The 72,089-nt window shown below is 35.9% G+C and overlaps 4 protein-coding genes across 11 annotated transcripts; 3 read left to right on the forward strand and 1 right to left on the reverse strand.

The window, feature by feature from the left end:
- The first annotated feature begins 7,122 nt into the window (after positions 1 to 7,122).
- On the forward strand, positions 7,123 to 11,287 carry LOC126854436 (DNA mismatch repair protein Mlh1). 7 transcript variants are annotated; one of them, XM_050601196.1, is made up of 10 exons: positions 7,123 to 7,322; positions 7,553 to 7,707; positions 7,775 to 7,838; positions 7,904 to 8,103; positions 8,209 to 8,437; positions 8,556 to 8,757; positions 8,825 to 10,073; positions 10,199 to 10,262; positions 10,332 to 10,530; positions 10,785 to 11,287. In XM_050601196.1, exons 2-10 carry the CDS (start codon positions 7,595 to 7,597, stop codon positions 11,075 to 11,077), a joined length of 2,613 nt encoding a protein of 870 aa, XP_050457153.1. In that variant the 5' UTR covers positions 7,123 to 7,322; positions 7,553 to 7,594; the 3' UTR covers positions 11,078 to 11,287. The 7 variants fall into 7 exon arrangements, 6 of the variants coding, with proteins under 6 accessions (XP_050457153.1, XP_050457144.1, XP_050457133.1 ...); XM_050601187.1 differs by having other exon boundaries at positions 7,123 to 7,286; XM_050601176.1 differs by having other exon boundaries at positions 7,290 to 7,368.
- A 150-nt stretch (positions 11,288 to 11,437) lies between these two features.
- LOC126854594 (grpE protein homolog, mitochondrial) lies at positions 11,438 to 13,979 on the reverse strand. Its single transcript, XM_050601517.1, has 5 exons — positions 13,890 to 13,979; positions 13,006 to 13,250; positions 12,007 to 12,424; positions 11,824 to 11,907; positions 11,438 to 11,755 (listed from the first exon to the last, which is right to left on the reverse strand). The coding sequence occupies exons 2-5, from the start codon at positions 13,092 to 13,094 to the stop codon at positions 11,648 to 11,650; spliced, it is 699 nt and encodes a 232-aa protein (XP_050457474.1). The 5' UTR covers positions 13,095 to 13,250; positions 13,890 to 13,979; the 3' UTR covers positions 11,438 to 11,647.
- A 1,183-nt stretch (positions 13,980 to 15,162) lies between these two features.
- Positions 15,163 to 28,300, forward strand: LOC126854321 (bromodomain-containing protein 4-like). 2 transcript variants are annotated; one of them, XM_050600895.1, is made up of 9 exons: positions 15,163 to 15,873; positions 16,963 to 17,051; positions 17,296 to 17,460; positions 17,554 to 17,670; positions 17,752 to 18,084; positions 18,179 to 18,747; positions 18,886 to 19,031; positions 19,297 to 20,657; positions 23,650 to 28,300. In XM_050600895.1, exons 1-9 carry the CDS (start codon positions 15,846 to 15,848, stop codon positions 27,619 to 27,621), a joined length of 6,780 nt encoding a protein of 2,259 aa, XP_050456852.1. In that variant the 5' UTR covers positions 15,163 to 15,845; the 3' UTR covers positions 27,622 to 28,300. The 2 variants fall into 2 exon arrangements, with proteins under 2 accessions (XP_050456852.1, XP_050456862.1); XM_050600905.1 differs by lacking the exons at positions 15,163 to 15,873; positions 16,963 to 17,051; positions 17,296 to 17,460; positions 17,554 to 17,670 and having other exon boundaries at positions 17,752 to 17,812; positions 17,886 to 18,084; positions 23,650 to 28,299.
- Positions 28,301 to 41,823: 13,523 nt separating this feature from the next.
- On the forward strand, positions 41,824 to 43,029 carry LOC126853475 (craniofacial development protein 2-like). Its single transcript, XM_050599280.1, has one exon. It carries the CDS (start codon positions 41,824 to 41,826, stop codon positions 43,027 to 43,029), a length of 1,206 nt encoding a protein of 401 aa, XP_050455237.1.
- Positions 43,030 to 72,089: the final 29,060 nt, after the last annotated feature.

Here is a 72,089-nt window from a genome sequence, read left to right on the forward strand (position 1 = left end):
ATCCTTTTAGTAATAATAATCGATGGCGCAAGGAATTGAGAACTCCTTAGATCGACGAATCAGGATGCATTATATAGAACTAACTAGCTATACAGCAGTGACTTTCTAGAACTAACCTGCTGATTACTTTAAAAACGGACTTGCGAGTGTTACGTCTCAGCGACGCTCTTTCTCTCTCTATACCTCAGTTAGTGAGAAAAAGATTGCTCTCTATTTTTATAGGGCAACCTGCTTCCACCGGCTATACCCCAGGGACGCCGAGAGCTAGGACTAATCTAGAGGATCTAGGGGAATGATGTAGGCGCGGAACTATTTGGTTACTAGGAAGTTTAACTAGGTATTTTAGGGATATGGACGCAACTAGGTATACGTAATTCGAAGGTTAATCAGATTTAAAGAATAGACCTTTAAGCGGGGAGCACACACTTTTGCATAAGCGCATAACCATAAACATAAAGAAATTGATTGGTCCACAAATGTATGCATAAGAAAATGAACCAATCAATTTCCTTATGCTTATAATTATGCGCTTATGAAAAGTGTGTGCTCCACTTAATATTATAATAAAGAAAGATATCGATTATGGTTGCGTTTTAGCGGCAAGTCCGCTTGTATTGCAGGTTCACCATATGCAAGGGGCTTGTTACTTAAGATATATATATATATAATAATTAGAAACCGTAAGAGTTAGAGAATTAAGATTTGAAAAGGAACATTATGATAGAAATTAAGGATAGTTAACAAATTGTGGACACTAAATAATAGAGAGTTAGTTAGATCGAATTAATTTATTATGAGAATTGTCTAAAGGATAAGGTCTTTTATTTAATATCAATACTTGATTATATTATGACTCTAAGTTTCTAATATTTATGGAAAGATGAAAATTTATAGTAATTGTAAGTACTTATCGTGATGTGGTTAAAATATAGTTTAAAATTGGCAGGACGTTACACGAGCTTCACATTCGATCATATCGATACTGTAACGTCCTGCCAATTTTAAAAACTATATTTTAGCTAGTAATCAAGTACCGCTTTTATCCCTACAAAATACCTATAGAATAATTATGTAATCCATTTGCTTTTATTTTAATTGTTAACTAATTTCATTAATCGCTTATCATTCTAGTTCCATATGGTTATTTAGCCTAAAAACCGAATATTTTAATCTTTTTAGTAGTAATAATTGTTGGCGCAAGGAATTGAGAATTCCTTAAATCGACGAATCAGGAAGCATTATTTAGAACTAGCTATCTGTACAGCAGTGACTTTCTAGAACTAACGTGCTGATTACTTTAAGAAAGGACTTGCGAGCGAGTTTCACACTCGATAATATCGATACTAATATCTAACTTTTAAGATTTTAATATTTAATCATACAGACAAATATATATATAATAATTACTCACTTTTAAATTGAGGAGTAAATGCGCCGTACTTTATGGAATCATAAAACGTATATAATAATAATTTGTTGACTATAATTTGTTGAATATTTATAATTATTTTATCCAAAACATCACATATAAAACTTTCAATACTATATCCAATACAATTATACTTTATAAATAATTAAAATCATATTAATTAAAACAGGTTATTATATAATGCGCAAATGCTTCCATAAAGAAATGATTTTAATAAAATTAATATGCTTTATTGTAGTATCGATCAAGCGACCATAAATATAAATTTAAGAGGCTTATATTCTATGGAATCATAAATTATATATATATTACATATAATACATATAAGTTATCTAAAATATCTATATTTTTAATAAACTATAGAATGCCATAACTTTATTTAAATTGCCAACTATCAGAACTGAAATAAATAGAACAAATGATTCCATAAATTAATAAGCATAAATATTAACCATATTATTAAGGATTTTATATTATAAAATATTAACTAAGCTTAAGAAGAGAATGCGCATAAGAGGCCTCATGTTAGTGAAACCTGATATTGCGAGCGATAAGTCGAACGGACATGCGACGTCTACGACCACGAGCGCTGAAACTCAATAGTCAGATAAATATATCGATCGACAATTCTCAGAAGAATTGTTGTTAAAAATCTTTCTTCTCAGAAGTCCTTCACTGAATCATTCTAAGAATCTTCCAGAGCGCGACGCGTGTGCTGCGCACGGCCCGAAGACCCTTTGTCTCGACAGTATATAAGCCGGCGATTTCGAACCTTCGGGGCAGTCAAATCGAGCAGTCAAATCGGGGCAGTCAATTCAGAGCATTACGTTCATTGCAGTCAAATCGGGCAGTCAAATCGGGGCAGTCAATTCAGAGCATTACGTTCATTGCAGTCAAATCGGGCAGTCAAATCGGAACAGTCAATTCAGAGCATTACGTTCAGATCATTCAGTTATAGCATTACATTCAGTTCGGTCAGTCAATTAAGAGATCTTCAAGCATTCGAATCATTTATTCTTAGCTAACATTATTCATTACTATTTCCTTACTATTTCGTACAAGTATTTGCTCCGTATTATTCTTTCATTGTTCGCGTACTATTCACTATTCCATTTCGATTAATATAATTGTCGATTCAGTGTTAAGTTGTGTAAAATTAAAGAAATAATAAAGAACTTTGTGCATACATCTGTGTACTTTTATCCGGCCTACTTCATCCACGACCGAGGTCTTAAAGGACGAGAGAAGGGCTTAACAAAGTACGACCAGAACTTGAACAGAAGGAAAGATTTTTCTGCCACATCACGGTAAGTACTTACAATTACTATAAATACCATCTTTCCATAAATATTAGAAACTTTATTTGAATTGACTGACAACCCCTAATATCATTCAATTACCTTTTCATCCTCTAAATAATAAGAAATCCCCCGTCAAGCATTAGCAAGTTGCTGACAGTTTCCAGTCAGCCAACTTTAATCTATTATCCTACTATTATTTAAAACACCCCCATAATATCAATACTAAGTAAGATTTATAAATTCCATGCAAAATATACACTACTGTTGTCATTTGAACCTGACTTAATCTTGCAACATTTTACTCTTTTTCCCGAAAATCCATCGTTGCCGAGCGCTTATGGTGCCCTGGCGACCTTCTCCTTTCTTTTTCAATTCTTGATATAACCCTTAAACCTAGTTGCCGAGCGCTGATCAAGGTGCCCTGGCGGCGTTTCCTATCGATTTAAAAAAACCTCCCACAAGAAATGACAACAGGAGATTAAATTGAAATCAAATTTATTATCTAATTTTCTGAACACAACCCAATCTTTGAACCTAGTTGCCGAGCGCTTATTACTGTGCTCCTGGCGACATTCGACCTCTTTTCTAAACCTTCTCTTTCTATCAGAAATTTAGAGTCATAATATAATCAAGTATTGATATTAAATAAAAGGCTTTATTCCTTAAACAATTCTCATAATAAATTAATTCAATCTAACTAACTCTCTGTTAATTAGTGTCCACAATTAATTAACTACCCTTAATTTCTATTATAATGTTCCTTTTCAAATCTTAATTCTCTAACTCTTACGGTTTCTAATTAATATATATATATATATATATATATATATATATATATATATATATATATTGTTACGTCTCAGCGACGCTCTTTCTCTCTCTATACCTCAGTTAGTGAGAAAAAGATTGCTCTCTACTTTTATAGGGCAACCTGCTTCCACCGGCTATACCCCAGGGACGCCGAGAGCTAGGACTAATCTAGTGGATCTAGGGGAATGATGTAGGCGCGGAACTATTTGGTTACTAGGAAGTTAACTAGGTATTTTAGGGATATGGACGCAACTAGGTATGTGTAATTCGAAGGTTAATCAGGTTTAAAGAATAGACTTTTAAGCGGGAGCACATATTTTAGCATAAGCGCATAACCATAAGCATAAGGAAATTGATTGGTTCATTTTCTTATGCATACATTTGTGGACCAATCAATTTCTTTATGTTTATGGTTATGCGCTTATGCAAAAGTGTGTGCTCCCCCCTTACATATTATAATAAAAGAAAGATATCGATTATGGTTGCGTTTTAGCGGCAAGTCCGCTTGTATTGCGGGTTCACCATATGCAAGGGGCTTGTTACTTAAGATATATAGATATATTAATTAGAAACCGTAAGAGTTAGAGAATTAAGATTTGAAAAGGAACATTATAATAGAAATTAAGGATAGTTAATAAATTGTGGACACTAAATAATAGAGAGTTAGTTAGATCGAATTAATTTATTATGAGAATTGTCTAAGAAATAAAGTCTTTTATTTAATATCAATACTTGATTATATTATGACTCTAAATTTCTGATAGGAAGAGAAGGAAAAGAGGTCAAATGTCGCCAGGGCACCGTAATTAGCGCTCGTCAACTAGGTTCAAGGATTGGGTTGTGTTCAGAAAATTAGATAATAAATTTGATTTCGATTTAATCTCCTGTTGTCATTTCTTGTGGGAGATTTTTAAATTGATAGGAAACGCCGCCAGGGCACCATAACCGCTCGGCAACGAGGTTTAAGGATTATATTCAGAATTTAGGAAGAAAGGAGGGAGTCGCCAGGGGCACCATAAGCGCTCGGCAACGAGGTCAAAATTTAGGAAAAACGGAGGGAGTCGCCAGGGGCACCATAAGCGCTCGGCAACGATGGATTTTTGGGAAAAAGAGCAAAGTGTTGCAAGATTAAGTCGGGTTCAAATGACAACAGTAGTATATTTTGCATGGAATTTATCTTACTTAGTATTGATATTATGGGTGTGTTTTAAATAATAGTAGGATAATAGATTAAAGTTGACTGACTGGAAACTGTCAGCCACATGCTAATGCTTGACAGAGGATTTCTTATTATTTAGAGGATGAAAAGGTAATTAAATGATATTAGGGGTTGCCAGTCAATTCAAATAAAGTTTCTAATATTTATGGAAAGATGGGGATTTATAGTAATTGTAAGTACTTACCGTGATGTGGCAGGAAAATCCTTCCTTCTGTTCAAGTTCTGGTCGTACTCTGTTAAGCCCTTCTCTCGTCCTTTAAGACCTCGGTCGTGGATGAAGTAGGCCGGATAAAAGTACACAGATGTATGCACAAAGTTTTTATTATTTCCTTAGTTTTACACAACTTAATACTGAATCGACAATTATATTAATCGAAATGGAATAGTGAATAGTACGCGAACAATGAACGAATAATACGGAGCGAATACTTGTACGAAATAGTAATGAAATAGTAATAGTAATGAATAATGTTAACTAAGAATAAGTGCTTGAATGCTTGCAAAAGTGAATGATCTGAATGTTAGAAGACTTCTTAATTGAATGCTCCGAATTGACTGCCCGAACTGAATGTAATGCAATGCTGAATGATCTGAATGTAATGTTTGAACTGACTGCTCCGATTTTACTGCTGCAAAGGTTTGAAATCGCCGGCTTATATACTGTCGAAACAAAGGGTCTTCGGGCCGTGCGCAGCACACGCGTCGTGCTCTGGGATGTTCTTAGAATGATTCAGTGAAGGACTTCTGAGAAGAAAGATTTTTAACAACAATTCTTCTGAGAATTGTCGATCGATATGTTTATCTGACTATTGAGTTTCGGCGCTCGTAGTCATAGCCGTCGCGTGTCCGTTCGACTTATCGCTCGCAATATCAGGTTTCACTGATATGAGGTCTCTTATGCGCATTCTTTTCAGCTTAGTTAAGCGAGGAGCACACACTTTGCATAAGCGCATAATCATAAACATAAAGAAATTGATTGGTCCACAAATATATGCATAAGAAAATGAACCAATCAAATTCCTTATGCTTATAGTTATGCGCTTATGCAAAAGTGTGTGCTCCCGTTTTAATATTTTATAATATAAAATCCTTAATAATATGGTTAATATTTATGTTTATTAATTTATGGAATCATTTGTTCTATTTATTTCAGTTCTGATAATAAGTTGGCAATTTATATAAAGTTATGGCATTCTAAAAAATAGATATTTTAGATAACTTATATATATTATATGAAATGTATATAATTTATGATTCCATAGAATATAAGCCTCTTAAATTTATATTTATGGTCGCTTGATCGATACTACAATAAAGCATATTAATTTTATTAAGATCATTTCTTTATGGAAACATTCGCGCATTATATAATAACCTGTTTTAATTAATATAATTTTAATTATTTATAAAGTTAAATTGTATTGAATATAGTATTAAAAGTTTTGTATGTGATGTTTTGGATAAAATAATTATAAATATTTTCAACAAATTATTATTATATACGTTTTATGATTCCATAAAGTACGACGCATTTACTCCTCAATTTAAGAGTGAATCATTTTTATATATATTTGTCTGTGTGATTAAATATTAAAATCTTAAAAGCTAAGTATTAAGAGGGAGCACACACTTTTGCATAAGCGCATAACAATAAGCATAAGGAAATTGATCGGTTCATTTTCTTATGCATACATTTGTGGACCAATCAATTTCTTTATGTTTATGGTTATGCGCTTATGCAAAGTGTGTGCTCCTGCTTTATGTTATGCGCTTATGCAAAGTGGGTGCTCCCGTTTTAAGCGGGGAGCACACACTTTGCATAAGCGCATAACCATAAACATAAAGAAATTGATTGGTCCACAAATATATGCATAAGGAAATGAACCAATCAATTTCCTTATGCTTATTGTTATACGCTTATGTAAAGTGTGTGCTCCTCGCTTAAAACGGGGAGCACCCACTTTTGCATAAGCGCATAACTATAAGCATAAAGCGGGGAGCACACACTTTGCATAAGCGCATAACCATAAACATAAAGAAATTGATTGGTCCACAAATGTATGCATAAGAAAATGAACCGATCAATTTCCTTATGCTATTGTTATACGCTTATGCAAAGTGTGTTCCCCGTTTAAAGCGGGGAGCACCCACTTTTGCATAAGCGCATAACTATAAGCATAAAGCGGGGAGCACACACTTTTGCATAAGCGCATAACCATAAACATAAAGAAATTGATTGGTCCACAAATGTATGCATAAGAAAATGAACCGATCAATTTCCTTATGCTTATTGTTATGCGCTTATGCAAAAGTGTGTGCTCCCCGCTTTAAACGGAGAGCACACACTTTTGCATAAGAGCATATTCATAAACATAAAGAAATTGATTGGTCCACAAATATATGCATAAGGAAATGAACCAATCAATTTCCTTATGCTTATTGTTATACGCTTATGTAAAAGTGTGTGCTCCTCGCTTTAGATTCACAAAGAAGAAGTCTCGCAAGGAAAAGGAAGAAGAAGAAATCCGTAATTCAAATATTGAAATCCATAGAGAAGAAATCCGTAATTCAAATATTGGCGCCAAATATACTAATATGAGCTTCTTATTGTATAAAAGCATAAGATTCTTTAAAAAATTCATTAAATATAACTTTTCACACAATTACTCATTTAATCGATTATCAATTTATATATGAAATCAATTTATATTTTTGAAATATATTTGATATGTTCGTGATACGTTCATGACGTACTAATAATACTAAAAGAAGGAAATGTTTGCCGCTTTATAGATAATTAAAAATCTATCAAACAATCAAGCAATCTTGAGCAACATGTGTACGTCAGCAAAAATTAAAAAATTAGATGAAATCGTGATAAATAAAATCGCAGCTGGAGAGATAATACAAAGGCCGGCAAACGCATTAAAAGAATTAATAGAGAATAGGTTAGTACAAGTTGCGGTTTACGTATTTTTCGTTACTATATTTATCAAATATTTGCTTTTGTCACAGTTTAGATGCCAAAGCAACAAATGTACAAATTACCACAAAGGAAGGAGGCTTAAAACTATTGCAGGTATTTAACAGAATATATAATTTGTGTCAGAATATTTGTATAAAATAATTTCAATTTACTTTTAGATACAAGATAATGGTACAGGTATTCGAAAGGAAGACATGGACATTGTATGCGAAAGATTCACAACAAGCAAGTTACAAAAATTTGAAGACCTCAGTGCACTTACAACATTTGGATTTCGAGGAGAAGCTCTGGCTAGTATCAGCCATATAGCTCTTCTTACTATCACGACAAAAACAGCAGATGAAAAATGTGCCTACAAGTATAAAAATTTTAATTTGATTAAAATTGTATTACAGAAAAAAGTAGTTTTCTTTATATATAGACATCTTGAAATATAAATTATATTTGCTGCACAATATTACAGAGCATCATATATTAATAGCAAGCTAAAAGCTCCTCCAGCACCTTGTGCTGGAAATCAAGGAACTATTATAACAATAGAAAATCTGTTTTATAATGTGGCAACTCGAAGGAAAGCTTTGTCAAATTCATCAGAAGAATTGAATAAGATTACAGAAATAGTCATGAAATATGCTGTGCATAATCCAACAATAGGATTTACATTAAAAAAACATGGCGAGTCAAGTGCACAGGTGAGATTTAAAAAAAACTCATTTATATGTATATCTGAAAATATATATATGTTCAAAAAAGATATTTTAATAGAATATTCTGAACTATTTAAATATAATTGTTCTATTATATTCTCAGGTTCGAACACCACATAATTCAACAAAACAGAGTAACATAAGAATATTGTATGGCAATCCAGTTGCTCGTGAATTATTAGAGGTTGAGTTAGATGACAATGCTTATAAGTTCAAGATGCAAGGTTTAGTGACAAATCCAAATTACACAAATAAACGAATGATGATGCTCCTATTTATCAACAATCGATTGGTTGATTCTTCTTGTAAGTCTAATCTTGTATCAATATTTTTTCTAACATTTATGTAAAATTTTTATGTTTAATATTCCAGCCATTCGTAAAATGTTAGAGGAAATATATTCCGTGTATCTGCCGAAAAAAGCCTATCCATGGTGTTATATATCTTTGGATATCAATCCGCAAAATATTGATGTTAATGTACATCCAACAAAACACGAAGTTAAGTTTCTTCATGAAGATGCAATAATCGAAAAAATGAAATTTGCTTTAGATGAAAGATTGGCTGGTAACAGTGCATCTAGAACATTTTATTTGCAAGCCAGATTACCAAAAGTAGACATTACCAAAGAAGTCCTAGAAGAAGTTTTGCCAGAATATAGCAAAGAAAATCCAGATAAATCGAAAAAAGTCCATGCTAGAGAAATGATTAGAACAGATTCGTCCGATCAAAAATTGGATAAATTTAATTTCACCATACATAGTCCTGTCAAACATGATAACAATATTCTCATAGAAAAATCCACTCGTAATGTAGAATCTAAATCTCTCAATACTGAAATTCTTTTAGAGAAGAATATAACTCATATTACTATGGAAAATCCATTTGTTGATGATGAATGTCAAGAGAAAGATTCGAATTTAAATATTACAGAACATAATTCTATATCATTGTATAGAAAAGAGATTCATAATGAAAAGACTCCAATTAGTAGTTCAACACATTGGAGTGATGTCTCAGATATTAGAACTACAACCTCATCAGAATCGCAAAACACTTGTAATCCAAGTACATCCAGACAAAGAGACAAGTCGGACAATATTCGTTCAGGAAATACTATGTACAATATTACAGAATTTTTAAACGATTTAGCCGAAACAATGGATGAATCTATGGAAGATAATTCTAGAGATATTATAGCTGATAAAGCTCGTAAGCAAGTGTATCAATGCTTCGGTAATAAGGATATTATCGATGATAGAAAAAAAAATTTAGAAGAAGATGAAGAACAAAATACATTACAAAATGATGATAATAAGAAAGAAAATCAAGATTCAATGTCTAATACAAATCAGTCTGGAAGTGTATTATCAATTGAGGAGACTTCTGTTGATAAATCTCCAAAATGTGCATTACAGTTTAAGTCATATTCTGTAAATAATTTTAGACATGAGGTAAAATTGACTAGTATTTTAAAATTACGCAAGGAAGTTGAAGACAAATGTCACGAAGGATTAAAAAATATTCTCGCCAATTTGACATTTGTTGGCTGCATTGATCAAACTTCGGCTTTGATACAAAGTGGAGTGAATTTGTATATATGCAATACAAGAAAATTAACGTAAAATAATTATTTCACATTAATATACAATATATACATATGATATACATATGATATTTAAGAAATTATATATAAGTTTATTTAAAATTAACTTTGAGATATCTATATATGTATTTATGTTTTAGGGAGGAGCTTTTTTATCAAATCATGCTTTATGATTTTGCAAATTTTGGTGTCATCAAATTCTCAGTGTGTATTTTAGATGAAGTAAAATAAAAATTTGTTTTATAACTAACATCAAGTTTATATAAATTTTAGGAAAGGCTATCGCTATTTGATTTAGCAATGATTGCTTTAGATTCGGGAGAAACTGGGTGGACAGAAGAGGATGGGCCAAAAGATGAATTGGCAGCAAGGATAAAGGAATTGCTTTTGGAAAAAGCAGACATGATGAACGAATATTTTTCAATTGTTTTGGATAAAGTGGGAAATTTAAGATCGTTGCCTGTATTATTAGGTATGTATCGGGTAATTAATTACAATTTGTCTTTTTTCCAATTTATTTTTATAATTAACACTTTACCGACCGGTAGCAGTTCCAACAAACGTCGAATAATCGACGGCCGGTCGGTAAAGTGTTAATATCAGGTAACATTTTATATATATATATATATATATATATATATATATATATATATATGTGTGTGTGTGTATATATACACATATATATAATCCCAGAGAAATAAATTGTATATGCTATTTTTATTTCAGATAAATATTTTCCATATGAAGCAGAAATTCCATTATATATAATGCGACTAGCTATTGAAGTTGATTGGAGAAAGGAACAAATATGTTTTCAGAATATCTGTCGTGAAACAGCAAAATTTTACAGCTACATAAATCCAAAGCCTGAGGCACACAATTGGAAATATATAACTGAACATGTTTTATATTCAGCGATTAAAGAGAGTTTACTTCCACCAAAACATTTCGCTCACGATTCAACAATATTACAAATAGCTAGTTTGCCTGATTTGTATAAAGTATTCGAGAGATGTTAAAATATACTATTTATAACCATACAAAAATGTCTATAATTTGCTATTAATGGGCGATCATATAAGATAATCACTGAATCGAGATAAAATGAAATCTGATATTAACTCTTAGTGTTTCAAACACTATATTATAATTATATATTTATAACTTATATTTTTGCGATATCAGTATTTTATATCAAGATATAAATGAATGAATATATACATCATTACTTTTATCATATAAAATTTGCATAATATTTATCATTATTCTCTAGCATTTAATTACATGTGCAATTGACAAAAAGAATAATGTAAAATAATGTTCTTAAAAAAGAATTTCTTTATATATGGATATATTACAACATAGCAAGAATGTAAAGATTCATGTAAAGATAACATATATTTTCTTTGCTACTCCTTGTACAGTGTGTAGAATATTAACATAATATTGCCTTCTATTTTATAGCTTAAATAAATGTAAAAAAAAAAGAAAATTATACAATTTACACCAACATTTTATATTGGGCTTTATGTACTTTAAAAATTCGTGAAGCATAGAAAATGAATATTTTATCTACCATTAGAGTAAAGTTATCCTTTAGCGACACCTACTAATGCTGGTCTTACTATTCTTTCGTGCAATTTGTATCCTATTTTTGATACAACTACGATTGTTCCAGGCTCTTTGCCTTCAACTTCCTGAAATTTTTTTCCATTATTCTAAAATGTATTATATAATTATTTTATCGACATTCTATAAATCTTACTTGTTGAAATAATGCTTCATGTTCATTAGGATTAAATTTTTCGTTTATTGGATTTATTGAAATTAGGCCATGTTTCTTGAAAACCTAAAATAGAATAAAAGATTAATGATATTAACAAATAAGACAACATATGTAGTTATTATATATACTTGTATTGAAAAACATGTTGCTGAAGCATCTTACTTTATGTAGTTGGGCTTCTGTCATGATCAGTCCTTCATATAAACTTTTTAAATGTGGATTCTTCTCTGTTATTTCAGCCTTTGGTACACTCTCGGTAGCTTTTCCCAATATATCTGCTACATCTAAAAGATCTTTACAGAAATTTTGGATACCGAAAAGCTTGGCGTCATTAATTTGTTTGGTAAGTCTAACTCGGATATTTTCTCCTTCAGCCAATGCCCTCTTATATTTATCTTCAAGAGCATCTTTAGATTCTTTAAGTTCAGCAAGCTCTTTATTGATGAGTTCAAGTTCTGTTTTAATTTTTTCTGTAGCTTCTTGTTCTGGAGGTATATTAGCAGCATCTGATTTTTTCTCTTCCGTTATTGTACCATAATATTGTCTTTGCCAAGAAAATGTGGAAGATATTTGTGGCAACCTATAATTTTACGTTTAATCCATATAACAAAATAAAATTCAATAATTTTGTAACATAATTTAATATAACTATACAGTAAAAAATTACTGCAAATAATTATTTAATCAATTTTTTAAAACACAATACAGATATTTATTTACCAAAAAGATTTAGAAATTTTTATTCTGTTCAAAATCAAGTATACATGTTTCAAAATATAATGTAACTGGTCAAAAACAAATTGTCTATATTTATTTTACCTAAAAATATTTAGATATTATAAAAGAAATAGTGAATATATTTTTCATTTTATTGAATTATTAAATAATAAAAAGCTTTAAAATTTTTAGCTTCTGTTGAACTATGATGATTACACCAAAATAAGAGAAGTGTATTCAAAACTGCTAGATATTTCAAGAAAATTAAATAAATTAAGTATTGTTTAGTAATAATTGATGAGAATTATATTGCATATATTATTAAAAAATGCAATAGAGAATAAATAATACGTAGCAGAGTATCTATAATAGTTAACCTCAACATGTGCGATTCCGCAATGAGTATTCAGTTGCAATTCATGTCAACAAAAAAAATAACAATACCTGTGTAAACCACTCTTATTTATTTGATATAAATTATCAATTGTCAGGCGACTAAATCGCATTGCAGCCGGTATAACGATTGATGTCATGATTCATTCGCACGACTCGACAAAATTCCGAGGAACAGATGATGAAACACGACGATCGACAACAATCATCGATCATGTGGTCCAAAAAAGATTCTTATATCCAAGATCATCTTAACCTCTTCACTGTCAGTGATGCATATATGCAACCTCCGTATACTTAGCAGATAAATTTGGTATTTTTTATTTTTTATTATTGCAATCGTTTGGAAATCGTTTGGGCAAATTTAAGAATATATTCTCATAGTTTAGGAGATAATAATTAGTTTATAATAAATAAAAATTAATTGAACGTATAGTTAGCGGACATAATTTAAAAAAAATTTTTTTATTTTAATCAACGTGAAATCACCTCCGTATATTTAGCAGACAAATTTAATATTTCTTATTTTTTATTATTGCAATCGTTTGGGAATCACTTGGGCAAATTTAGGAATATATTCTCTTAGTTTGGGAAATAATAAATTATTTATAATAAACGAAAGTTAATTGAGCATATAGCAGTCATAATTTAAAAAAAAAAATTTTTTATTTTAATCAACGTGAAATCATTTGGGAAACGCATCTATAATGTTTTTAACGTTTAGACACAATAGTTTATTTTATAATAATTAATTTTCTATCAGGGAGTCGATGTAACTTTTTCCCTAGGGCGGAAACCATAGACATAGTAAGTATAGACTGCGCGTTTGACTATATCGATGTACAAACTTTAGAAGGAAACAACATGCTTTCACAGGCTATGTGTCTCTGTCTATCAATATAATGGGGAAGAAATTTAATATAGCTGCGACATACCACGAATCAGCGAAGACTTTTTTCTCTCACCACGCACCACGCGTCTTTTAGACAAAGAGAAAGAGTTTGGGAGCAGAGGCTTTCTCTTTCTAGGTTTCACGCTACCTAAACAAAGGAAAGATAGGGAACGCGCAGTCTATACTTAAGCGGGGAGCACACACTTTTGCATAAGTGCATAACAATAAACATAAAGAAATTGATTGGTTCATTTTCTTATGCATACATTTGTGGACCAATCAATTTCCTTTACTATAGCAAATCACCACTACCCAAACCATCCGGCTCGTAGAGCCGGGTGGCTTTTACACTCTCTCGGGTGGATAGAGTAAAGCGGGAAGCACACACTTTTGCATAAGCGCATAATTATAAGCATAAGGAAATTGATTGGTTCATTTCCTTATGCATATATTTGTGGACCAATCAATTTCTTTATGTTTATGGTATGCGCTTATGCAAAAGTGTGTGCTCCCCGCTTAACAATTTGAACATTTCACTTGAGAATCCGGCGGGAGCAATTGGAAGGAATATGAACGCTTTCTGGGTGTCTGGGTGTACCCGGGTGGGGAATCGGAACACACCCTATGATTATGGGTCTGTTCGTTTTAGCTGAACTGTCTCTCCATATTGGAAAGAAAAAGAAAAAATTCTTAACTAGTGCAGCCAGTTCAACTAAAACGAACAGACCTATATACCGGACCGTCTAGAGAATAAAGGTTAGCAGTCTAGTATCTTATAGATGTCTATGGAATAGCACCCTCTGAATCCTGTAAACGCCAGTCGATGATATATCTATATACTACACATTGCCGGATATACGCCCGCGGATTGCAGTTGTTGCTGCATAGTTCACACTAGTCCTAACTAAACCGTGACTATGTAAAGTTTGTCTATGGTGTTCTCTGTGCTCTGGTCTGGTGCGCAGTGACCGCGCGTAATCGTACCAGATCGGAACTAGGAGAATATCATCAACAGCACGGAGATACTGAAAGCTTGCAACGTCGCCTTCGTCTCAAACTGTCTCCTGGAAGTACAGAAAGAGAAGTCTCCCGCCCATTCAGCAGGAGATTAATCACGCATTGCTTTCGTTGCCGCGCTCGTGAAGCGTCGTCATCGTTATCATCATCATCATCATCATCATCATCATCATCATCGTCGTCGTCGTCGTCGTCGTCATCGTCATCGTCGTCGTCGTCATCGTCGTCACCGTCATCGTCATCGTCGTCGTCGTCGTCGTCATCGTCGTCGGTGAAACGTCGTCCGTGAACAACCGCGGGGGTCCTAGCGGCTGGTGGTTATGTATCTCGCGTCGTCGTTGCGCGTCCTGATCAGGATGATCGAGCCGCACGACCATCGTCGCCTCGCGGTGAGATAAATCGGCACCACTAGCTCTAATCCGACTTGAAACTTGGAACCGCGAATATTCATTCGCAGACTCCGGTCGGTGATCTCGGCGTGCTCGGCGTGCTCGGCGAGCTATGCGAGCCCGCGAACGCGCCACGCTCGCGCGCGCCTGCCGGGACTACCGCTACGAGTGTCATTCACCGTTGACGCGCATCCCGGTGCTTTGAGATACGGGCTCTGCACTCATACGCGTACCGCACACACATACATACACATATATATCTACACATATGTATGTATATGTATATATATATATATATATACGCATTATATGTATATATATATATTCATACTACTGGGCGGCGGAAGTGTTTTGCTCGATCTTCCTCGTCGCGCGCGCAGTCTATACGCTCTACGGGAGTCTTTAGATTGTTTCTCTCGCTCTCGCTCTTCTCCCTCGCCACTGCTGCTGTGGCGCCGGCCTACCGAGGAAGGCGATCCGCGCTCGTCCCGTTTCTGCGATTGACTTGACTCTTGAACATCGACCAACGTCAAGCTTCCGTGTCCCGCCCTGGACACACTGATTCGTCCGATTCGCCCGCCACACGACGGGTTATGTTTCCTACTTTCATCGGGATCCTAGGTGAGTCAACATACAGAAGACTCTACACTGAACGTGATAAAAGTCGCATAGTCTGATATCTATTTTTTTCTTTTATTTTTTTTTGTTTGCTTCAATATTAGAATGAAATAGTGTCAATTGAAGTAGCAATGTAAGTTGAAATAATGTCAGGCTCTTTTTTTTTGTAGCAGCAGATATAATTTCTGTGATCCTTTCTCTTTAGATGTAGAATCAGATTCTTTTACTTTTGTATTCTATTTATTACAATTCTGATTTTTTAATGTTTAAGCTGAAGGAGATACAATTGCGCAGTGCTCTTCATGTTTGTAAGCTTTATTGAAAGTGTAAATAGTGTCAATTAGAAATTGATTCTTTATTAAAGGAGAGATTTTTTTTTCAAAGCTTTACAATTTTGATTATTAGCAAGTTGATGTGTAGCTTTGATATGTTCAAAGTTGTACAAAAAATAATTAAAGGAAATTGTCTTTATTGCATCATTAAAATCTTTATTATACCTTTATTTATATGTATCATTTATATTTAGAATCGATGAAATGTTTGTGTATATGAAGATATATATGAAATGAATACAACAGAAAATAATGTAATGAACATTATCATAAATAGATGATATCATAAAAAGATGATTGTGTTTGTACAAACAAGCCGAGCATTGTTGTAAATATGTAAAAGAATTATAGAAATATTTAGAAAGAAAGAGAAAGAGAGAGGTTTAATCATAATCATTTTCATTTTATAAAGAACATCACTTGGATTTATAATTTAAAATATATTTTTTATTCTTTTTGTTTTCTCATTCTTTTCTTTGATAATTATATTTAACATATATTTAAATAAAAAGAGCATATATAAATATTCAAAAAGAAAATTATTTTTGAAAAAAATATTTAAACAGAAAATCTGAAATTAAAATTTATTATTAATATACTTGCTTTCTTATGAAATAATTTTAAGATTTTAAATAGTTTTATTTATAATTTTTAAATAGCCAATATACAACATTATACACAATTATATTGATTATTTTCAAACAGAAACGGTAGAATTAAAATTAAGAAACTTTTTTTTTAATCAGTTTTATTTTTTTAGACATTCAATCGTGGTGGGAGGTGCCAAGTATAGCACATTTTTGCTCATTATTTAGAGCTGCCTTCAATCTTCTGGATTTTGATATTGAGGTATCTAACTAATAAAATACTAACTCCCTCTTATGAGTAAGCATATAAGGCATGTATATAAGGCCTATTTAGTATACCACTTCAGTATTATTTATATAACAAAATAGCTTCCATTGCTTCTGTTTTTACTGTTATTATTTATCTGGCTTATATATATCTTTTTCCTTTCTTTTCTCACTTTTTTTTATTTTAAATATTATATAAGGAAATATGTATCGATATATTAAAGTTTGTTAAATTATAGGATTTAGAAGAAGCTTTATTAACGGACGGAGATACCGAAGGACGACTGCTTCAGGAACTAATAGTGAAGTTATTAGAAGGTTGCTTGCCAAATGACACTCGCAATGATATCTCTACTTTTAATTATCAGATGTTTCTGCGTAGACTTTTTCGAAAAAAGTGTCAAGTATGTATTACTCAGTCTTACCTCACAATGTAACGTTTTCAATTACAATATTGACAATAAAACTAAAACACATGTTTTTGCATATTTATACAGGAATACAAATGCGAAAATCCTTTCAATACGGATGTAGATTTTGAATTATTACCGCTTCGTCAAAAAGTAAAAATATTACGCGCGCTCTGCGATTTTAGGCTAGACGCCGAAGACGTAGTATGTATTTAAGCAGTATGAAATATTTTGTATGCATGAGCGATTTTGTATGCAATTTCTTGATAATGTAATCAACAACAGGAGCAATCGTTAAGTAACTTGGACTCGGATAGCCTGCGAGTCGAACCTTTGGGACATGATCGTAAGAATTCTGCCTATTGGTACTTCTACGGCACTCGATTGTACCGGGAGGATTACATTAATACTTCTAACAGTGCCTCACACAAGCAGAAAAGTAAGCCAAAGGACAAAAAACGTAAAAAACGACGGAACAGAGTGGCGAAAGAGGAAGAGGAAGAAAAGGAGGAAGCTAGTTTAATAGATAGCGAAAACAAGGGACGAGAGAGCGTTTGGCAAGTTGTGTGTTTCACCCAACAGGATTGGAGCAGACTAGTCGAAAAATTTCGTGATTCGGTAATGATTATTTTTGCTCTAAAAAAAAGAAGTGTGGTGTGCAATTTTTTATTGTAGAATTTAAAATAAAGTTATCGACATTTTATATTCCCAGGAATACGATACCGAACGTAAACTTTATCGTACATTGTCCGAGGATTTTATGCCGGAAATACCCAAATTGTTCGATCTGAAAGAGAAACAGCAGCGGCGTAAACTATTGCAACGTAATAGTTCGCGAGTGCTTCGTAGTCAAGAGCCCACGACACATATGGACGCAGTCATGGTCAGATCTAAGAGTAAGACTAAAACAAACAAAGGGACTAAAAAGGGGTCGCAACAAAGTTCAAAAATTACTTATATTAAGGAAGATTCTTCTCCGCCATTACCGACACCGCCAATTCAGAAGAAAGGACGACAGACAAATAATTCTTTAGCATCAGCTGTTGGCCAAATCGTAATTCATACCAGGGATGAAGTGGAAGATTTGGAGAAGAAAAAGGGTATCAGCAATCAAAGCGATGGTAATTATGTATCTTGTAATTATGGATATAAATATGGTTATTCGTTCAGAATCGAAGAAGAAGAACGATGTGTCGGAATGCACAAAGTTCTTGAAAGTATTAAAGATCATGTGGATGCCTGGCCATTTATTGATCCCGTGGACGAAGAATATGCGCCAAGGTATTTAGAGTTTTATATATATATATATATATATATATATATATATATATATATATATATATATTAAAAGAAAATTAATATTTATCTAATCTTTATCTTATCTTTATTAAGCTATTATAGTGTAAATAATTTTTGTAGGTATTACAGTGTCGTACGCAAGCCTATGGATCTTAGCACTATGGAAGAGAAATTAGAAGGTGGCTCATACAAAAGTTTAAGTCAATTTAAACACGATTTCCGGCTTATCATTGACAACTGTAGGCAGTATAATGGCTCTGATAACGGTTTGTAATTTTTTTTATCTAATTTATATATACGTTTTACTTTAAATTTATATATATGTCTATTATAAGTTTATTCTAATGATTTTATTTTATTTACACATTGATAAATTGTTATAATACATTGATAATTGTTATAATACTTTTATGTGTTATACATTAATATATATATATATATATATATATATATATATATATATATATAAAATTAGTATAATACATGAAAGAAACATGTATATATATATATATATGTTTATATATATTTTAGAATATACGGAAATGGCGATTAATCTTAAGGAAGCTTTCGATAAAGCCGTGAGTCGGTATTTGGAATCAGAGACATCCAGCGATGAGGATCCTACATCTTCTCGATCATTAGCCGGAATGCCTACGTCTCCGTCGTATCCTCCGCATCATTTATCTTCTTCCCATCATAACACACGTAAACGTTCGAAGAAATCAACCAAAAAATCCAAATCGTATAAACTCGAGAATAGAACAAAGTCTAAGACTAACGAGAAAGTGGATGAAGATGAAAAGAGGAATAAAAGTATTAAAGTTGCAAAGAAAAAAAGAGGGAAAAAGAAGGATAAGAAAGTGAGAGAAGAATTAGATGAAGATGAGGAAGAACAAGAAGATCAAGAGAATGAAAGTGCAATATCCGGAACTAGTATTGTAACTTTGAAAAGAAGAAAAAACGCCGATGTAAATAATTTACTTAAAATCAAAAAGCTACCTAAAGAATCAGAAGAATTGAAAACAAATAAGAAAGGAAGCAAAGAGCGACATCAATCGAAAAAGGACTCGGAAATTGTACGATCTATGAAAGAAATGAAAGAAAACAAAAAGCGGAAAGAGGACTTTGAGGAAGATTATGAATCTCCAGTAAAAAGCAAAAGTAGAAAAATAGAAAAGAAAGAACTTGAGGAAACCGGAATATTGACAGATAATACTAAGAAGAGTAAATTAAAAAAAATTGAAATAGAAGAAAGTGACAGAGTATTTGAGGAAGATAAGAAACAATCTTCCCATGTAAAAATGAAAAAGAATCGTAAGAAAGAGAAAACGAATTCAAAGACTGCAACAAAGGCTGATGAAAAATCCGACAAGATTCATACAAAGCAAAAAGATAAAAAATTAAAACAAAAAAAGAATCAAGAATTAAAGAACGGAGAATTAAAAAAACAAACAGATTCCAAAGATATAGGATTAGAAAGCACTTTAGATTCGAAACATACTCACATCTCTAAAAAACTCTCTACGTTAATCGGTAATAAAGATGTGGATTCGCTTGATAGTTTAAAAGATAAAATAAGCGATAGAAAACGTGAAGAAAAATTGAAAAACGAAAAAGATAAGCAAAGAAAAACAGTAAAAAGCAACACCCTTACATATTCAATAAAAGTGCCTTCAATCAGTAATATTTTCCACGACTATGACAGAGATAGTGCTAAACGATCAAAATCGAAAAAAAGTACGAAGGAAGATAAGACAGTGGATGCAGACATAATTAAAAAACAAGAATCTGAAATCAGTGAAAATAAGAAAGCTCATGTTAAACATACCAAAGGAATGGAAGAGAATTCTACAATTCAAGCATTAAATCAAGCAACAGAGAAAACACTTCATGTAAGCTTACAAAAAAATATCATTTTTTAATTTTTTTATTGGAAAATAATAATATATATATAGGATGTCTCTTCGAAAGTGCCCACCTCCTTTTATCTTTTAAATCGGAAATGCTGTGCTCGGAATGCTACTAGTATCTGAAATGACGCCTATCTCTCTACTTACTGTTCGAGGCTCGATGGAGAGGCCGTCGATCAAGTGTGTAACGCTATTCCTTAGGAGAGTTCCTATATAAAAAATATCCTATATGCTGGAATCGTACCTTCTGCCAAATCGTCATTAAAATTTTCCTTGCTAGATAATTTTTATTTTCAGAAATAAATAAGTATCAAAGTTTCTATTGTTAATATATTATAATATATATGTAATCTATTATACATGTATGTATTATATATGTTATAATAATATATTTTAGATAGTAATTTATAATTATTAAAATTTTGATATAGCTATCCACTAGTGGAGTAGGCCTACTGGGAAAACCGCTTTAAAAAAAAACGCATCAACAATAGAAATACTTCATCGGTGATGTGCTAAACCTATTATTAAAATTATAATTATAATTATAATTATTGTATATTACCATCTAAAATATATCATACACACACACACACACACACACAATGTGTTCAAAAAGTTCCAGACCACCTGTCTCGGAAAATACGCATCGGACAAAAAAATGTTTGGAACAAAAGTTTAATATTTTATAGGGAGCTATTCAACTCCGTAAAGATTAGCCTTCCCCCTCACCCCCTTAGGAGGGAAGGAGGTAACTTTGGAATTTTAAATGGGAACCCACTTTTTTTATTGCATATTCTAATTTTAATATCAAAAATGACAATCTTTTGTCTAAAACATTTTCTTCGAATCATGCATTTATTGACTGATATAAGTGTTTGAAGTTGTTAGCTGCCAAGTGTCACCCGATTTTACTCCTTTTAATTATTTCTTTTGGAGATATTTGAAAAGCAAAATTTACTCAGAACTACTCGAAACCTCGGAATCAAGCACTCCGATCGTGAGAGGCGAGATGAATCAAGCACACCGTAGACCCGGCGGCTAATAACTTCAAACGTTTATACCAATCAATAAATGTATGATTCGAAGAAAATGTTTTAGACAAAAGATTATTATTTTTGAAATTAAAATCAGAATATGCAATAAAAAAGGTGGGTTCCTATTTAAAATTTCAAAGTTACCCTCCTCTCTCCCTAAGGGAGGTGAGGGGGAGGACTAACTTTTACGGAGTTGAATAGCTCCTAAAAAATATTAAACTTGTTTCAAACATTTTTTTATCCGATGCATATTTTCCGAGAAAAACAGATGGTCCGGGACTTTTCGAGAACCCATTGTGTATATACACACATACATATACATATATATACAGGGTGTCCCAAGTTAATGGGGACAAAACTCGTGTGCAGATAGAGCGGACCAAGTTGAAAAGTCCTTTATCATTTTTTTGTATAACGCTTAAATAAAAGAATTATTATTGAGTAAAATCTGGTCAATCATCGCTGGTCTTTAGCCGGGCGCATGTTGATGAGCCGCGCGCCTGGTAATGTGCGTGAGTGCTCAGCTGTCACAGCGTGTGTGCGTGTGTAATAATAATAGAAAAAATAATATTAATAATAGAAATTTTAATATTTAATTATTTATAGAAATAAATATTATGCAGCAAGGAAAATTTTAATGACGATTTAACGAAAGACATTGATCCCAGCATATTTTTTATATAGCAACTCTTCTGAGGCGTTACACGCGCGATCGGGTGGCTCAGCTTTTGAACCTCGAACGTAGTGAGAGAATCAAAGACGTTGCCTCAGATATCAGTCAAAAGAGCACCATTCTTGAGCACAGTTTTAAATTAAAAGAAATCGATATATGTATATTAAATTAAATGATTCAAACTGAACTCTATTTTGAGCACAGTAGTTGCTTACAAAAACTATCTATATTAACGAACGGAGAGGTATACATAATTTTTTTATAACAATATGAATATTTCGACAATAAAAATAAAAATTGTAGCGTTTTTTTAAACGAATAGAACGATATATGATTTAATGTAAATAATTTACATATATGAGTTTCATCGGCTTAAAATATCACAGGCGACATTTATCTTTTTATTTTTGGCCCTGCCATAAAGTCAACTTTTGATTCGTGCGTTAGAGATTGACGTATGTCATGTTGTCATTTGATCGTAATATTCGGATCAGAAGTTGCCATATCGTAGGGCTGAAATGAAAAGATAGATGTTGCCCACGATATTTTTAATCGATAAAATTCATATAATGTGTAAAATATAATATTAAATCGTACACTGTTTTATTTATTTCAAATAGTGCTGCCACTTTTATTTTGTTGAAATATTCACATTGTCATAATAAAATTATTTTGTTAATACAGATAGCTTTTTTAATACAGTAAGCAACTATTACGCTCACAATAGAGTTTACTTTGAACCATTTAATTTGATATATATTTATTATGGTTTATTTATCTCTTTTAATTTAAAAGATAAAAAGGTGGCAATACTTTTGGTAGGACACATTATACATACAATGCAGAATATTAGGATATTAAAACACTATATGTATTATATATTGAGAGATTGAATTTTGAAGAGAGATTGATATTTTGAAAAAGATAGGAAAATTTTCATGAACGTGTGTGCGTACGTTCGCACGCGTGTGTATACGTATGTTTGTGTAGAGATACTAATAATTTTGAAGTTTAAAGATAGTTTTGCACTACAATTTTTAATATATATATATATATATATATATATATATATATATATATATATATGTTAATAACTTATTGTGTAAAATATTTTATTTATATATCTGTTGTAGAATATTTATATTTTTTGATAAACATGTTAATTCTAAAAAATTCGTAATAACAAATTACGTTTTTGTGTTTATTCATTTTATTTACTTGCATATTCATATATGCATATTGATTTGTCTATTGCGTGCGACAGGATATCAACAAATGGCTTGACGACGCGCCTAAGCTTTGTGGATTCTCCTCCGGCAATGACTCTCCAGTATCTCACATTCCTCCAATCGAGTCTGGTCGATCGAAGGTAGAGGTTGCTACACGTAAGAGGCCGAGCTCCATTAAAATATTTGGTCCTCATGGATCGAGTCGACCAAAGAAGATACAGCGAACGATCGACCGTTTGCAACCCGGAAAAAGTAAAGGAAATTTACTTTTGAAGAAACCGCTTAATTTACCCAACATCAATACCAATGACACTGCGGCACACGCCGCTAATGATAACGATCAATCGAATAAGGATCTTGATGAGGAACCGAAGCTTAGTTTAGGTACTGTGTTAAAGAATGTCGATTCCATACATTTAATCTGCAAAAGTTTGGTATCGTCGCCTAATCTTTCAAACGATGATGAGGAAGAGGATCATGCTCTTACTCCATCTAATGTTAAAGAGGAAAATACATTGGGCATTAAGTGTACGAAGGTATCAAGCGCAGCGGAGGATAAAGAAACGATTCAACCCAAGAATACGGAGGAAGCGCAGAAACCAAAGTCCGCTACGCCGAATTTGAGTGCCTGGTTTAAAGCCTTCGGAGCGCCAAAATCAAAAAAGAAAGATGAGGAAGTGGAAGAGACCGCGCCGACAAAGAAAGATGGTGATCTACAGGAAGTGTTTTGCGGCAGGCAACGACGATTGAGTACCGGCGGTAGTAGTGTCAGTGAATCGGTGTCTAGTTTCTCTCAGGAATCACCACCGATGATTCCACGCGCGGCTCGTTCGCCGCAATGTCAGCCCGCGATGACACCGACCGAGCCAATAAGAGGCGCGGGATTTTATCAAGACGCACTATCAACCGGAAGCAGTCCTTATAATAGTCCTTATTACGCGACGCCACCGAGATACAGCGCGCAATTGCCACCCACGCCATCGCCGCAGAATCCCCATCCTTTGTCACCGGCTTATCCATCATCCTATGAGCAACAATCACCCGTCTATCCTCAGGTACACGCACAGCCGCCGTATCAGAAAACGTCGCCCCAAGAAAATAATGAAGCATATTCGCAAATGTCGCCGCAACGTTTTCCACAACAGTTGCCTGCCAACAATCGAAATCAATCTCCCGTCTATCCGCAGCATTCTCCGCAACCGATGCAATCGGTTTATCCTCAATCATCAGATCGGACGCCGCCGTCAAATTACTCGCAACCTTCGCCACAACAACCGCCTACGCAGAATTATTCGCAACCATCTCCGCAACAAAATGCGGTTGCTAATTATTCTCAGTCTTCTCCTCAAGCAATCGTCAATTATCAAGTTTCTCCGCAGCAGCATTCACCTTTCCAGCAATCCTCTCCTCAAACACCGCCGAATTACTCGCAATCCTCCCCGCAGCAACAGCAACAGCACTCTCCGTACGCTCAATCCTCTCCTCAATCCGCTGGATATGGTCGCCTCTCACCGCAGCCGCCACCCGCGAACTATTCTCAATCCTCGCCTCAACCACCTAGCGGTTATTTGCAGCCATCTCCTCAACCGCCAAATTTTTCCCCTCAGTCATCGTCGCAAACACGCTCCGCCAGCTATTCGCAACCATCACCTTCGCAACCATTAAACTCCTCGTACCCGATTCCTCCTCAACTCGATCGAAGCTACTCGCAATCATCACATCAACAGCAACAAATGCAGACTTTCTCCCAGCATGCTTCGCCGCAAACGCAAACGTCTTCGTTTTCTGAACAATCACCGCAGAATAGCCCGTACTCGCAAACGTCACCGCAATCATTGACCAATTATTCGCACCAATCGTCCCCACAACAACCGCCAACATACTCGCATCCGCTACACTCGCCGCAGACACCGCCGAATTACTCACAGCTTTCGCCGCAACAAACACCTGGTACAGCGACGGCAGCCAACTACTCACAACCGTCGCCGCAACAGTCTCGCAGTTACCCGCAATCTTCGCCTCAACGAAAGCCTACGTGCAATCCAGCAACACCGTCACAACAATCGCCCAATTACTCGCAACCTTCTCCTCAACAGACGGCCAATTGTTCTCAGCTTCACCCGAAAAACTCGGACGAATATCCTGCGGCTACGGCACCACCTGCTTCTTATCCTCAGGATTATAAGCAAAATCCCACGTATGTCCAGCAGTCACCTACGATATCGTCATCCGTGAATGAATCTGATCATCGGACGGAATATCTAAAATCTAACGCTACTGAAAAGTCAGCAACGGGTGATCAACAGAGGAACTTTCCCGTTCAATCGGAATCGTTAAATCTAAATGCAGCAAATCATCAGATCTATCAATCATCAGGTCAATATCCGCCAACATATCCGAATAGTTTCTCTAACGTTGAGCTTCAGAGATCTATCTCGAGACACAGCGGCAGTCAGCAACAGACACAACAACAATCAACGCCGCAGGAATCGCGGCCCGGTTTTATGGAGATTCAGCCACGCGGTGGCTACCTTGGCAAAACAACACCGTCCAACAACAGCGGGGAACAATTACCCGCGCCCTCACCGAATCAGTTGCGGGCATTCCAGGAGAACTTGACAACGGCTCATGAGTCACTCTATCCGAGTGGTTTCCAGTCTGGTTATCCATTACCGCCACCGAATTCACGACCGGTGTATCCTAGTCCGCATTATTTCGATGCCGGCTCGAAATCCGCTGGCGGCGGCGGTACGTCTGGTAGCCCCACCGGCAATCCACCAATGAAGAAACGCGTATACGAATCGCCGTCTAATGGCAATGGTGAAGCATCCAGTTCGCGCGGTTTATCGCAGGAGAGCGCAACGGCACGTCCGAGTCAGGAACAATTTCCGAGTTTTGATCCGATGATGACTCTACCTCAATCGGAGATCTCCGTTTCAGTCAGTCAATATGATGGTACACCGACCTTCGTCAGCGGCCTGGCTGATTCCATGGCGGCTAATCCAACATATGCGCGACTTAGCCTCGGTCTCGTAGGTCGGACACCACCGGATCGTAAGGAACAACAGCAACAACAGCAACTGTTGACCATACCACGACCGCCGCCAGCGACGAAGGCGGAACATCTTGCTGCTTACGGTCGCAGTACTGCAACTGGCGCGGCTGAATTTGAACAGCTTAATCTGCTGCAGAGTCTGGCGCAGAAAAACAGCCAAGGTATCCTAGCGATATCGCGAGGACGTGCCGGTGAGGGCGACGCGCGAACTGCGCCTCCTGCAGCTACGATGACGCCATCCACCGCGACACCGTCCAAGACGAAAAGAAACCGAAAGAGCAAACATCCGCAACAGCAGGAGCAACAAAACGCGGCCGTCATTACGGCCGTCACGACGACCGCTGTAGATCAACAGCAAGCGGCGAGTATTGCCGCTTTTCCGCAGTATGCCGATTCTATCGGCGCTCTAAAGACAGCAGCCGCGGTCCCGCCCGCCGGCAGTGCCTTCAACTTCGCCGCATCCACCAGCGGCGCGACTGCCGCGCCGTCGTTCTCTTACGACAAGGACGCTACCGCGGCGGCCGCATTTGCCTTCTTGACGGACGAATTTCGCAATCCGACCAGCTATTATAATATGGCTCTACGGCAGCAGCAGCAGCAGCAGCAACAACAACAACAACAACAACAACAACAACAACAACAACAACAACAACAGCAGCAGCAGCAGGCGCCACCGGTACCGCCAACGGTGACGAACGCCTCGGGACAGTCTACCGCCTGCAACAAACTCGGGAATCAACCGCCGAGGAACTATCCGCCACCTCATCCATTTCTGCATACGGCTGCTGCTGCTGCCGCCGCCGCTCAAAGATCTTACGTTTCTCCGGTCTCCGCTTATGTAACACCACATGGGCCCAATTTAATGGATCAAGCTGCCTATCAGCAATATCTCCATTCGCTCTACGCTCTTCAACCACCTCCACCGCATCACCACAGACCATCCTGGCTTTAGCCGCTAAGATTTTTGGAAGATCAATTCATGATGATGACAAATTAATCTTTTTGATGAGATGGACCTCGGAATGTAACTTTGACGTATCAGAGGACGAGAAATCGTTTCAGATAGATCTATCGTCGCGCCATACTGAATGTTAATTAAAAGTCTCTTGGCAAGCATGCGAGAGAGCAGAATGAACCCCTTCGTTCCATTTTTTATTTTTTATTTCTTTTTTTTTATTTATAAGGGACATCCTCCTCGCGATTTGTTTTTTTTTATTGTTTTTTACGCAATTGATGGTGTGAGACTCTTTACGAAGCAAGATAAATAGATCTTTGTAGATTTCTTTGACTATAGCTTTCTTTTTTATAAATGACCGACTAATTCGAATGTACCTTTGACATTTTTACACCATTCGTCGAAAGGAAGTATAGCTTCGATCCGATATAAAAAAATAATCTGTATATATAAGAGACAAGTCTACTTTCCATATAGGAATTTTTGATAGTTTTCTAAAATGAAACCGACAGGTTTAATAGCTCTAATTAAGTCAAAGTCGCTAATGTCGAGAGTATGTCGATCACACGTCTATCAAAAGTTCCTCCGTGCAAAATGTCGGATAAAATATATTTGTGAGTAACAAGAATATTATATATATATATATATATATATATATATATATACATATATATATATATGTATGTATGTATGCATGTATATATATATATATATATATATATACATATATATATATATATATATATATACATACTATATATATATATGTACATATATACATGATATTATATATGTGCGTGCATGCATGCGTGCGTGAGTGCATGTGTGCAGCAGTGCATATATATATGCATATATATATATATATATATATATATATATATATGCATGTGTATATATATATATATGTATATATATATATATATGTATATATATATGCATATTATATATATACATATATATATATATACATATCATATATATATATATACATAATCTATAGATATGTATATATATATATATATATATACACATATATATATACATAATCTATAGATATGTATATATATATATATATATTATATACATATATACTATACATAGGGAAAATCTTTCATTACATTTTAACATAAATTTCATTATAAATTTACCCATGTTTTTAATAATCTTGGGACGACTTGGCATCTAAATATTACAGATAGCTGTACATAATAAAATCACACATATTTCTTTATTAATATAAAATGTAGTACTTTTTTTTAATATCAATGTATGAATAGAAAATATTAGTATTTATAAAATTTATAATTTATCTTATACTTCTATTACTATTTTGCATTTTCTCTCTTTTAATAAAACTACGAACTTTTTAACATTTTAAAAAATTAATATTTTAATTATTAATAAATTATTTATTAAAATTTTACAAGATAATTTATTTTTGCATTTAATATTATACGGTATATATTAATAATAAAGATGAGATATAAAATTATATAAAATACTTTAAAATGCCATGTTATCCCGCGATTATCATATTCACACATCATATCTAGACTAAATTTTAAAAGATAATTCCATGTATGTATAAATATACATATATAAAATATACTTGTTATATTTGCATGCAAATGTATTTTATCTGACAGTATTTCTCGTGTTGACAAACGCACGCGCGAACGAATGTATGTCTTGTCGGTATGTATGTGTGTGTTGAAAAAAAAACGGAATTATGAAATATTTGGATTTACGATTAATTAGTGACAGATAAAACAAACTCCTGTAGCTCCGAGGTTCGGGTCCATGATTCGCTGTCATCTAGCTGTCGATTTTACGTTAATTTTCAATCCGATTTATAGTGATTAATTGTCGATCTTAGGAAGCGTATAAAAGAGCGCGGGACATTTTTGCGAAACCGAACAGAATTTTTATGTATAATAAATATCGAGCGCACTCTGTTGCTGGTGTATGTTATGTAGATTACCTAAGATTGTAAGGCTAGTACGTAAGAGTTAGGCTTTCTTTGTACATATAAAATACATATCTCGCATAGAAAATATGCTCGATCTAAAGGAATAATTGCAAAATCTGGGACGAATTCAATTGCGATGAGAGAAAATCGCGATGGAAAACAAGGATGTTTTAAAAAAAACAACATATATACAATAGTATATAACGAGATCACAGAAGAATATATATATATATATATATGTACATACATACATACATTCACACACACACAAACACACATGTATGTATGTATGTATGTATGTATGTATATGTACAAGCATATGCGCGAAACAGACAAAATATACACATGCCGCTAATTATCATAATACATTCATTAACTCATCTTTACGAATGGAACCGCGCGAGTGCGTGAATATTGTAGGAAAAAAAGCGATATAATAAAACCTATAAATAAATATAGACATATATATTGTAAATGTATATTGTAAATGTATCGATGACACAAATTAAAACAGTTTGTTACAAAATATCATATAATTAATTCTGTGATAAAAATAATAGGATAACGATCGCGTTCTTAAATATATGTCGAAAAAAAATTCTATATATGTCGAGAAAAAATTCTATATAATTTTTTTTTTTTCATTGAATAGAGAAATTATTTACTTTTTATTGCTATTTTATTAAAAGTCGACAGGAGTGACGGGCGAACTCCGAATTGATATTAGAGATCTCGCACGGTGACAATGTGAAACTCCGTTTTCAGGATTACCAATGCTGAGAAACAAATTCTCAGTCTCGATGTATAGTTGTATGGCCATATACATACCATTGCATCGCTCGCGCGGTCGCACCGCAAAGAGAAAGGATAGAAAAGAATAGACAATCGTGCGATCCTTGTTCCTCTAGCGAATCGTTTTACAGCCGAGATACGGCCTGAAAATGCTTTCTGGCATTTCGTGGGCAAAACGCAGTAGTGCAACAAAGCTAACAAATCCATTTTATATGAATTTTATTTGCTTACGCACATATGTGTGTATTATATACCAATAATATCTAAAAATTATATGTATAATTAAAAATTGTATGATGATAAATAATAACAGCAGAATAATACTTCACAGAGTGAACTAATATACGATATGTAAAGTACGGGCTCTTATTAGACTTGGCAATTCATTGATTTTTTACTTGTTGCTTTTTTATTGATACTTTATGTATTGCCAGCATAATAGAGCGATATGAAGAGCATGATTATTAATTCTTGGCTGACATTATTTTTTAATAATTATTGATTTATAGATGTGCTATCTTGATTTCTTTTTGATTATATCGATTTTATCGTGTAAAAACATCTGCTGCATCTTTACTGCATAAATACTGATAATATGAAAGTATTTATAAGAAATATGTAATATGGTTCAGTGCAAGAGTGTACGGTCTAGATCACGCAGTAGACTCGAGTTCAATTCTACAGGCATCTCAACAAAATTTTTTTATGTGTTTTGTTATATAAATACAGTAAAGTTTACTCTACAAATGACAACGCTTACAACAAACAATACATAATGCTGCATTTTCGTGTCGCAATCACATATCAATAATGGGGTCCTCCTTTCTCGCCGCGCGCTAATATTCGCGCACATTGCATTGACATATGAATATATAGACGGAGCATTATCTACCGATTAAGACGAGAAGGGAACTGATATTCGCGGTAAGGGGGTATTCTATGAACTGTTCAAATTCAGTTACGTTCGGCTAATATTCGGCTCTTTGAGTCTGAATATATGGTGTGTATATATATATATATATATATATATATATATATATATATAAAATATTCTTGTTATTCACAAATCTTTTATGCAAGCTTCATACATAGTCTGAAGATCAAGTGTTGATTTTCATATTTGTCCAAATCTTGAGTGAAGCCTGAACTCTCTTTAAAATGCCTTTTTCGGAAATATTCTGAAAAGCTTTCATGAAGAATACAAATTATCTTTTTCTTCTCTTTTTTCTTTAATTTTATCATCCAAAATTAGCGCATAGGACCAAAACAATGTTCTTTCATCTATAGCATCAACTTTGATATTATTGTTCATATTCTTGTACTAAAAATTGTCGTTAATAGCACAGTTCGATATAACGTTGTTTCGGTTTTAATTATTTAGTTTATTTTAAGCGTGCAGGTAATCATCTTTTAAGCCAGTCCATAGAGTTATTATCTTGAGGCAAAGTGGCTTGCTCAAATTTTATTTTAGAACGTTTTCTTCTACACAAATCACTGTACTGGGCTTATAAAATTCATTTTCTCATCTTTTTAATTCTGGGAATGAGATGTCTCTTCCAAAACCTATAAAACTGCCATTAACAGAAAAAATCTTTGTCTTCATCGCCGTTGTCTTCACTTCTTCACTCTGAGTAAGAAGATTATGTTATTTTTATTTTATAAAACGTTGAATCCAAAATTGTAGGTATGTCAGAGTGGATTCAAAAATAATGATTTCGTTGCTTCTTCAGGCCGAATTAAAAACATGTATGAGTCCAAAGCACAAGTCAGATGAGTATGGATGAGGAATTATAGTTTTCGAATTCATCTTGTTTGCATTATTCTTCATATTTATAAATGATATGATGTTAATAACGACTTCTTGCTTTCAATTATTTATATGATGATCGAGAATATTTTTTACAAATTGCTGATGGTGCTAAGATTAGGTCGGAGTAATTTGTACGAAATATAGGATAATTATAGTTACAAATGTGTACAAATATATACATATATATATATATATATATATATATATATATATATATATATATATAAATTAATATATACAAAAATGTAAAATCCGCTAAACTAATTTTCACAGTGCATATCATATAATGTTAATGCCAGCAATATTATTTTTAAAAATACAGTTAACTTTAAACTCATACTTCAAAAAATATTTTTGAAATTTTTCCTTTTATGTAAAATGTTTTTTTTTTTAAATTGTAGACATTATTTTGTCAACAAAATTAAATTTTTAAATAAAACATATCTTGATAAAATGATGAAAATGATAAAAAATATTTCCTACTTTGTTTAAAAGTAACAAGTTATAATTTCTTTTTTCTTAATAACTAATGTACTCGCATTATATTAAATAAAATATGAACTCTCTATATTTCTTGGAATAAAATTCCATTCAAAATTAATGTGATTTGAAATAATAGTAATAATACTGTTATTGCGAGAGAGTCACATTTCATTTTTTATAAAAACAAATATTTAACTACACTCATACAAAGAATTTCCAATCCATATAAATCAATGTTTCTATTAGCATATATTTTTCATTGCATCGAGTGAGTGCTTTTTTTAAATAAATCTTTTATTATTTTATATAGAGTGAATGAGAATAAATTCAGTGAATAAATTCAGTTATAAAATGAATAGTATTAAAAATAGAAAAATTTTACTCTATAGAAGTCATTCTGCTTTGAATAATATGGATATTACTTTATTTATTGGATGAAATTTTCGAATAAATTAAACATTTCATAGTTTGATAATAATAATATAGATATACAAAGTTCAGAAAGTATCATAGGTAAAGATCAGGATCCTGTGGTTCGTCATTCCCACAGTATTTACCGACTCCAAACCCTCTTTATCTGTGAATTTGTGTGTGTGTGTGTGTGTGTGTGTGTAAAAACTTTGAATACCCATACATTATGTACCAAATAAAATATCATATTATATGAATAATAATGTTAAAAAATAGAGAGAGAGAGAGAGAGAGAGAGAGAGAAGAAACAAAGAGTGACAGAAAGAGAGAAGTATATTAGTTTTTAAACATTATTATTTATATAATATGAAATGTATAATAATGTCCAAAAGATAATGTGTCAGTCATTGTTTTTTTGGACATTATTATTGCATCATTAGACGAAGAGGGATCTGTAATATTTATTACATGTGCAGCATACAATCTCAAGCTACTTTTCATTTTTTTGTAGGAGTTACATACAATTTGACTGTCGACTGCAGATGCTCTTCAGATATAATTATATTTAAAACAGTCCCCTTTCATCTTCAACGCTGATTTAAATATGCAACTTGCATTAATACAGGTCGACGATAATCTATTTCTTTTCTTTGTTTTCTAGTCGGATAAAACAGAAAATATTCTCTCGGAATCCGCGTTAGAATTCGGAAGCGATTTTATTGCGTTTAAAAGTAACCTTAAATTCGGATATTTATGATTATTAATGGATTGACGTTTCAAAATTTTCTTCCACATATCAAAATTGAGTTTTACTAAATTTTGTTTTTCTTCAATAGTTCTTCAAAAAGCCACTGTTACTATTTAGATCTTTACGTAACCATAATTTAAAATCTTGTATGTCCAGCCATTGTGGTCTAAATTGTGCTCTCTTATCTTGTTCTCTTATCTTTTTTTTGAGACCCTTTTCTTCTACGTTGATATTATCAGCACATACAAGATTTTTTTTTGTATTGTTTTTGTGACACGCAAAATCCGCATGAAAACATGCGATGTACACAAGAAATTTTTTTGAAATAAAAAAGAGTGTCATCTGATGACACTTGGCGTATCCAAGCTTTTTATAGCGTCGCTAAGCCAAGCTTCTGATAATTTTTGCTTGAATTTTTTTTTGTTTTCATTGCATGTTTCCATGTTGAATAAAAAGATATTGCAAAAAAGAGGAAATAGCTAGAAAATAAAAAGAAAATGGCAAAAGAATCACAAAAAAGAAGGACAAAGAAAAATAAAAGATAGAAGTAAATGAAATGCAATAGAAAAATAAAGCAAAGAAATAAGTGAAAAGTAATAAAAAAATAAAGCAAAGAATAAAGCAAAGAACTGAAAGAATAAAAGCAGAAATTATAGAAAGATTGAGAAATTGATACCGTGAAAAGATTTGCTGAAGAAGGAATAAGAGTACCTTCGTGCACACGTCGAATCAAGATCAAGTATCAAGTGCGGTCATAAAGGGCGAGACAAAAGGTGCGTTCGGAGAGCACGCTTACACGCTACGAAACGCTAACGCCAATTCAATCGTTCGGCAAGCTATTGTGGCGCTCACGGTTGCAAGTTCCTCGAATGATTTTTGTTGTATTGGAGCGTGAGCTCACAGTGTGAACATGGCGAATATAGATGAAGATAATCATATTAATTTGACATCTCAACGAGTCGCAATTTTGCGTGGGATTGCAACAGTTTTTGATGGAGTTTATTGATTTTACTTCATCTTCAGGCAGTGAAGAAGATGAATATGAATTAGAATATGTTATGCGCGCAAAGGAACGAAGAAAAAAGTTGCCAAGATTGGAAAACTATGTAGAAAACATTGTGCTTGCCTATAGTGATCACCAATTTAAGTCACATTTTAGGTAATTTGGAAATTATTAATATTGTATATTGCATATCTTTTATTACATGAGTTATATACAACAAACCTTAGTTATTTTTGTATGTACACTTGTGCTTTTACTTATACTATAAAATTTATTTGTTTTATGCTTCTATTTTATGCCTCAGAATATCTACATTTGAATTTATACTTGCCATTATCGCCTCGAGATTGAAAAGAGCACATATAGGACTACCTAAATGATTTCTCCTGAGAAGCAATTTCTTATTGCAATATGGCGCATGACAACTCTCATAGATGAGTGTTTCTTGTGAAATTCATATTTTTAAATGTCACAATTGTAGTAGTGCTTGTTTATGATCGCTAATTTTTTTCTTTCAGATTCATATGTGAGAAATTTGACGTCACTCGAGCTACTGCTCTCAGTGCCACACAAAGAGTGATAAGAGCTTTACATGATTTAGCACCAACTATCATCAAATAGCCATCAAACAATAATGTTAATGAAATTTAAACCGGATTTGAAGCTATCAGTGGTTTTTCGAAAATTATTGGCATTATAGACGGTACCCATAAACATACTAGCTCCTCGTGCTGAACCAGCATCATATGTTAATCGTAAAGGACACTATTCCATTCAACTGCAAGTATGTCATGTTTATCCGAACATGAAAGTATGGCCTAGTTTATACCGATAAACTTTAATACATATTAAGTATTAGGATCTGTCAAATGGGCGGGGCTTAAGTAACATGGCGCATCTTAGAGTGCAGTATCAATATCGCGTATGCTTTCGCGTGTAAAACAACAATTTTTATAATCAAATAAAATGTTAATCATAAGTGCAATTTGTGATTGGGCCGGCACAAATCCAAGACAAAGAAATTTTATAGAAGGAGAAAGACTCTTGAAATTCGGGCATATTTTAAAGTGCGGCAGGAATAGCGATGAAAATGATAATGGAGTGATAAGTTTCACTAGCTATTGCCTGCAAACATTAAAACTGAGAGATCATCCTCATCAAATTGATAGTAAAATTTCGATGAATGCTAAAATTTAATGTGTTGTTTGCTCTTGCAAGGCTGAGTTAGGAGAGAAATGCAAACACATACTGGAGACGCTCTTGAATTGCAACAGGTTACATTCATAACCTCTACCTAAAAATGCTTAATAACATAATGTCTAACATAGAATGCGCATTGTTTTTACAGAAACGACATTGAAAAGGAGGAGCTATCATGCACTGAGGGAATGTAAGTGGAAGAAATCCTATCAAAAAGCATTGGGTAATTCCTTGTCCATTACTAGAGCACGATTGTTTCCTCACTAAAACAGAAAAAAAATTCATCTGTAATCAAGAAAATGAAGACAACATTAGAAATTTTATCTTGCATAATCTGTCTTCTTCAGCATTTTCATAGCAAGAGTAAGCACAATATTCATATATAAACAATAACAAATTTCTAATCGTCGACAACGTTGATCTATGTTACGTCCGGTAGACTTCACGAATATTCCTTTTTTTTTCTTCTCTAATATATAAATTATTGGGTCCTGCAGACCGCATGGTTGTTTTCTTTCATAGAAAATCCGTTAGCGACATAAATTTACGTTCTAAGAAATACTACGTCCGACAGAAAAAATAAGCAGGCGAAGTCTGGGAAGCAGGACTGTGTAATCTCGCTGTCGAAAGTCAGCGGATCTATAAATTTAACGTTACAATTCTGAAGGTTCGAGAATTTTAAACAAAAGATAACAGACGGTCAAGCGTTAGAAATATAAAACCATGTGGAAGCGAACGACAAACAGACAGCGAGATATGCAAGCTCAAGCTCAAATATCAGACCCAAGAACTCTAAGCAAAAAGTAGAGCGAGGTCCAGAACAATGCATAGACGATCCGGAGTCGAAAACTCGCGACACTTGACACCACATGCTTGCCTGCCAGACCACCCTCTTACGTTATCTGTTTATCATAAATTTCAAGTGAAATGTCAACCTAGGAGATCAAAGCAAACTGGGGATGACTCAATCCGTAAAATGAAAGCCTCACCCTCACCCGATAGCAACTACTCTCCATTGGTCAAAACTCAGCAAAGATCTTCACCAATACCTATGATCTAAGAATCTAGCAACGCCCTAGGAAAAATCGGAGGGCGTGATTAGAAACAACTATTCGTTAAAATAGATTAACAAACCAATGGAGAGGAGGAGCAAAAGGGCTTAATAAACGTCGGACAAGATCACGCGACACATTCTCTAACGTTCTCTAAAAGTTTATCAGTCGACTACATACCCCGACATACTTGGTCAGAATTATACAAAAGTGTATCGTGTGTTCGCGAAATCACTTTGCGCCACAGTGTATTCCGAGGCAACACTTATCATAGTCCTTCTAGTGTCATTAAGACTTTGTGAACCAACCAAGAACCTTACCGTGAGCGCTGAGAGAATCAACCTTCCCCCTCGAGCTCAAGAGCCAAGGTCTACCGGATTATGTTTTGTAAACCAAGTATCATTGCACTCAATAAATAGTAAGTGCTTAAACTCTTCAATTAGATAGTCCAAAATAATTCTTGGTTAACCATCCAACTAGAAATCTTATTGAATATTTTTGGAATCCTATCGATCGTCAACAATTTAGAATTATTATTAAAATTAAATTATTATCATTACGTTTCTATTTTACTTCCCATACTTCCAAATCAGTCCCATACTTCTTTATCAGTCACCCAGGATCGTTCGCGTTTTGCGGAGCTACCCATGACTCTCTCAGTATCTCTCTCTCTCATTATTCAGTTACTCAGGGTCGTTCGCGTTTTGTGGAGCTACCCGTGACTCTCTCAGTATCTCTCTCTCTCATTATTCAGTTACCCAGGGTCGTTCACGTTTTGCGGAGCTACCCGTGACTCTCTCATTATCTCTCTCTTATTATTCAGTTACCCAGGGTCGTTCACGTTTTGCGGAGCTACCCGTGACTCTCTCATTATCTCTCTCTTATTATTCAGTTACCCAAGGTCGTTCGCGTTTTGCGGAGCTACCCGTGACTCTCTCACTCTCTCTTTCTATCAACTATCAAGTTCGTTGCAAACCCCAAGAATTATTTTGGATTTCTTTATATCCCCGAACCGTTTTTTTTTATTTTTTATTTATTATTATATCCTCCCTCAGTGGAAGGAGTAAATCGGAAACGTTCCTCCCGTGCGTCGGTCAAGCGTGCGCGTAACCGTCGGAATAGACGGCTTAGGAAGAGGTTGGCTCGGGCTCAGGCGGAAATTAACACCTTAAGCGAAATTAAAGTTAATATAAATATTAATGTATCCACAGCTGACACTCCTCGCTCCCCTACCCCAGCTACTTCTCCTCCACCCCTCTCTACCCCTTTAAGATCGGAGTCGCCCACCCCCTTGATTATTATCCTGAGTGACTCCCCCTATTCTTCCCCTCATCGTCCCTCTTACCAGGAAGACCCCCTCGAACTACGGGATACCGACAACGAAGCAGAGAGAGTATCCTCAGAGACCGAGGACTCGTCTCGGTCCGAACGGGAACCGTCACCCCACCGACAAAGCTTTTCCGAGGACCAGTTCCGCCACCGGATATTTGGCCACTTCTCCCCGATTTACGACCCACTTCCGGACGGAGCCATCTGCATAGGGCCCGGCCCGGTGGACCTCGAGGAGTTGCGGACGGCATTAACAGAGAGCCTGCCCGATAGCATAATCCCGTGGTTCGTCCCGGGGTGTAAACATCCTGTCGCTGTTCCCATTGAAATCCTGTGGAGGCAATTCCCCCCTTCTACATGCATCCTAGAGGAAATCCCGTAATACACACACACATAAACACACTAAGACCCATAAATAAAAAATAGTTGAAAAACAATGTATATTAAGTAGTAAGCTAAGGACAATGTTTATTTAGATAATACCAATAATTTGTTCTTGTGTTCTCATTCTTATTTTATTATAAAATAAATGTGAAAATTTGATATATAAATAATTTTCTTGTTAACCCGTTCCCTATCTCATATCCCGAGATCGCACAAGGTCCCGTCCCGGGTAATAAGGATTTAATTCCTTTACCGAAAAGGAGACCACCGAACGAACGGCCTACTGACCGAGTAAAAGCGACCCTTCCGGTCGTTGACCTGTCTTAGGCCCCGGTCAATTCGTTCGTCTCCGAGACACTCGTTGTCTAGCGTTTGTCTAGCGGAGTTAAATAGGTTATGCCCTCCCGCTGACCCTGACTCTAAAGGGTCTGGACGTAACAATCTATATAATTATGATTTTCAGATTTAGAAGATACAATCTCGATTCAAAGAAATCTGAAAAAGAGAACTATGCAATAAATAAACCAGTAATACCAGATTATTTTCGAAGAACAAGATAGTGAATTAATGAACATGATTTATGAAATACAAACGCCGACGTTGCAAGAATGCTGTCTAGAAAAAAACCAGGAATTTAGATTGAAATAGACTGCAGATTTGCAAAGAAACATCAAAATCGTATACAGAGTGCCAGCGGCAGAGACAGTATCGGATAACTGGTACAACTTGCTACGATTTATTGACTTACACGAAAAACAAAAATCCTGACTGGGAAAAGAAATGCAATCGATTCTTTGATACGGGCAATTTTAAAAGTCAATATACTGATTATGGAAAAAAAGGAGAAAGAAGCTTTAAAAGAATTTACGAAAAATAGCAACAATAAAGTGGAAACGGGCCTAATAATTTGCCAAAAAAATCCATGGCTGGCCTACTCCCCCGACGGCATTATCATGAAAGACGGGAAACCCGACATCTTGGTGGAGATTAAATGCCCGTTCAAAGGTAAAAATAAGAATATTGATGAGGCCATTCGCCTTAAATTTGGAAAGTGTTTACATTTTACAGAAAGAGAAATAGTACTGAAAAAAAAACATAAATATGGACAAATACATCTAGGGATGGCAGGAGAAGGGAGTGGGAAGAAGGTCGAAAGACAAAAGAATTAACAAGGAAGAGTTGCTGAGATGGATAGGAAAAGCGGGATGGACAATTTAATGGATGCACGAAGGGAGATATGGAGGGGGAATGGACGTATACTGGGGAAGTGGTAACTCAATAATAGATTATGTGTTGGGGGACGAAGATGTAAGGATGCTGGTAAGTAGGATGGAGATAATGTAGACTCTGATCACCATCCAATCATAGTGTGGATAGAAGGGGAGGAAGAAAAAAAGTTAGAAAGAAAGGAGAGGACGAGCAAAAGATGGGTATGGACGCAAGAGGGTAAAGAAGAATTTAGGAAGGCGCTAGGAAATGTAGATGAAGTGACAGGAGAGGTAGATGAGGTGAGAGATGAATAGAAGGATGGAATGAAGTGAAGAAGAATGGATGGAAGTGGAGGAAGAATACAGTGAGATGAAGAGATGAAAGAGAAGGGATGGAATTACAGAGAAGGAAAGGGAAATAAAAGATGGAGAAAGAAGGAAGAGGGAAAGATGGAATGGAATGAAGGAAGTAAGAATGGAAAGAGTGGAAGGAATGGAGATGGAAGATGAATGGAAGGACAGAGGGTAGAAACTTGGATGGATGAGGAGGAAGGCATAAATAGGAATGAGATAAGGTCAGCGATTGGAAGACAGAAGGATAATAAAGAGGTAGGTCTGGATGGAATTCCGGCGGAGGTGTGGAAATACGGAGGGGAGAGCCTGGAGGAATGGGTGTGGAGAATATGCAATAAGGTTTGGAAGGGAGAAGGATGGATAGATGAGTGGAGTGAGGGGGTGTGTGCCGATATTAAAGAAGGGAAAGGGGAAGAGGGTAGAAGAATATAGGGGGATATCGCTGATTTCGACGCTCTATAAGGTGTATGTTTCGGTACTGGCAAATAGACTAAGCGATGAGGTGGAGAAGAAGGGATTTGTGCTGCAGAATCAGACGGGTTTCAGGAAGGGGTTAGGAACAATGGACAACATATTCATATTGAATTATTTGGTGAATAGACAGCTGGGGAAGAAGAAAGGTAAATTAATTCTTTATAGACTTGAAAGCAGCGTTTGACTCGGTAGATAGGAGGAAATTGGTAGAAGCGATGAGAGAGAGGGGGGTGAGGGAAGGGCTGGTTAGAAGTGAGGATATTCTGAGAGAGACTAGAAACAAGATGAGGAGAGGGGAGGATTTGGGAGCAGGGTTTTGGACGGCAAGGGGAGTAAGGCAGTGGTACCCATTGAGCCTTCAGTTATTTAATCTGGTGACAGCGGATATGGAAGAAGTAATGAGTTGTTACGTCCTGCCAATTTTAAAAACTATATTTTAGCTAGTAATTAAGTACAGCTTTTATCTCTGTAAAATACCTATGGAATATAGAACAATTATTTAATCCATTTGCTTTTATTTCAATTGTTAACTAATTTAATTAATCACTTATCATTCTAGTTCCATATGATTATTTAGCCTAAAAACCGAATATATTTTAATTCTTTTAGTAATAATAATCGAGTGGCGATCGTGGCGCAAAGAGATTTGTGTTTACTTTCTTCTATGCCAAAGATCTCAAGTTCAAATCCAGCCCGAGCTATAAAAATATAAAAATAAAAAACATCGTAGGATTTAACGGTCGCCACCTCTCGGCAGGCAATGGCATAAAAAACCTGCTGAGAGAATCTTGCCTGCAACGGATGGGGGATGGAGTAATTCACTATCTAACGCAGCCGGTCCCAAGCCCAGGTAAAAAAGGAGGGTTCGGGGACAAGGCCAGCAATCTACCCCCGATAAAAAGCATTTGACGCTCACAGGAACGATAATGTGCCTCGGAACAGGACGGATACAAAGACGACGACACTGGCCACGAACAGGAACATGCATAAAGACCACAGGGGAAGGAAGGAAAACAAGAAGCAAATCTGGAGGAAGAGCTTACTAAGATGCGGATGCTGGAATATCATGAGCTGGAATGGAAGAGAGCAGGAGATACTGACGGAAATGGAAGAACATAAAATAGACATATGCGTCCTATCAGAGACCAAAAAGAAGGGAAAAGGAGACAAAAGCTATCCTGGATACATTCTTAAATACAGCGGACCTGAGAAACATAGACGGGCAACAGCAGGAGTGGGGATGTTAATTAAAGACAAATATAAGTACAGCATAGAGGAGACCAGCTATACAAGCGAGAGAATAATGAGAGTGACGCTAGACATAGGCAGGGAAAAAATCCATCTTATCAGCGTCTACGCACCCGACAGCAACAAGAGTGAAAAAGAAATAGATGACTTCTACGAAACTCTGCAAGAAGAAATAGATAAGATACCGGAAGAACACAAAATCTTGATAATGGGAGACCTAAACGCGAGAATTGGCAACGCAGTCGTGGACGGGGTAAAACAAAGATTTAATGAAGCACACATCAACGACAATGGGGAAAAGCTAGTTGCGTTCTGTGCGCAAAATAGATTAAGAATAAACAACACTTATTATGATCACAAGGACCAACACAAGATAACATGGGCAAATACGCGAAGCCAAACATCTATGATAGACTTCATAATCTCGAACAGAGCGGTCCATCCAACGCAGGTCGTCGACGTGCGATCACTGTCCTCGGCGGACGTAGGATCAGATCACCGCCTCGTCCTCGGAAAAATCCGGCTCACCACACAACTCAAGAGGAGACTGCCACCCGTGATGATAAAAAAACTTAACATAGAGTCGATCCAGGACGATACTATAAAGGCTCTGTACGAATGGCGGCTGAGACAGAAGATAAGGGAGAACGGCATCGCAGACGAGGACGATGTGGAGGATGGATGGAAGAAGATCAAGAGCCATATGACCATGGCAGCAGAAGAGGCACTAGGAAAAAGGAGAATAAACAAAAATGCCGCAACACAAGACGTGGTTCACGAAAGAGGCAAAGCAACTGGCAAAAGAAAAGAGGAAGGCATACCTCAATTATCTCAACAACAGGATCCCCGAAGAACGACAGAAATACAAGAACATAAGAAACCTCGCAAAGGCGAGAAAGCGGAGAATCAAGGAAGAATACTGGGCGACCTTCACTGCTAATATGGAACATGATCTATACGGAGCCCAAAGGAAGGTGTGGGGAATGCTAAGACGCAGGAAACAAGAAGTGAATGAATATGTCCAGTCACAGAAAATCTCCAAAAAAGAATGGATGGAACACTTCAGACGGCTGTTCCGGGAGGATGACGACCGTTTACCGGCGACACCGCCAGAAAGGACCACGGTAAACACACAGATCGACGCTGAGCTTGTGGAGTCCCTCGCCAAGACATTGAAGAACAGAAGGGCGCCTGGACTCGATGGGCTGCACAACGAGTTGGTGAAATATGGAGGGAAAGACCTTCACTCGGAACTAGCCAAGCTATTCCAGAAAGTTCCCATCAACAGGACCGTACCCTCTGATTGGAAAAAGAGCATAACCATCCCAATATTCAAAAAAGGAGACAAGAAGAAGCCAGAGAACTACCGCGGGGTGACTCTCCTTAGCGCGGAAATGAAACTCTTCACACGAATCCTGGCAAATAAGATATCTGAAAAAATCCCAATGAGTGAAGAGCAGCAAGGTTTCAGGAGGAACAGGTCCACAATAGACGCAATATTCATAGTGCGCCAGATAATCGAGAAGGCCATCGAATTCGATAAACCCGCCTATATGTGCTTTGTCGATCTGACCAAGGCCTTTGATCGCGTCAGGCTCAGCGACGTCACAGATATCCTGATGGAGGAGAACGTACCTGAGGAAATGATACAAGCCATCAAATCCCTGAACTCCAACACCACGACACAGATCCGCGTCAGCAGTAGCCTGACAGAGGAAATCCCAATTTCGACAGGAATAAGGCAAGGCGACTCACTCAGCCCGCTACTTTTCAACCTTGTAATGGACAAAATAATAGCCGACGTAAGGAGGGCGGACTGCGGATTCAGAACAGACAAAGGAGAATTGACCATACTATGCTATGCCGACGACGCAGTGATAATCTCCGAGAACGAGGATGAACTGCAAAAACTGCTACACCAATTCTATTTGACGGCAACACGATATAACATGAGGATCTCAGTGCCGAAGACCAAATCCCTCGTCATCGCAAAGGAACCCATCAGGTGCAAGCTGGCCATAAACGATGAAATCATAGAGCAGATCATGTCGTTCAAATATCTGGGAGTAGAAATATCCTGTAATCAGAACAGAAAGAAGGAGGTCCAGGGCCAGATCGACAAGGCGGCAAGAATATCTGGGTGCCTAAAAGAAATTATTTGGCGGAACAAACACATGAAGAAGGAAGCCAAAATAAAGATCTATAAAACCTGCGTTCGACCAATTATGACGTATGCTGCAGAGACCAGAGCAGACATCAGGAAAACCAAAAGCATGGTCCGCACGACAGAAATGCGGACTCTCCGAGCCATCGCAGGGTATACACTCAGGGATAGAGTACCCAACGCGGCAATCAGGGAATTCTGCGGCGTCCAGGACATTATCCGATGGACAAGGCAGAGGAGACGAAAATGGAATGAACATGTATCCAGGATGGGGGAGGAAAGGATGGCGAGAATAGCGAGAGATGGGAAACCGAGCTCCAGAAGACCTCCAGGAAGACCCCCAAAAAGATGGATGGACAGCTGGACATCTGGGTCACAGGAGGCGAAATGATCGGAAAAAACAAACTCTAAGCCTATTTCAAGAGAAAGAAGAAGTAATAATAATCGATGGCGCAAGGAATTGAGAATTCCTTAGATCGACGAATCAGGAAGCATTATTTAGAACTAGCTAATTGTACAGCAGTGACTTAATAGAATTAACCTGCTGATTAATTTAAGAACGGACTTGCGAGCGAGTTTTACATGTTAAGTCTCAGCGACGCTCTTTTTCTCTCTATACCTCACTTAGTGAGAAAAAGATTACTCTCTACTTTTATAGGGCAACCTGCTTTCACCGGCTATACCCCAGGGACGCCGAGAGCTAGGACTAACCTAGTGGATCTAAAGGAATGACGTGCGCGAAACTAGTTGGTTACTAGGAAGTTTCACTAGGTATTTTAGGTATATATGGACGCAACTAAGTATATGTAATTCGAAGGTTAATCAGGTTTAAAGAATAGAATTTTAATATTATAATAAAAGAAAGATATCGATTATGGTTACGTTTTTAAGGCAAGCCCGCTTGTATTGCAGGTTCACCATATTGTTACATAAGATATAAATATATATATATATATATTGCGACGATTTTTCCCTTCGCGATCTCGGAGCGCGTCCGCCGTCGCGATCTCTCCGTCGCGCGGATGTTTCGTGGCGCCGGCGAACGGGAGTACGATTCGCCGGTCGGGAGATACGGGAAAAGGGTCGATCGTCGTCAAAAACACAAGGAAATCGAGAAATGGTTACACGCCGGGAAGGAACGGGATGGAAGGTGTTCCGCGCGTGCCGTGACGAAGCTTTAATACTCGCGAGAATTGCAATTGGGCGCCAGATACGGTCTTGCACGTATCAATTTTCGTCGAATACGCGAGATAAGCGCGAAAAAGACGCGAAGAAAGAAGTCGATTTCGTCACGGGCGGACTAGCTCACCTAACGGTAGAGGGGCAGGGCGGATGTTGAATTTACGCGATATGGAAGCAAGAGGCCACACAGATAGATCGACAGACACGCGAAAAAGAAATTAAGTTCGTCAAGCGTAACACAGAAATAACAACTTTATTAATTTGGAAACGGTGCGTCCGAATGATGAACAAAGATAAACGGAGTTATGCCCGATGTCGATAATTTTGCCGAAGCGAGACTGGGTGTTCGAAACGACTTAGCGCCATCGAGACTAAGACGCCGTGAAGTCATAATCGGCCGGGGCCCGAGCGCAGTTCTACCAGGTCGATTATCGGACCCCTCGTGGATCGATAATATTCCGCTCGCTGTTCGGACAGGCTACGCAAGCACCACATGCATCCGGTGCACCTCTAACATGCACCGCGCAGACATCGCTCGAAACGCTCCATACACTATTACGCATTAATCGCGAATTCACTCGATCGCTAATCCACTTCGAACGAGGCATTCGACACCCATAAACCGAATTAATTTTGCGCGAAACACACTCACACTCGACGACTAACCGACGACATACATGATCGCGAAACACACTCACACGGCACGACAGACTACTCACACATACCGGACTTAGACGCTAGACGGGCGACAGATTTCGCGACTATCAGATTACGCCGTATTATCGAACCGCGATCTCCAGAGAGACGACTTACGCTGACTCTACCGCACGATATAAATCGAATCCGCGAAACCAATGATCCGGACGCTTCGGGGCTCGCTTCGCTTGCCGACGTGGTCGTGTCACAATCGCACTTACGCTAAGGCCAACGCGACAAACACCAATAATTTCGAGCCGAGCTCGAACGCACAAATAACGCGAAATCGCGGCCACGACGGCAGAACGAAGGATTCCGGACGCGAATTCGCGGATTCGCGCGTGGCTACTTTAGGGCGGGATAACCTCACCGGTATCGATGATCTTCCTTCGGGAATCCGAGGATTCGGCAGCTTCTCCCTATTCGGCCTCTCGAGATCCTGCCGCTCTCCCTCGCACCCACTGATCTCTCGGCCGGGATCCCTCCTCGCTCTCTCGCTCACGCTTCTCGCACTCGCTATCGATCGTAGTTCTCGCCACGACACGTCTATCGCCTTCTCACGCTCGCGCCAGTCTGACCCGGGAGCACCGCGATCTAGAATCGGTAACGCCGGGCCAGCCGGGGATGCGCAACCGGGGTGCGTGTTATCACGGCCAATCACGCGATAACACGCGAGGCCGCTGCCTGACGGCACGCTCATGATCGTACCGGGGGCGCGCGCACCCCCGAGATCGCGATCAATATATTTTCCACGGGGCCCTTCGGAGAGGGCCTTGGCGAGTTCCGCCGGGATCTCGGAAACGAGGAACGCAACGGTGTCCCTCGCCGACCTCCTCTTTTTCCCGCCGTGTCTCGCGGCGGTGAAGCTCCTTCGGGATCCTTCGGGATACGTCTTTGCACGGTCCTGCGTCGAGGCGCGAGGATCCCCCTTGTCCTCTCGCGCTTCTCGCCTCGCTGCTGAATTCGGTTGATAATTCCTTTACTGTTTTTCTTTCGTCCTCCCGAAGGTCCTCTTCCAAGTTGTTGTTATCCTTGTTTTTGCTGCGGCCGTGTTCGCTTCTCCGGTAAGGCTCCCGTGTCGTATCAAAATAAGGAAATAATATCATAATTAAAAAATGAAATATATCCGACAAATAACGCCCCTCTGGAGATTTCGGTACGGCTCTAATGTTTTGAGACTGGCGCGGATGCGTTTTCCGCGCTCAGCGATCGGAGAGGGATCCGGCGGACGTGCGCGGGACGGCAACGTCACAATATATATATTAATTAGAAACCGTAAGAGTTAGAGAATTAAGATTTGAAAAGGAATATTATAATAGAAATTAAGGGTAGCTAATAAATTGTGGACACTAAATAATAGAGAGTTAGTTAGATCGAATTAATTTTTTATAAGACTTGTCTAAGGAATAAAGTCTTTTATTTAATATCAATACTTGATTATATTATGACTCTAAATTTCTGATAAAAAGAGAAGGTTTTAGAAAAGAGGTCGAATGTTGCCAGGGGCACCGTAATAAGCGCTCGGCAACGATGGAATCTTAAGGAGAATGGATAATGTCGCCAGGACACCGTAATCAGCGCTCGGCAACTAGGTTCAAAGATTGAGTTGTGTTCAGAAAATTAGATAATAAATTTGATTTCAATTTAATCTCCTGTTGTCTTGTGGGAGGTTTTTAAATCGATAGGAAACGCCGCTAGGGCACCTTGATCAGAGCTCGGCAATTAGGTTTAAGGGTTATATCAAGAATTGAAAAAGAAAGGAGGGAGTTGCCAGGGGCAGCATAAGCGCTTGGCAACGATGGATTTCCGGGGAAAAGAACAAAATGCAAGATTAAGATAGGTTTAAATGACAACAGTAGTGTATATTTTGCGTGGAATTTATAAATCTTACTTAGTATTGATATTATGAGGGTGTTTTAAATAATAGGATAATAGGATAATAGATTAAAGTTGACTGACTGGAAACTGTCAGCAACTTGCTAATGCTTGACAAGGAATTTCTTATTATTTAGAGGATGAAAAAGTAATTGAATGATATTAGGAGTTGTCAGTCAATTGAAGTAAAGTTTCTAATATTTATCGAAAGACGGGGGTTTATAATAATTGTAAGTACTTACCGTGATGTGGCAGGAAAATCCTTCCTTCTGCTCAAGTTCTGGTCGTACTCTGTTAGGCTCTTCTCTCGTCCTTTAAGATCTCGATCGTGGATGAGGTAGGCCGGATAAAAGTACACAGACGTTAGCACAAGGTTTTTATTATTTCCTTAGTTTTACACAACTTAAACACTGAATCGACAGTAATAACAATTAATGTGTTAATCGAAAATGTATAGCGAATAGTAACGAATACGCAAACAATGACCAGATGCAGAACGGACGAATGATTCGAAAATGAGTTCGTGAGTGAATGAATTTAATAATGAACGAATAATATGGAGCGAATACTTGTACGAAGTAATGAAATAGTAATAAATAATGCTGAATAAGAATGAATGCTTGAAGACTCTTTAAATGAATGACTCGAATGCTTGAAGGCTTTTAATTGAATGCTTGAAGATCTTTTAATTGAATATGACTCTGAATGCTTGGAGGCTTTTAATTGAATGCTTGAAGACCTTTTAATTGAATGACTCGAATGCTTGAAGACTTTTTAATTGAATGACTCCTAAGGTTCGAAATCGCCGGCTTATATACTGTCGAAACAAAGGATTTTCGGGCCGTGTGCAGATCACGCATTGCGCTCTGAAATGTTCTTAGGATGATTCAGTGGAGGACTTCCGAGAAGAAAGATTTTTAACAACAATTCTTCTGAGAATTGTCGATCGATATGTTTATCTGCCTATTAAATTTCGGCGCTTGTGGTTGTAGCCGTCGCGAGTCCGTTCGACTTGTCGCTCGCAATATCAGGTTTCACTGATATGAGGCCTCTTATGCTCATTCTTTTCAGCTTAATTAATATTTTATAATATAAAATCCTTAATAATATGGTTAATATTTATGCTTATTAATTTATGGAATCATTTGTTTTATTTATTTCAGTTCTGATAATAAGTTGGCAATTTATATAAAGTTATGGCATTCTATAACTTAGAAAATAGATATTTTAGATAACTTATATGTATTATATGTGTAACGATACATACATCGTTAGCCGGCCGTCCACCCGCAGGACGCCGCGGCCTGACGACCACCGGTCGGGCCAACACGCAGAATACCGCCGTCCCACGCCCACCAGTCACGGGACCGTAAGAGCGAAGGCGCTATGCGCCCTAGTATATTTTAAAGCGGTGAGCGAAAATAAATATGTAATAATATTTGTTCACTTTGTATAACCGGGTCGGCACACTGTACCGGAGCACGATTCGCGCGCTCGAGAAACCGCTCCGACCGTTTCCGAAACTTCCCGAGCCGCGGTCAGGCTCAACCGAATTGTTGGATAAACAATTATCGCGCCGATGCCAGGTATAAAAAGGCGCTCCATCGGCTAAAAGAATAGAATCTTCTCCGCGCTCTGAAGTCGGCAAGATGCTCAGAGCACTCCAGAGACCTAGACGCTTACTAGCTAGATAGAGGTTGGGAGTACTCCGCCTCTGCTGGGCTTTCCCAGCATCTCGCCATAAATAAGCGTGCCTACCAGAATACCGATCGTCCGGCAACAAGTCAAGCGGTGGGAAATTACCAGCCACCGACGGATATTTCCGTCTGCCGGACGCTCCTATTCCGCTGCAACCCATTCCTGCAAATCCGGAACAAATATCGCGAAGTATCTCGCGCGCCGACATAAATCCGACAAAGGCTCGCCATTGTTACGGCGACGGAATCCGCGCACGTCGGGCCGTGAGACTGCTCTACGCACCGAATTTGGCAATACGCGATTCGCCAAGACGCGAGGCTCCCGCCCTCGCGTAGGCATCACCGCGCGCCATTACAATTACCGACAGGTGCTACCACCCATCGACGCCAGGTATCGATAATCGCACGCGACCGTTCGATTTACTGCATACGATCGCGCCGTTCACGAGTGCCCTCACTGCGTGCACTCGAGCGCATCCCGTATCGAATCGCACCACCGCCGTGCATCCGCATTTCCGCCTGACCTACGGACATGCACTCGCGCGTCACTCACGGTCATCCGTTATCTACACGCGCATTTATACGTTATACATTATATACCCGCATCCGACACATATTGTATACACTCACATTCATACGTTATCTACATGCTCATTCATACGCTATACATTATATACCCGCATCCGACATACATTGTATACTGTTACGTCTCAGCGATGCTCTTTTTCTCTCTATACCTCAGTTAGTGAGAAAAAGATTGCTCTCTACTTTTATAGGGCAACCTGCTTCCACCGGCTATACCCCAGGGACGCCGAGAGCTAGGACTAATCTAGTGGATCTAGGGGAATGATGTAGGCGCGGGACTATTTGGTTACTAGGAAGTTTCACTTGATATTTTAGGAATGTGGACGCAACTAGGTATATGTAATTCGAAGGTTAATCAGGTTTAAAGAATAGACTTTTAATATTATAATAAAAGAAAGATATCGATTATGGTTGCGTTTTAGCGGCAAGTCCGCTTGTATTGCGGGTTCACCATAAGCAAGGGGCTTGTTACTTAAGATATATATATATATATATATATATATATATATATATATATATATATATTAATTAGAAACCGTAAGAGTTAAAGAATTAAGATTTGAAAAGGAACATTATGATAGAAATTAAAGATAGTTAACAAATTGTGGACACTAAATAATAGAGAGTTAGTTAGATCGAATTAATTTATTATGAGAATTGTCTAAAGGATAAGGTCTTTTATTTAATATCAATACTTGATTATATTATGACTCTAAATTTCTGATAGAAAGGGAAGGTTTAGAAAAGAGGTCGAATGTCGCCAGGGGCACCGTAATAAGCGCTCGGCAACGATGGAATTTTAGGGAGAATGTGTAATGTCGCCAGGGCATCGTAATTAGCGCTTGGCAACTAGGTTTAAGGGTTATATAAAGAATTCAAGAAGAAAGGAGGAAGTCGCCAGGGGCAGCATAAGCGCTCGGCAACGAGGTTTAAGGATTATATTCAGAATTTAGGAAGAAAGGAGGGAGTCGCCAGGGGCACCATAAGCGCTCGGCAACGAGGTCAAAATTTAGGAAAAAGGGAGTCGCCAGGGGCACCATAAGCGCTCGGCAACGATGGATTTTCGGGAAAAAGAGCAAAGTGTTGCAAGATTAAGTCTGGTTCAAATGACAACAGTAGTATATATTTTGCATGGAATTTATAAATCTTACTTAGTATTGATATTAGGGGTGTGTTTTAAATAATAGTAGGATAATAGATTAAAGTTGATTGACTGGAAACTGTCAGCCACATGCTAATGCTTGACAGAGGATTTCTTATTATTTAGAGGATGAAAAGGTAATTAAATGATATTAGGGGTTGTCAGTCAATTCAAATAAAGTTTCTAATATTTATGGAAAGATGGGGATTTATAGTAATTGTAAGTACTTACCGTGAAGTGGCAGAAAAATCTTTCCTTCTGTTCAAGTTCTGGTCGTACTTTGTTAAGCCCTTCTCTCGTCCTTTAAGACCTCGGTCGTGGATGAAGTAGGCCGGATAGAAGTACACAGATGTAGGCACAAAGTTCTTTATTATTTCCTTAGTTTTATACAACTTAACACTGAATCGACAATTATATTAATCGAAATGGAATAGTGAATAGTACGCGAACAATGAACGAATAATACGGAGCGAATACTTGTACGAAATAGTAAGAAATTAGTAATGAATAATGTTAGCTAAGAATAAATGATTCGAATGCTTGAAGATCTCTTAATTGACTGACCGAACTGAATGTAATGCTATGACTGAATGATCTGAACGTAATGCTCCGAATTGACTGCAATGAACGTAATGCTCCGAATTGACTGCTTGAACTAAATGCAATGCAATGCTGAATAATTAGTTAACAATTAAAATAAAAGGCTACGATACTTGCTATACCCTTCCGAGCCCTGATCCCGGCCGAGCTATCCCGAAACAGCGCTCGGAAAATCCGACCGTTACATATATAATGTATATAATTTATGATTCCATAGAATATAAGCCTCTTAAATTTATATTCATGGTCGCTTGATCGATACTATAATAAAACATATTAATTTTATTAAGATCATTTCTTTATGGAAGCATTCGCGCATTATATAACAACCTGTTTTAATTATTATAATTTTAATTATTTATAAAGTTAAATTGTATTGAATGTATTAAAAATATTTAACTGGTGGTCGCAACGCCAAAAAGAATTGCGATATTCTTAAAAATAAAAATGTGTAAACATTAATGTTTTATCTTTTATTCTCCCCACTGCTTTTCTCGCGAGTTGTTTCTAAGAATTCTTTTCAATTGTCCCTCCCTTCTCCTAAATTTTAAAACATTAATCTTCCTACCATATCATATTTAAAAAAATAAATATTGCGTATGCTCGGGTAAATTTTTATACGATCAATGTCGCGTCGATCGCTCTACTTCTTATAATCGCTCTAATTCTCATAACTGGGAGACAAAATGTACTTCGCTGAAGGAAGCAGCAATGGTGGTAAATACATGAATTATTAAGTGGTCCTCAAGATAAAATTAAACCATACAAGAAACCGCTTGATTTGTAAGTATTACATTTTCATATATATTTTTTTCATATATATTTTTTTTATGCTTTTCCATATTTAATTGTATTCTTTTTTCAGACGTGATAAACCTCGTTATAGATCACATATTTTGGTACGCAGATTTGCATTGATGCGCACGGCATATAAATACTTGGATATTGGAATCAGCGTGCGACCTGCGTCCTTTGTAAAATTATATCTTGGCGTTATCCGAGGAAATTGTATAATACTGTGTCATGAAAAGTGGGCAACATTCATCGAAAAATGTGTCGATATTGAGTGATTCTTGCAGTCGCTTCGACCTCCATTACGGCTTCGAGATCTAGTAATGGAATACGACATATAAAATTACAAGATTCAAGTGTTGTAAAACTTACATTATATGATTCTTACTTGTACCTGAAACCACAAACTATATTATTTTTATTCGAACTCAAACATTTGTTAATTATGAATATTTAAAGCTGTGCGAGAATACAGAAAACGTAAATGCGATCAATTTGTTCGATGTTTGCAAAGTAATATGCCTAGTGCCATAAGAGATGATGCAGTTAAAATTTTGCGCGACGTTTACAATAAAACATCTATCATAGATTGTGAATCAGCTTATGCTGTGGATGTTCTGTGTGAAATCTTGAGACAAGGTGATGTATGGTAATATAAATAAAAAATATGTAAAAATTAAAAAAAAATAATTATCTATTTCTTTTGCTTCCCTTCCTTGCATATAAGATAAATATGTGATAAGATAAATTTATAAAATAGATTGCCGTGGCGCGAACCTTCTCTTCCCCGCGGACCTCTTAAATGTTATTGATACATGAAAATGATAAATTTGACTTATAGATTGTAAATTGTTAACATGTGCTTTGTAAATAACATTCTTTGTGATGCTTGTAGTAAATAAGTTATTTTAATATTTCATCATCATTCGCAGCCCATATTCGTCTACTCCTGGACGTAGGCCTCCTCCATCTCCCTCCATTTTAATATTTATCTGTCTGATTTCAATTATTTCTCCTATCCTTTATAACAACGTATGCATAGTCAACAAAACTTTTATCTTTTTCTCGAACACACTTTGCTAGAGATGTAGAAAAATGATGATGTAGATGAGACATGATACTCCAGTTAGAAGGAGACAAAGATATAAAATTAAAATGTATAATCGAGAGGAGTGTGCGACATCTTCAATCAACCCTTTTACTACGTTCTTGACATTATACACTATGGATGAGGAAAACGTTATTATTATTGAAGATGACGACGAGGTCATCAAAGACAATAATTTGGACAATGGATCATCTGATGCCGATCGAGACGATCGGTTAATGGAAATTGACAATTTTTCGGACGATTTATCTGATGAAGACCGCATACTCTCTGAGGATTTCGATTATGATAGTGACTACAGTGATTTCATGGACATCAATCAACGGATGTTAAATCGCGTGGAGATAAACAATTTAGATGCAACGAAAATGTTGCATATACTTTTATTATACAACTGAAGGTTACATGAAATTTTGCACATTGTGTTTTATGCGCATTTCGGACTTGTTTTTCAATATTCGTGTTATGCGCGAACACGAAAGTGCAATCTATGAATTAATTCTGGGATCATATTGCAGAAAGTGAGGAAAGCTTTATATCAAATTATGTGTGCCCTGCAATATGTGTCCGATTTGTATTGTGTAATTTGCATAAACTTACTGTGAAAGGACTTAACGTGAAAAGACTTAAATAATAAATATTTCCTGAACACTCTATGAAAAATGAGCAATTGTCTATGGGAGAGTTTTATATGAACTGACTCGACGAATTCGTCCGATGGAACACTGTAAGTATCTTTTAATTTATATTAAATATTATATATTGACAAAAATTCTTGTGATAAAACAAACAATATAATATAAATAGCAACGAAGAGCCGAGCGCAGGTATCGTAGCGCGGACAAAAAAAACTTTTTATTTTTTATTTAATGTTAACAATATATACATGGTGTTCCGGAACAATCTTCCGTCCGTAAAATGACATATTTCTGATACAATTCTAAGACAATTTTTCCTTTACCAAAATTTGAATTGAAGTGTAATTTTTGAGTTATAAGCAAAAATAGTTAACAAATCACGCATCGAATACAGAAGGCAAACAGTCGCGGCGCGGCGCGGCGTGCCGCGAGCGTCCGACGCAGCTGACCGTTCAACATGTGATTACCACTGCATGAGTCGCTAACTATTTTATCTTATAACATAAAATAATGCTTTATATAAAATTTTGGTAGAGAAGAAAATGTCTTAGAATTACGTCAGGAATACGTATTTTTTAAAATAACGTCGCTTTAGCAAAAGTTGTTCCGGATCGCCAGCCGTCGGACGTTGCAATCAGCTGATTGCTACACGCGATGTGTGTATGGCAGAGTGTGTGCGTAAAAGAAAGAAAGAGACAGAGAGAGAGAGAGAGAGAGAGAGAGAGAAAATGAGGAAGAGAAGAAGGGAGAAACGTTTATAATACGCACGCACGTACGCATACACTTTTTTTCTCGCTCTCTTTTTCTCTTTTACACTCATACACTCTCTCATTCAGTCACTCACTCACTCACCTGCTCATTCACCTGCTCACTCACAGCGTAGCAAATCTTCATGCTACGTATTATTGTTAACTGTTGCAAGGTTATCATTATAGCGCGGATAATGCGCGACCATTGTTACTGCGCGAACATTGTTACGTTGCCTAACGCTGCGAGAAACGCGACATGTAACCGTGCAAGATACGACGTTAGCGTAGCGCGAGTAATTGACGCGAGATGAGACGAACGATCTTCTAAAACCTTCGCATTGCGAATACGGTAGAAAACATGAAACGTATAATGATGTACTTAAAAAAATTAATTATTTATTGTAATTAATAACTATTTCTAATTATAATAAATAATTATTATTTCGTTTTCGAAATTATTGCATTCACGATGCGAAGGTTTCAGTCAATCGCAAGATCGCAAGAATAATGTAATTAATAAATTACATTTAGAAAAATTTATTTTATTCTGCTCAAATCAGATGTTCCAACGCTAAAATATATTGGTCGCTCTGAAAAGAGCGGATTGATAAAAAAAATGTTTGCGTATGTCATATCGTCCTCTTAATGCTTTTAATGATCGAGAGATTATTGATTCCAATATCGATCGCCTCATCTTATTTATACGATCCTCGCGGAGGATCGATACACCCTCCGCGTCTCCCGTAACGAATAGCGGGTGTCGTGTGTCGCGTGTCATTACCCGAATTGCGTTATTCGTTGAGGGAGGCGCGGAGAGGGTATCAATCTCCCGCAAGGATCGTATAAATTAGATGCATGATGGATACTGCAATCAATAAACGATTACCAGCGATTATCAATAAGCACGAAGAAAATATGACAGCGTACACAAATCAAGAATACTATGACATGCTGATGGCACTTGGCGAGTGTCACGGGCAGCAGAACCATGCTGCAAGAAGATACGCTGAATTTATCCAAACCGAATTTATCAAATACGAGTCAATCAGTGCTACGCATCAATTTTCGTCGGTTATTCCTAAGAAAAACGGTTAACAATAAATGGATAATAATAAAAATAATTTTTATAACCGACAATTTCACCAAGAAGCCACACACAGATATTGTGACATCGTGGACACCGTCGACATCATCGACACCGTCGACATCGTCGACATCATCGACATCGTCGCCATCGACAGACGGGAAGTCCTGGAAATATTTTACAATAGTAGAAGGCGGTTTGGAAATGGCACTATGCAGTATTTGTCATAAATCTTATAAAATTAGAAAGAACATAGGGAAAGCAATAGATACACTTACGAAAATGATGCTCAAATCGGAGGTCACAGAACACGAGAATGTCGATTTTACCGTGTACAAAGACGATGTAACAATGAGTATAAATTTTCTTTACAAGACAGAAAGGGAGAAATAAACAAATTAAATAAAATAAAACGCTAGTATTCGTTAAGCAGAACAGATAAATAACCACGCAAATATTTTGAAATAACGAAGTCCAGACGGTAAAAATACATTATATAAATACAATATTAAGTGTGACTGTCAAACCAAAATTTAAAAACAAATGAAACAAACGAATAATCAATAATAACATGTTTTGGTAAATATATCGGATATTATAAAATAAGAATAAAATAAGAGTAAAAATAAAACCAACAAATTCAGTGGAATTAAAAAATAAAATTATAATAAAATAATTCAAATATGTCAGATATAGTAAAAAATTCGAAATTAAAATAAAAAAAACATTAACTAAGTAAAGTTACATAAATAAAATATAATAAAAATTAAATACATAAATTAAATACAAATTAAATAAATAAATAAGATAGTCCGGAATTAGAAAATATAAATAATATGAAAGTAATGAAATAAGATTCCAGATATGAAACACAATAAATAATAAGAGAATAAAGTCAACTTTTTCAAATTTTTGGGAGCCTGTCAATGACTGATAAATACATCTCCGGAAGACATTCGGTGTCTATCTGTAGATTTAAGCTATTTCTTTGGCTTTTAATATATAATAATCCGAAATTAATCTTTTATGTAACTGTGATTCATTATCTAGAATTTCCACATCGATCTATTTAAAATCATGATTAAGAGAGATCCTGTAGTCGGTTATGACAGAGTGATTAGTCGTGCTTCTGCGGATATGGTTTCTATGTTCCGTTAATCTAATCTGTAATTGTCTTTTCGTCTTACTAACATATGACGCGTCACAGTTATTATAATTAATTTTGTACTACGTTGTTCCGAACAGATTGCAAGAATCCTTATGTACCTTGATAAACTTGTTTCATTTTGTTAAGGCTACGGTAAGAAAGTTTTATATTTAGGTCTGAAGGGGATGTGTATACGTCCCCTCGTTTGAAATTTAATAATAAAGCAAAATATGAACGAAAAGCAAAAAGCAAAGCGACTCCCCGTTCGGTCTGTCCGACGTTCTCCCAGAGTGATGTCCTCGTCTCTGGATGGTCCGAGCTCAATAGTAGCAGGCACAGTATTGCTGGTGCATGCAAGATGCAATCAATGCGGTTGCTAGATTCCAATGCGACATGCAAGAAGAAGGCGGTGGAGTGCTATATGGTCCGATAGGACCTCTCGTAAAACTTCCAGCAGCAAAAGCCAAAGCAAGCAGGCAACAAAAGCCGTGTGCATACGAGGTCTTCTCAAACAAGAGTGATCAATTCTAGAATGCGGGCCGCGAGCAAGTACTTGTTCTTCTCTTAATAAGGGTGTCATCGCCGAGTGTACGGTGGCAGCACCGATTAGTGAGTCGAAATATAGATCATGAGAATCGATCACGATTTATCGATATTTCGCGTGAGGCACCGAAACTGATTGATTTTATTGAGAAAGGCCGAATAATACTAAGAAAAGTTCTAAGAATTAGGAGTATAATTATAAACAATAAACATAATCCATGAATATTTACAATATTATATTACAATATAATATTACAAAGACTACTAATTAATACTGCTAAATAATAATAAAATAAAGATTAATAATCACAAGATATTTACAAAGCGGCGAGCGCCAAACAAGGTCCTTAGTAATGTTTTTAAACTTTTCGGTTACGGACGGAACATAGGGAATAATAAAGTAAGGGACTCTTGCTCATTTGTATGTTTTTCATAATCAGAATTAGAGTTGTTAAACAGAGTTTTAAAGCGTGTAATATCTAAACATAAACTTAAGAGGATAGCCATTATTCAGTAAAACACAAATTGCTAGTTCAAAGTTTTTAAGTGAAATGTGGGATGTGAAAGCCTAATCACTCTATCAATTAAACCGATCACAGATACCCCTCTTTTGACAAAGAGGATAGTTCGACATAAAATGTAAAGTATCTCCCGAGAATGTAGGTTTATGGTACCAGTCAAATGACAAACAACCATCGTTCAGAATTAAAGTAGTATCGAGAAAATTAAGCCGATCACCCTCTCTGATCTCAATTGCAAAGCAAATTGTAAGCGAGGATGGAAAGAATTGAAGATATCTCATGTGTAATTGAGAAGGGTGTAAGGAACCGCTAATGCAATGTCATCCACATATCTGACATAGAACGGGAAAGTAAATTTCAATGACTCGAGTGCTCTGATTTCAAGATCTTGGAATACAATGTCCGCAATCATAGGAGACAAAGGAGAACCCATTAGAGTTCCATAGATTTGTTGATAGATTACATCATTAAAAGTAAAATAAGTTGAATGTAGAATCAATCTGACGGCCGTAATGAATTCAAGATTAGACATATTGCAGTTCGTGGAAATATAATTCCATCTTGAAGAGACGGAATCCAACGCTATTTCAATAGGTATGTTTGTGAATAAGGATATGGCGTCAAGAGAAATGAGGCAGAAGTCTTTGTTAATATTTATGTTAGAAAGTTTTTAACTAGTTCGAAACTATTGTTAATGTGACTATGTGCAGTGGGAAAACTTTTGAGCATAATCCGATGAATAAAAGACGCCAAATTATATAGAGGACTGTTAAGAAAGGAAACAATTAACTTGAAGAGGCAATGAGATTTATGGATCTTTAGGAGTCCATATGCTCTCGGTAAGATCCCATCAGTGCAATTCAGAAACGAGTAGGTTGCGAGCGAAATAAATTTCGCGTCCTTCCATCTTTTAACAAATTATGTAGACCTAAGTTTTTAATAGGATCTTTTTAATTTTGAAGTAGGTATTATTGTCTGCAAGTAATTCTTCGATGTTGTTAAAGTATTTGTCTTTATCTAGAGCAATCATGATATTTCCTTTATCAGCGCGCGTGACAATAACATTCTTATTATGTTTAAAAAATTCTTTGGAAATAGACATTAATTTTGTAATATGTTTGTTGAAGTCACTTACAGAGCTCGTGTGGTTAGAAAGGTTGTTAATGTATTAGTTGAACGGTTTCTGATGTTCATTTGCGTCGCTGGAGAGAGTTTGATCAGATTGAAATATTTTTGGTAAATTTTATAGTTAATTTTTCTGTGTGTTAGAAATGGGAAGACTAAAGTTCTCGCCTACTCAAAATACTCTGTACTTCTGTAGGAATATGTGTAGACGAAAGATTAATAAATCACTTGTCATTAATGTGTAAAGGATGTTGTGCTCTATCTTTAAAAATGTATGGATCTATTTTTATCTCTAAGTCATGAAACTGTATGGTAGCGAGATTATGTGAGGGTTAAATAAAAGCCCCGATAATTCACTAGCTATAGTGCGGATGACAAGAAAAACGATAAAAATAGCGGATTGACTTAATTTCACTATATTCATTTTTTGTTTAATAAATAGGCGACGAAATTTCTCGTTAAATCTGTCATGTTGATTGGTAAAAATGTGTGCAACGGTCCTTGTTATCTTGTAAAGAAGGAATTACAAACCGACAGCGGTATGTCGAGGTATAGCGCACGCGAGATCTTATAAAGATGTATGTGTACTGATCTAATGTATGCATAATTGTCAGAAAGTTCGATCCGCAAAGTTCTCCTTATAAAACGGTGTCTAAAGCGTTAAAAGTTTCAATAGACATAAGGTTATAAAGACTAGTTTCAAAGTTGACTAAAAGGGTTGACAAATGTGAGAGAATATCAAACCTAATAAATTTACGCAAAAATTCAGCTTTCAATCTACTTTTGATGATTATTTTCCAGTATTTGATTCATGCTTTAAATAAAAGGACGGAATTTAGTCCAAAACAATATCTAATATGTTGAAAATAAGAAGGATAAAAACGCATTTTTTCAGCTTGCGTATGAAAACTATATATTGACAAAGGCTCTTGTCATAAAACAAATAATATAATATAAATAGCAATGAAGAACCGAGCGCGTATCGTAGCGCGTACAAAAAAATTGTGTATTTTTTATTTAATGTTAACAATATATATAGTATAAATTAACGAACCTTTCTAATACTTGCGCTGAAGATGGCCCAAAGAAAGAGTCGCAACGTTCGCTAATTTATATATATTGTTAATATTAAATAAAAAATAAAAAATTTTTTTGTACGCGCTACGATACCCGCATTCGGCTCTTTGTTGCTATTTATATTATATTGTTTGTTAAATATTTTTATTATTATTATTATTATTTAAATAAAATTTTGATTTTTTTCTATTTCAGATTTTTTCTATTTTAAATTATTTTTATATTTTATATATTTTTTATTAAATTTTTTATTTTTTCACACACACACATACGCACGCACGCACGCACGCACGTATTTTTACATATACATTGAATAAAAGTTATAATTAATATTAAAATAGTGTTAATTATTTATGTGCTTCCTTTTCCTTGCAAACAATCCTCCTCTTCCCTGCGGAATCCTCGTCTACCAGTCGCGTCGCGGTCCCCCTCCCCTCCGCGGACCTCTTATCTACCGGTCGCGCCGCAGTTCCCCGCATGACATGGTTAGCCTTCATTCCTAATTTTAAGGTAATAAAACAATTTATTATAAGAGGCATTGAGGATGACGATACCGAGGAGGAGATCAAACAGTTTTCGTCGTTCCCTAGAATTGGGTGCTTTTGGACTCTTCCTTTCGAAATTTTCCGTTTTAAATGGAGAGCGCTCAGAACTGATGTAGCCCCTGGCATCATAAATGCTAACAAAAATAATAACGGCGGGAACAATAATTTAAATCCTACATACATTAATACAAATTCATATATTGCAAAATTTAGACCTTCTAATGTTTCCTCTTCACTTATTTATATGAGAAAGCAAGTTTACTTGGAGCCTTTCATTTAGAGGCGTTGCTAATTTTGCCAAAAATTTGGCTACTTGGCTAAGATGTGCAAAGCATCTATAAATTGTTCTTCCAGCTGCGTGAGATATGGATCTGACAAAACCCAATTATGATGCAGCAGCTTGCAAGAGAAACGAACCTAAATGTATCAATTGCATAAGAGCAAAAATTTCTGATATTTACGCAGTACATGAGGCCTCTAGTCCTGATTATTTCGTTTTCCTACGCCAGAAAAACATTAAAAGGATCGCAGCATTCCACGACCTATCTCCTCTGAAGGCTGAGAAGCTTCTTAATGAGGGAATTATTTTCTCCAGCAGTTGGTCGCGCCGCACTTGCAGTTCCTTTTCCCTCCCTTCAGGAGTTTTTTCTTTCCTTTCCAAATAAATCTGATCCCCCCCGATCCAATCACCGGACTAACCCAACCAACCCATATAACAACATGAGAATCAAAACCAAAAAAAGTTATATTTAAAAGAATACTAAAATTCCTAGTGCAAAACTAGACCATTCTCCTTCTTTGTTCTCCAAAAAACGCTAGCCTTCCTGGCCTTCGTGGCCCTCTTCTTCATACCTTAGCGAGCGACCCTCCCCTTTCTGTTTCCTCTCCTCCTTTTCCTCTATTAAACACTTTAATCTGCCCTCTTTCTCCTCAAAAAACTCTTACGATCGCTGACACAAGAAAAAAATCTCACATTCAAATCCCTCTTTCTCCACTCCATTACACAACAAAATTGTTAAAACATGGGCACAAGAAAGTTCTAATAAACATTCAGACCTGAAACTCCTTCGCCACGATTTACTTATTGAAATCGCCAATGATTTGTAAATGGGCCCTGATTCTCCCTTTTGCTGATCATGCATTCTAATAATAAAATTAACAATCAACATTGTTCAGTGGAACTGCTGCCTTAATATAGCGGATTGACGATTTCCATTATATTTTAGATAAATTTCAGATACATATTGCCATACTGTGTGAAACGCATATTGATGCAACCACTCATCTTTCTTTCTCTAATCGTATCCTCGTCTTCTGTGATCGTAACAGGCATGGCGGAATATGGCCACAGTATAAGTAAATACAGTAGGATCACTCTGTGTCGGCCCCTTTGTTTTCGATGCTAAACGATCGCTATTGCTGGTTGTGTGCGGGCTTTAATTTGAATGATGATAGATACTAGTTAAGATAAAGATCTATATATGTCTAATTGTGAGACTTACAAAAGATGTCACGAGAAAAATTAATTTAATATTGCTTTTAATTTATAATACTATTTTATATATTAATGAATCTATACGATTAATAAAAATAGTAAATATAATATGATATTATACACAACAAAAATATAAAGCGACAATAAGCGAAAAAAGAATTATATAATAAAATATCTCATATTGAATAATACTTTATAAAATATAAATAAAATAAAACTTTATATGTAATTAAAGTATATACTAAAATATCACATGAAGCCTTCTTTGCTACTGGGCACTACATGGCCGCCATATTGTTAGTTGTGCAACTCGGTCATGCGCAAAGAACAACCATTAGCACAATTTTCAGCAGAGTGACCTTACTGTACTTACCTATACTGTGGTACAGCTTTACTCATAGACAAGAGATTTAAATTTACATCTATGATAATCTATGATGATCTATGATAACTCCCTTGCAAACATAGCGGTGCTTAACGCTATTGAGCACATTGTCAGTAGGACTTCTGCTCCAATCGTGAGGGTCAGAAAATTAAGGAGGCTAATTACTGCCTCCAAACTTGTCAACACCAGCTCTCCCACCTGGTCGTCTCGAGATATGTCCTCCTTCTCTTCCATCTTACTTCTTCCTCTGCCTCTTTGGCCGGTGTAATGTCCTGCCAATTTTAAAAACTATATTTTAGCTAGTAATTAAGTATTGCTTTTATCCCTGCAAAATACCTATGGAATAATTATGTAATCCATTTGCTTTTATTTTAATTGTTAACTAATTTCATTAATCTCTTATCATTCTAGTTCCATATGGTTATTTAGCTTAAAAACCGAATATATTTTAATCCTTTTAGTAATAATAATCGATGGCGCAAGGAATTGAGAATTCCTTAGATCGACAAATCAGGAAGCATTATTTAGAAATAGCTATCTGTACAGCAGTGACTTTCTAACCTGCTGATTACTTTAAGAACGGATTTGCGAGCGAGTTTCACACTCGATAATATCGATACTAATATCTAACTTTTAAAATTTTAATATTTAATCGTACAGACAAATATATATATAATAATTACTCACTCTTAAATTGAGGAGTAAATGCGCCGTACTTTATGGAATCATAAAACGTATATAATAATAATTTGTTGACTATAATTTGTTGAATATTTATAATTATTTTATCCAAAACATCACATATAAAACTTTCAATACCATATCCAATACAATTATACCTTATAAATAATTAAAATCATATTAATTAAAACAGGTTATTATATAATGCGCGAATGCTTCCATAAAGAAATGATTTTAATAAAATTAATATGCTTTATTGTAGTATCGATCAAGCGACCATAAATATAAATTTAAGAGGCTTATATTCTATGGAATCATAAATTATATACATTGCATATAATACAAATAAGTTATCTAAAATATCTATATTTTTAAACTATAGAATGCCATAACTTTAATTAAATTGCCAACTTATTATCAGAACTGAAATAAATAGAACAAATGATTCCATAAATTAATAAGCATAAATATTAACCATATTATTAAGGATTTTATATTATAAAATATTAACTAAGCTTAAGAAGAGAATGCGCATAAGAGGCCTCATGTTAGTGAAACCTGATATTGGGAGCGATAAGTCGAACGGACATGCGACGGCTACGACCACGAGCGCCGAAACTCAATAGTCAGATAAACATATCGATCGACAATTCTCAGAAGAATTGTTGTTAAAAATCTTTCTTCTCAGAAGTCCTTCACTGAATCATTCTAAGAATCTTCCAGAGCGCGAAGCGTGTGCTGCGCACGGCCCGAAGACCCTTTGTCTCGACAGTATATAAGCCGGCGATTTCGAACCTTCGGGGCAGTCAAATCGGGCAGTCAAATCGGGGCAGTCAATTCAGAGCATTACGTTCATTGCAGTCAAATCGGGCAGTCAAATCGGGGCAGTCAATTCAAAGCATTACGTTCATTGCAGTCAAATCGGGCAGTCAAATCGGAACAGTCAATTCAGAGCATTACGTTCAGATCATTCAATCATAGCATTACATTCAGTTCGGTCAGTCAATTAAGAGATCTTCAAGCATTCGAATCATTTATTCTTAGCTAACATTATTCATTACTATTTCCTTACTATTTCGTACAAGTATTTGCTCCGTATTATTCTTTCATTGTTCGCGTACTATTCACTATTCCATTTCGATTAATATAATTGTCGATTCAGTGTTAAGTTGTGTAAAATTAAAGAAATAATAAAGAACTTTGTGCATACATCTGTGTACTTTTATCCGGCCTACTTCATCCACGACCGAGGTCTTAAAGGACGAGAGAAGGGCTTAACAAGGTACGACCAGAACTTGAACAGAAGGAAAGATTTTTCTGCCACATCACGGTAAGTACTTACAATTACTATAAACCCCGTCTTTCCATAAATATTAGAAACTTTATTTGAATTGACTGACAACCCCTAATATCATTCAATTACCTCTTCATCCTCTAAATAATAAGAAATCCCCTGTCAAGCATTAGCAAGTGGCTGACAGTTTCCAGTCAATCAACTTTAATCTATTATCCTACTATTATTTAAAAACACCTCCATAATATCAATACTAAGTAAGATTTATAAATTCCATGCAAAATATACACTACTGTTGTCATTTAAACCTGACTTAATCTTGCAACCTTTCGCTCTTTTTCCCGAAAATCCATCGTTGCCGAGCGCTTATGGTGCCCTGGCGACCTTCTCCTTTCTTTTTGAATTCTTTATATAACCTTTAAACCTAGTTACCGAGCGCTGATCGAGGTGCCCTGGCGGCGTTTCCTATCAATTTAAAAACTTCCCCCAAGAAATGACAACAGGAGATTAAATTGAAATCATCAAATTTATTATCTAATTTTCTGAACACAACCCGATCTTTGAACCTAGTTGCCGAGCGCTAATTACGGTGCCCTGGCGACATTACACATTCTCCCTAAAATTCCATCGTTGCCGAGCGCTTATTACGGTGCCCCTGGCGACATTCGACCTCTTTTCTAAACCTTCTCTTTCTATCAGAAATGTAGAGTCATAATATAATCAAGTATTGATATTAAATAAAAGACCTTATTCTTTAGACAATTCTCATAATAAATTAATTCGATCTAACTAACTCTCTATTATTTAGTGTCCACAATTTGTTAACTACCCTTAATTTCTATCATAATGTTCCTTTTCAAATCTTAATTCTCTAACTCTTACGGTTTCTAATTAATATATATATATATATATATATATATATATATATCTTAAGTAACAAGCTCCTTGCATATGGTGAACCCGCAATACAAGCGGACTTGCCATAAAGCGGGGAGCACACACTTTTGCATAAGCGCATAACTATAAGCATAAGAAAATTGATTGGTTCATTTTCTTATGCATATATTTGTGGACCAATCAATTTCTTTATGTTTATGATTATGCGCTTATGCAAAAGTGTATGCTCTCCGCTTAAAACGCAACCATAATCGATATCTTTCTTTTATTATAATATTAAAATTCTATTCTTTAAACCTGATTAACCTTTGAATTACATATACCTAGTTGCGTCCATATCCCTAAAATACCTAGTGAAACTTCCTAATAACCAACTAGTTCCGCGCCTATATCATTCCCCTAGATCCACTAGATTAGTCCTAGCTCTCGGCGTCCCTGGTATAGCCGGTGGAGGCCTGGAGTATAGCCGGTGAAAGCAGCCCTATAAAAGTAGAGAGCAATCTTTTTCTCACTAACTGAGGTATAGAGAGAGAAAGAGCGTCGCTGAGACGTAACACCGGTCGATGCTCCTGATTGGTTCAAAAGTATAAGTTTGATAGTGACCACTTCTCTATCTCTATCAGTATTGATGTGTCGTTGATCTTTTTTCCTTGTAAACTCTCCTTTTCCACCGCTCGGATAGATTGGAATGTTTTTGAACGGGAGTGTTGCGTTGCCTGATCAATTACATCTGAATTCTTTTACACTCAATCCATACCTACAACCTTCTTATTAACCACATATATAACGCATTATTAAGCTGGCGCAAAGAAACATGATCACACAAAAAACATCCGTAAAATGATGGGATGCTTCCACTGCTTGATGGGATGAAAAGTATTATAAATTAATAAAAAATAAAAGCTCTTTTTTCAAGAAATTTAAAGCCCCTCCATTAGTAACTACGAGGAATACATTTCGACTAAAGCTGTCTCTAAAAACTTTAAAAAAAAACAAGAAATTCAAGAAATTTTTTTCACTTTAATTTTTTCCACTTACATTAATAAAATCTGGCAAATAATGCGATCTTTTTATCTGCTAATCCTTTCAAATATGCACTTGGTGAAACTTCTAATAATCACATCTCATCTGATAATTTTGAGCAAGCGTTTGATGTTATTGCTCCCTCGATCTCTGCCACAAATTTGAATCCGATTCATTTTAATATCCGTCCCTTCCTAATTGATATTCCGACTCTACATACGAATGGCGATTCTTCTTATATACTTCCATTTTCCATTTAAAAATATAATTCCGTTTTAATGTCCCTCGAATTGCGCCCTGCCCCTGGACCAGATTTAATTTCAAATCAAATTCTGCAACAAATTCCTTCCGAAACCCATTCCTTTATTCTAAAAATGTTTAATCTTATATATCATAAATATATACCCTGGAAAAAAAATCCATATATAAATATATGTAAGACAATATATATAAATATATATGAAATATGTCCATATACAACTATATATGATTATATGTAATTATGTACCCAGGTAACAAAATAGCTATTTTGACATCAAATTTGATCAAAATGATGTCAAAAGATTACTTTTGCTACCTGGGTATATCTACACAATCTCGTATAATATATACCCAGTATAATATTATACGAGACATATAAACATACAATATTTACAACGTATAAATATATAATTCTAATGTAATAAATATAGGAAAATTTAAATAATTTATTTTATAAAATTAAAGATTTTATTTATATAAAATTTTTATCTTATATTTGTAACGACCTGTGTCGTTACTAAAGCCTCGCGGACTGTCCATCCGTCCGCAAAGAGGCCGGCGCTTGGCGCCTCATAAATTTCACATATCCGCACCGCTGCGGGGCAGCGAGCCCACCGTATGAGCCGCCGCTGGGCGATGCGATCCCCACTAGGGTGATGCGAGCCTAAGTAAGGGAAGCCGGCCAGGTATATAAGCTGGCTCGATATGGCTCGCGGCACCATTCCCTGGTCCCGATGCTCGGGACGCTCGAAGCCTCAGAGCGCTCTCTGAGCCTCCAGTTGACCGGTCCTTATACCGTTTCTTCTAACCTGGTCTAGGAGACGAGTGCTCTCGGCGTCCAGTCCTGTCGGTGCGAGGGAGTGCTCTCCCTTACACCAACCACCTCCGGCCCGAAAAGAAAAGTCCTGAACTATTTTTTTATATAATGCTTAATAAAAGAGTTATTATTAAGTAAAATCTGGCCTATCATCGCTGATCTTTAGCCGGGCGCACGTCGATGTGTCGCGCGCCTGATAGTGTGCGTGAACGTTCAACTGATACAGCGGCGCACCACTGACTTCTTTATAAGCATTATAGAGGAAAATGATATAGGACTTCTTTTCAATTTGATACAATTTACCTTCACACTTCAGGTGTATCAAAAATTACCGGACACGCTGTATATTAAATATAACATATTATATATTATATATAATCAAATTAATTATATATTAAATTTTCTGGAATATCTGGCAATCATGATGTATATGTAAATATTTCTATAAATTTGTTGCTGCAACGTTGCAACAATATTATAACATTGCCGCTGCAATGTTACTGTAATGTTTTGTGCTGTATGGGTACATTTAAATTGTATTTTTATATTTGATTATAGATTTTTTTCAGATATTGCTCTGAAAAATAAATGGTTTCATGTTCTTCTGTCTTCTGCTGCAAAAACTGCAACAATTTGCGATAAGCACTTCGATGAAAAATCTTTTTATCACAGTGATGCATTCTCAATAAGGAAGCGTTTACTTCCAAATGCTGTACCTAAAAGTGGCTTGAAAGAACAAAATATTTCCTTGATGTAAAATAATGACATAGTATAAAATGATAATATGCAAAACAATGACTTGGTGCAAAACGATAATATGATGCAAAAAGATGACACGATGCAAAACGATGACATGATGCAAAATAACGACATGATGCAAAACGATGACATGATGCAAAACGAAGACATGGTGCCAAACGATGACATGATGCAAAATAATGACATGTGTTACGTCTCAGTGACGCTCTTTCTCTCTCTATACCTCAGTTAGTGAGAAAAAGATTACTCTCTACTTTTAAACGGGGAGCACATACTTTTGCATAAGCGCATAACTATAAGCATAGGAAATTGATTGGTTCATTTTCTTATGCATACATTTGTGGACCAATCAATTTCTTTATGTTTATGGTTATGCGCTTATGCAAAAGTGTGTGCTCCCCGCTTTATAGGGCAACCTCCTTTCACCGGCTATACCCCAGAGACGCCGAGAGCTAGGACTAATCTAGTGGATCTAGGGGAATGATGTAGCGCGGAACTAGTTGGTTACTAGGAAGTTTCACTAGGTATTTTAGGGATATGGACACAACTAGGTATATATAATTCGAAGGTTAATCAAGTTTAAAGAATAGAATTTTAATATTATAATAAAAGAAAGATATCGATTATGGTTGCGTTTTATGGCAAGTCCGCTTGTATTGCGGGTTCACCATATGCAAGGGGCTTGTTACTTAAGATATATATATATATATACATATATATTAATTAGAAACCGTAAGAGTTAGAGAATTAAGATTAGAAAAGGAACATTATGATAGAAATTAAGGGTAGTTAACAAATTGTGGACACTAAATAATAGAGAGTTAGATCGAATTAATTTATTATGAGAATTGTCTAAGAAATAAGGTCTTTTATTTAATATCAATACTTGATTATATTATGACTTGTAACGTCCTGCCAATTTTAAAAACTATATTTTAGCTAGTAATTAAGTACCGCTTTTATCCCTACAAAATACCTATGGAATAATTATGTAATCCATTTGCTTTTATTTTAATTGTTAACTAATTTCATTAATCGCTTATCATTCTAGTTCCATATGGTTATTTAGCTTAAAACCTGAATATATTTTAATCCTTTTAGTAATAATAATCGATGGCGCAAGGAATTGAGAATTCCTTAGATCGACAAATCAGGAAGCATTATTTAGAAATAGCTATCTGTACAGCAGTGACTTTCTAACCTGCTGATTACTTTAAGAACAAACTTGCGAGCGAGTTTCATACTCGATAATATCGATACTAATATCTAACTTTTAAGATTTTAATATTTAATCATACAGACAAATAGATATAATAATTACTCACTCTTAAATTGAGGAGTAAATGCGCCGTACTTTATGGAATCATAAAACGTATATAATAATAATTTGTTGACTATAATTTGTTGAATATTTATAATTATTTTATCCAAAACATCACATATAAAACTTTCAATACCATATCCAATACAATTATACCTTATAAATAATTAAAATCATATTAATTAAAACAGGTTATTATATAATGCGCGAATGCTTCCATAAAGAAATGATTTTAATAAAATTAATATGCTTTATTGTAGTATCGATCAAGCGACCATAAATATAAATTTAAGAGGCTTATATTCTATGGAATCATAAATTATATACATTGCATATAATACAAATAAGTTATCTAAAATATCTATATTTTTAAACTATAGAATGCCATAACTTTATTTAAATTGCCAACTTATTATCAGAACTGAAATAAATAGAACAAATGATTCCATAAATTAATAAGCATAAATATTAACCATATTATTAAGGATTTTATATTATAAAATATTAATTAAGCCGAAGAGAATGCGCATAAGAGGCCTCATGTCAGTGAAACCTGATATTGCGAGCGATAAGTCGAACGGACTCGCGACGGGCTACGACCACGAGCACCGAAACTTAATAGTCAGATAAACATATCGATCGACAATTCTCAGAAGAATTGTTGTTAAAAATCTTTCTTCTCGGAAGTCCTCCACTGAATCATTCTAAGAACCTTCCAGAGCGCAACGCGTGATCTGCACACGGCCCGAAGACCCTTTGTTTCGACAGTATATAAGCCGGCGATTTCGAACCTTCGGAGCATTCAGTTCAAGCATTCAATTCGGGATTCAGTTCGGCATTGCATTCAATTCAATTCAAGCATTGCAGTCAGTTTGGTCAGTCAATTAAGAGATTTTCAAGCATTCGAATCATTTATTCTTAGTTAACATTATTCATTACTAATTCATTACTATTCGGTACAAGTATTCGCTCCGTATTATTCGTTCATTGTTCGCGTACTATTCACTATACCATTTCGATTAATATATTAATTGTTATTACTGTCGATTCAGTGTTAAGTTGTAAAACTAAGGAAATAATAATAAATTTTGTGCATACGTCTGTGTACTTTTATCCGGCCTACTTCATCCACGACCGAGGTCTTAAAGGACGAGAGAAGGGCCTAACAGAATACGACCAGAACTTGAGCAGAAGGAAGGATTTTCCTGCCACATCACGGTAAAAGTACTTACAATTACTAAAAATCCCTATCTTTCCATAAATATTAGAAACTTTATTTGAATTAACTGACAACCCCTAATATCAATTAATTATCTTTTCATCCTCTAAATAATAAGAAATCCTCTGTCAAGCATTAACATGTGGCTGACAGTTTCCAGTCAGTCAACTTTAATCTATTATCCTACTATTATTTAAAACACACCCTAATATCAATACTAAGTAAGATTTATAAATTCCATGCAAAATATATACTACTGTTGTCATTTGAACCTGACTTAATCTTGCAACACTTTGCTCTTTTTCCCGAAAATCCATCGTTGCCGAGCGCTTATGGTGCCCCTGGCGACTCCCTCCTTTCTACCTAAATTCTGAATATAATCCTTAAACCTCATTGCCGAACGCTTATGGTGCCCCTGGCGACTCTCTTTTTCCTAAATTTTGACCTCGTTGCCAAGCGCTTATGGTGCCCCTGGCGACTCCCTTTTTCTTAAATTTTGACCTCGTTGCCGAGCGCTTATGGTGCCCCTGGCGACTTCCTCCTTTCTTCTTGAATTCTTTATATAACCCTTAAACCTAG

Source organism: Cataglyphis hispanica, chromosome 1 (genome assembly GCF_021464435.1).
Source record: "Cataglyphis hispanica isolate Lineage 1 chromosome 1, ULB_Chis1_1.0, whole genome shotgun sequence".
NCBI classification, from domain to species: Eukaryota; Metazoa; Arthropoda; class Insecta; order Hymenoptera; family Formicidae; genus Cataglyphis; species Cataglyphis hispanica.

Excerpts from the sequence above, each read along its gene's own strand:
- LOC126853475 (XM_050599280.1), top strand. The coding sequence starts at position 41,824 with ATGCATAAAGACCACAGGGGAAGGAAGGAAAACAAGAAGCAAATCTGG.
- LOC126854321 (XM_050600895.1), top strand. The coding sequence starts at position 15,846 with ATGTTTCCTACTTTCATCGGGATCCTAG. Across the intron at positions 17,052-17,295 it reads TTCTGGATTTTGATATTGAG|GATTTAGAAGAAGCTTTATT; the intron begins GTATCTAACTAA and ends GTTAAATTATAG. Across the intron at positions 17,461-17,553 it reads TTTTTCGAAAAAAGTGTCAA|GAATACAAATGCGAAAATCC; the intron begins GTATGTATTACT and ends ATATTTATACAG.
- LOC126854594 (XM_050601517.1), bottom strand. The coding sequence starts at position 13,094 with ATGACATCAATCGTTATACCGGCTGCAATGCGATTTAGTCGCCTGACA. Across the intron at positions 12,425-13,005 it reads AATAAGAGTGGTTTACACAG|GTTGCCACAAATATCTTCCA; the intron begins GTATTGTTATTT and ends GTAAAATTATAG. Across the intron at positions 11,756-11,823 it reads ATGAAGCATTATTTCAACAA|GAAGTTGAAGGCAAAGAGCC; the intron begins GTAAGATTTATA and ends AAAAAATTTCAG.
- LOC126854436 (XM_050601196.1), top strand. The coding sequence starts at position 7,595 with ATGTGTACGTCAGCAAAAATTAAAAAATTAGATGAAATCGTGATAAAT. Across the intron at positions 7,839-7,903 it reads GAGGCTTAAAACTATTGCAG|ATACAAGATAATGGTACAGG; the intron begins GTATTTAACAGA and ends ATTTACTTTTAG. Across the intron at positions 8,758-8,824 it reads TCGATTGGTTGATTCTTCTT|CCATTCGTAAAATGTTAGAG; the intron begins GTAAGTCTAATC and ends TTAATATTCCAG.